Genomic DNA, 61,893 nt, shown 5'->3' on the forward strand with positions numbered 1-61,893 from the left:
GGGTCTTGGACACAGTTTTGCTCCTGAAAATACAAGTACCCCTGTTCCAGGAAAGCAACAGCAAAACTGGTTAAGCCCAGAAAAGATAAAAGTTCAAGAATGGGTGTAATAACAGCCTTCCCAGACAAACAGCTGGCTTGGAGTAGGGTGTGCTCTCCTTTGTAATGAGCAGCTGCAGAGATGAGACAGGTACTCGGTCCAAAGCTGCAGCTCTGAAAATGATTGCCTGGAGAGTACCATCTCTTACCACGTGCTGTAAATTGGGGGACTGGTTCAACTGGGGCCTCCAGTAGGTGCAATTTCAAAAATACCAGAGTCTAAATAGTAGAGTTTTTACTGCATATCATGTAATTTAACCTCCATTTTCAAAGCTCACAGCCACAGTCTTTATCAGAAAGTTCATTGCCCTGAGGTCTGCCTGCCTATAGCTGTACTAGAGTAATATATATATTCCCTGCCTGGCCCTTTAATTCCCACATCATGCAAGAGCTTTCAGCATCTCTAACCCTTCATTTGTAATGAAATGTGATTAAAGGTGGTGCCTTCTGCGGGTAAGCCTGACTGACTGCTCTGTCCTTCATCCCATCCACATCAACAGCTGCTCTAGGAACAGTGAGGATTACCTCTGTTTCTCTGAAAAGGGAGTTTTACAACAAAATCCAGTGGCAGGAGCTTGAACAGCAGAACTGTTGAACACATGAGCAGACACAGTCTGTGTATGTGTGTGTATCAAGTGTCAAAGAGCAGAAAACCCACCAGGCCTCTGAAGAGCACGGCCTGCTTCCCCCTTCTCCCCAGCTTCAGTCTCTTTGTAGAGGAGAGCTGAGCAGAACAGATAAGTGAGTAGGTGGGAGCTCAGCATATGCAAGATACACTGGGTAGTGGCCTAGTTTTGCAATGCTTGGTAGCTGAATTACCATCTAAGCACTATGCCCAAAAGGCTCTGTGCCCACCTTTAGAATGTATGTCTATTGAAATGACTGCCTGTCCTGGAGGACACCAGACCAGGAGTCTAAATCTGCATCCATGATCTTAGCTAGTGGTACTATTTGTCTGTACATTCTCCGTGCAGCAGTATGATCTCTGTGTTACTGCAAGTGTTGTTCACTAGCATCTTCAGAACAGTAATCTTTTTCTCTTTTTACAATGCTCATCCTGGGAGCCCTGCCCAGGGTTATCAAAAGAAGGAGCACTGGAATTTGTCCTGTCAGAGATTCTCAGCTGCATGGAACAGGAGTTCCTTCTTTAAGCCCTGGCAGAGCAGTTTCAGAGGTCTGTCATCACTGCGAAAATGTTCAGACTGACACGGATGGGTCTGGTGCTACTTAATTTCATTGTTAATGACCCAGGTGAAAAGAAAGTATCAGACAAGACAATCTGTGTGATCTCTGAACCAATCATACAGTGGCCAGAAGTTTGATGTGAAGGGTTAACTGATGTACAGGGGCCTTAGGGTTAAGCTGCTTACTTAACAATGTTACTGCTTACTGGTGCTTACTCAAGACATGTGTGCTCAACACCTATTGTGCGTGCCTGAACAGGGTGGGAGGACCAAGGCTATTGATAAGAGGAAGGAAGAGTAACTCCTGTTCTCTGGACCCCTAAACAGGCTGAAATCAGCTTTGCAGTTTGAACAGTGACTAAATCACCAGGGAACATGCGCAATGACTGGAGATGAAAAGTTCGGGAAGACTCATTTACTTCATCTTGAGACCCCCACCCATGACCACCAGGAGACCTTACAAAAGCAAGGACCTTTTACCTCATTATAATATGAAGCGGGGATAGGTCATGAATATATACAGATGTGTTGTGTAACCTCATGAATATCTAATAGTTTAGAGAATAATTATGAAGGAGAACAACTGAGGTGCGCATGCCTTTGGAGGAGCTATCCCCCATATGCCTCAGCATTGAATAACAACATACCTACTTTACAACTTTAACGAGTTGTGGAGTCTACCCATGTATCAGTGTATATGGGTAATTGTTCTGATACTGATAAAACAGTGAAAATAAAACAAACAATAACTATAGTAAAAATATCCACAAATTTGCTTTTGGGAGCAGCTGAAGGATGTGAGACAAAGATTGTTTCCAGCAGAGGATAGGTAAGTACCCAAAAGGTACAGCCAGTCACCAGAGAAGCAGGAACAGGGTTTTTTTACATGAATTCATATTCCATTGCATTACATCAGGAGGTATTTGTGCACAGTGTTCTGTGCACTTACAGAGCTTTTCAGCAAGCCCATTAGAGGTTAGCATTTGAGTCCTGATTTATAGTGATACAATACGTGCATTTATCAGACTGTGAGTGGTGATTATGTAGTGTTTGCATATCTTTGGAAACTCATAGATGCTAAAGATTACAGCTTTTGTGCTGAAAGAAACAGAAATGGCCTGATATGCTTCATTTAGGATTTGGCATGGCACCGAGCATATCAGAGAATTAGTCTGTGGAGGTAAGACATGCAATCACTTCTAAAACACACAAGAGATTACACCTTTCAGTGTAACTGAGAGGTACATCCAACACCTCTAAGATCCTGAACTGCTGTAATGTGCAAATCTTGGCAAAACTGCAGTGAAACACAATTCTTGCTAGACACAATGCTTTGTCCCCAGAAGTATCTAAGCAATTGTCACCTGGAGGTAACCAGCAATGCTTCTAATAGCTGCTATGAAAATATCTAAGAGCATGCCATTGGTTCATCTAAAGATATGGTGCTGATAGGCAACTTTAGAGGTCAAGTTTAGTATAAGAGGTCTGAAGGCAGAGAAGCCCGTATATAATAAAAATATTGCAATAGCTGCCTCAGTGTAACCTTGATAGCTGGGACTTACATTTCCCTAATGAGCAGCATACTGGTCTCATCTTCCATTTTTTTATGGCACAGACCTAATTTTCTTGCTTTATATACAAATGAGAACCAAGAACATCTTTGCAGCAGCCACTGGGGCCAATCCATAAAACAAAATCAGGCTCAGAACTTCCCATTTCTAATTACTCAGTTAAGTTTTCCTGTGAGAAGTTATCTGAGCAAAAGACCAAGCTCAACCCTGAACATGGCTACTCTATTTCAAAACAGACAGTAAATAACAGATACTGAATATAACCCTTTGCCAGTCAGTGCCCGCACACGTCACCAAAGATATGAGAACTAATGCTCTGCAGTGCAAAATTAAACACAGTTCCAATGTGTTTGGGTACTAGAGACCCATAGATGACTGAGTCAGGCAGTGACTACATTTTGCCAGGGTGAAGCCAAGCTAGAGTTGCTCTAAGATCTTTCATCTATTTTTTATTAAAATCATGAAATTAAACTCCAGTTAACAGAAGCGTGGTAGGAACAGGCCCTATGTTACGTTTGTAATTAGTCTCATTGACTTCAAAGAAGCTGGTTCTGTGTAGTATTTGCAGGGTTGGGATTTGTTTTTGCATTTAATTGATATATCATTTAGCACTTGATATCAGCTCTTCAAAGGAAACATTATTGCTTTACATTTCAAAATCTCTTTGTAGTGCATTCTGTATTACCACATTATGCAAACTGGAAAGAGCAACCTGCAAATTCTTACCAGTTCTACTCACATCTGTGGCTTTATTTTGTGAATTACATGGCTGCAATGAACACAAGCCTACATTCCCCAAGCTCTAGCTGATGTCAGTGCTGAAAAAGCAAAGCCAGGCAGGATTAATCCCTGATACAAATAACCCCTAAAATAATAATTTTTACTCTCTACATTTTGCAGTGGAGTGGGTACATAAATAAGTTGGATGGCTTGTTTTTAGAACTTGTGACATGTTCTTTTCTTTATTAACTAATTTTTTGCAAAAATCAAAACCTGAACTGACAACAGGGCTTTGCTGGTTTCCTGTGAGCAGTCCATTGTATAATTAAAGTCATAGTCTGCCAAAAAAAAGGGGAAATCAGATCCAGAGCCCTCTGCTGGATTATGAGGAAAACGTTACCTTCTTTAAACTGCTGAGATGAATCACTGTCGGGAAGTTCATCAACATGCAACTTTCAGCCGTCAACAATATCTTTATGAAAATAGAACTGCAGATTATGACTCATCTCTGACAAAAAAAAAAAAAGTGGGGTTTGCTACTCACAAGCAACATTACAGGGAAAGTTTCCCAGAGTAAGGCATAAAGAATCTGTCATTGTGCCTATGAAGAAAAAAACCTAAAATGTCTCATTCATTGTAATATCCTTATCTGAATTCTCAACAACTCGTTACAGCTGAACATGGTAGAGAAATAGATATGAAAACAGAAATAGGTAAGAGCAAGTGAAATATGCTGTAAGAGGAAATGAGCTTTTGACCTTCACACAGCATGGGAAGTTGGGGAGAAAAAATTCAAGCAAGTGTAAGAGTTGCATATTTTCTGTGCATTACAGTTGGAAGTCTTATCAACCCTTCCTAAGGATCACCCTGCCTTCACGTGGTGGAAAGACCATTTGTTTGCTTTGTTCTGTCATCTACCCCAGGCAGCAGCATCTTTGTGAGCCCATAGACCTTGATCAAGAAAGCAAACTGGAGACAGGCACTAGATAAAAAAACCAAAATCAAACCACAATAGTGAGATAGCTGGGCTCCCAGCACACCATGAGAAAGGCTAACTCCAAATGGAAAGAGGAATGTGATTCTAATAGACAGCATTTCAGGTCAGCAGTGTCACTGTTCAGCTGTTAGTAGAAAATGTTTCACAAGACCACTCTGGACAATATTAACCTGGAAGACCTGATTGATTCCTTCCTCCATGTCCACACACGTAGTTCTAGTGACATTCCTAAAGAGGCTTCTGGAAAAGGGGAGAATCTTGACAAGTCTGAGTCTCCAGCTAGGGGTGAGAAATCAAAATGAGATGAACACATTATAAATGACCACATGATTCAATGGAGAGTTGAAAGCTTAAAAGCTGTGAAGAGCCTGCCTGAGGTTTGCCTTGTGGAAATAGGGAGGAATCATTTGTGATTCTGCTTGTTTTATTTAACCTCTCAGAACTTTCTTAGCATCTCCTACTCGCAGCTCTATTATAACACAGATTCATTGCCTTTGTGCTCATTAATGGTGAACACATGGTGATTTTCCCACATCTTTAAATGTTCACTATTTTATATAAAATAGGTTTTATACAGTTTTGACTAATATGATTACCTCTGTGAAAGTTAAACATTTTAAATAACACTATCTCAGAACAGTGGTTTGGATTCTGCATCTGCATTTCCATCTGCCAGCTGAGCAGTTCAGCAGAATTGGTAGGAGATAATTCATGATTTGGAACCCATACTTTTAGTGGTGAAAGTATCCCCAACAGGGATTTGTCCAGCTTTGGTATTCTCAGTATTGAAAGTTACATCAGTGAGTTCATGAAAAAGAAATGTGAAAACTTTAAGTCTTTTTTATTTTAATTATTCATTCATCAGTCTTGGACAGAGCCCAGAATTTCCATGCTTTTAGCAATTTGGTTGTATATTAAGAATAAAGGGTAGCTGCTTGACATCTGTTGTGTAAGTGGACATGGTCAGATACTAAATGCTCCCAGTATGTATTTATTTAATCAAGGATGCAAATGTTAAGGGGATAGATTGAAAGATCACTCTGAGGTCAATGAAATAACCTTCTACTGATATGCATGGGAACAAGTCTTAAAATTAAAAGAATCAAAATTTTAGTTTGAATTAAAACCAGAAAACTAATTCAGAGAGCTCAATTTCCCAAATATGTCTGCTTTTACTACAGCTTATTTTCCATTAAAGCAATAAATGAAGTCATAATTTTTACCTCCATTCTCTGTGAAAGATCTCTTCTAGTTCACTAAAACAAAGCAGTGTGAAGCCATTACCTGTTGGTGTGATAAAGACATTCTCTTAAACATGCATTGTGCCTAGTGTCAGAGTGATATGCTACTGAAGATTCAGTCTATTATTTCAAAGATGTGCTAAAGCTAAGCACCAGTGACTGTTCTTGTAAGAGAAAAACTTTTTGACCTGCTCTTCCATCCTACTGTGTCTTCCACATATTCCAGTCTCCATACCATCACTTTCACCACTGATATGGAAAATAATGTTCCAGCAGCTCTAAATGGAAAACCATTGCTATGTTAGCCATCCAGATGACAAGAAGATCCTCCTGTGTGCCTGAGAGAGGGGATCTCAGCATTTCCAACATCATGTTTTCCTAAAGTGAAACACAAAATTAGATGGCAACTTAATATCCAAAAAAAGTCATTTTCAGAGAGAACAAGTAAGCTGTTTAAAGATAAAACAAAAACTAGAAGCCAACCTTGCAGCCTGCACTGGTCAATCCTTATACCTGAGGTATGACCTTTTAGGTATTGACTTCCATGGTTGGTGGCTTAATATGTGAACTTTCACGAAGCCGTCTGGTCTCAGAATCTGAGATTTTTTCATGACATTTTGAAACATGTAGCCAGAAATGCTGATCATGAAGCTCCTCTTGAAATATACTCCTCCCTGCAGGCTTCTCCCTGGGATGCAGACCCTGCTAATACCAACAATGCAGAGACCTGACACCACATGCCTGCAAGCTGAGGTGAGCAGGTAGGAGTCCCCAGCCCAACAGCTATGACTTTTGGTCACTATTTCCTCCTTTTCAGCAACAATCAGAGAATCCATCTCCCTGTGTGTCATATATTTGTCAGTGGGCTCCAGGGTTTGAATCTTCAAGATCCTGTGACAGAACTCACGATGAAGACAGACCAATTAAGATTCCCTTGTTCATTACACTGGCCACTGCAGGGTATATCTTGAAAGTACTCGGATTATTGCTTTAGTTAGTATTATTTTAGACAACCCAAATGATGAGTCATCCAAGAGCTCCTTTGAGTAAATACTGCATAACCACCTCATCCTCAGGAAGTTTCTCAAGGAAGTACTTCTCCCTCTGCCATTCAATTTTTTACATTCTCAAATCTACCTTCATTTTATAATATAGAATTGCTTAAAATACAAAAATATAAGGCTTGCCAGACATAGTCCTTTCCTGTTTCAGGCAACAATAACATATAAACTGTTCCCTGCCATTTTGAAATACAGTAGAGCATTCTGTCTCCCTATTTCTACTGGAAAACCATTCCAAAAATTCACTCCTCTAAGGGCTAGACAAATTCTTCTAATTTTCAGCCTGAATTTTTTCATGGCCAGTTTACAGATATTAGTTATTGTGCCAACAGCATACTCTAGCTTAAATAACTTTTCCCCTTCACTGGTGTTTTCTTTGCTGATACATTCATAGCTTCCCAAAAGTCATTCCCTATTCTCATTTTACTGCATGTTTTAAAGTTTGTGCAGTTTTGTTCTGTTTATTTTAACAGTCTTCTGAAACCAGTTGCAGTGTCATAAACATGCTATTACTATGGTTAAATCAAAAGAGACTTCATGACATAATGTTTCTGTATATGCAGATCAAATTGACCATCCCCATTTCCATTTTAGTATACCACTGTCATTTAATTTTCCTGTTGCTATTGTTACCCTCTGCTTTTCATGTACCCACTAACATTTCTATCTCCCACTGAGAACAGCAATATGGGGAGGAGGAAAGGCAGAGCATTTCCCAGATGTATCAGTTTACAAGAGAAAGGTAATTTTTAAAAACTAATTTCCAGATTCCATTTCCTAGTTGCTCTTTTTTTTTCCCCATCTGGTGTTTGCATCCTGTTGAGAGCTGGATCATTTACACATTTTTTAATTGTGCCTTTAAGTGCTCTTTTACATTATAGAAATTTATTCATGAAGAGTAACTCTAATCCAGATTCTTCATCTTAGGTCAAATCACTATTTTCACTGTGCACTATCACAGTCATTCCAGAAGCACATCACCAGTAACTTGAACCATAACTCTGGTCTGTTGGTCTGTTGTGTGTCTCAAAGAACTACCCACACTTGCTTAGCAGTGTCTTTAAAATCTCTCCCAGGATGTATCAAGAAAAACAAACTATAGATCATGTACCCGAGAGCTAATTAAAAATCTTTCCCATTTTGCCAGGTGCTGAGCACTAAGACAAGACATGGGCAAACTGACAACACTCCCAGGAGTCAAAAATGGTTGTAAAGTCCAGTCAGCCAAGACTTGAGCTAATCCAATGGTTTGGCTATGAAAACTGAAGACAGATAAAGGGAAAGTAGAAAAGAAAGAACTGTAAAGAACTGTAATGGGACAAGCCAAAGCATTGCTTAAGCTCTTGTCTCTGAGAAGGTCCAGTTGCAGCAGATAAAGAGCACATGGAAAAGGAAGCCAGGAGCAAAAATCGCTTCCTTTCACAGGGAGTGAAAATATATCTTTGCAGGTTTCCCACAATCTCTGCTGAAAGATTTCCCAAGTCAGATATTGAAACCACATCCTTCTGTTTAACAGCCTTTGATGGAGATAAATACATAAATTTGTCTAATCACATTTTAATTCAATTATGCTTTTAGCTTCCATGGCATCCTGTAGCAATGAGTTCCACAACTTGATTATAGGCTGCTTGAAGAAACACTTTCTTTTGCTTGTTCGGAACTTGCTTGACAATTTCACGATGTGCTTGCATAGTGAGAAATAACAGCTATTGTCCCCTCAGGCTATTTGTACAGCATATTTTATGCATTTTTATATATAAATACATATTTATATATATATATATTTATATACCCCTGTGATTTAGTCATCTGCTTTCCAAGAGGAGCACTTGTTATTTAGGCTCTCCTCATATGGAAATTATTCCATACTGCTAGTCATGATAATTACTCTTCCCTGAGCATTTTGTAGCTGTATTTTTAAAAAAAAATTTGTGAAGGAGAAACTGGTAAAGGCCAAACTGCTTGTATAATGTAAGGTGTATGATCACCGGGGTTTTGGCACTGCAGTGTGATGGTTGTCTCCCCTTTCAGTGGTCTCTAACTTTTTGCCTGCTTTTTTCATTGCTCCCAAACATGGAATTGATATTTTCATTGGATTATCCACAATGACTCTCAGATCTTATTTCCTGAGATATAATAGCTCATTTAGAGCTCATCGGTGCATATCTGTAGCCACTGCTGTTTCTCCCCATGCTCAGCAATTTGCAGTTATTGCCATGGAGTTTCATCTAATGTTTCATGATCCAGTTGCTCATATTTTATGAGGTCCCTTTTGCAATTATTTGCAGGCAGCTTTTGTTTTTACTAACCTGACTAATTCCACATTGTTTGTAATCCTTGTCACGTCACTGTTCTCAATTTCTCACAATGATTTATTAGTATAATGAGCAGCACATATCCAGCACATTACTCTCCTAAGCATTACTGGGAAGATCCATCCACTGAACACTATGCCCCTCGTGTCTCCTCTTTTCAGTCATCATTTCTTACTCTCCCTCAGCTCACTAAGCCTCCTCTCCATTTCTACCCCTCATGCCCAGCTTGCTAATTCTCACAACATTAAATCTATGCTTCAGCACTTTGCTGTGACAGACATAATTTTAGCCATTTGTATCCTCTGGTTTTGGAGACTGCCCTTTAGGGAGCATGGTGACATCAGTCCGCTTCAGACTCTAACTTTCCAGCAATGAAAATATCCCTCTGGATATGTTGCAGCCACTGTTCCTGCACAGTAAGGAATGACATGTCATGGCTGGACTGCATACTATGTAGAGAGACCACCTTTTCTGGTAAAACAGTAGGCAGATGGGCAATGACATCTAACCCACATAATCATGTTCTGAGTCCAGCTGCAACTCTGGAAGGCAGAGACTAAGAACAGAGTGCAAACTAATGCTAAAGGAAGCTATTGCTTCTGCCTGGCTTTCACCCAGCTTGCACCTCTGACATCTCCACTGGTGACTGAAAGTTTAGAGGCATTAGAGAGGGACAGAAAGTATAAATATGTTTTACCAAAAGTATTGCCAGTGCCAAACCTCACTGCAGTCAGTGAACAGTGAATGTTTTAACTACTGAACCAGAATTTAGGAATGTGTTGCACATTATTTGCTACTTCCCCATCAACATACCACCAATTTCTGATTTGCCTCTCACACCATAATCTCATAAATAATCATCAGAGACACATGTCATGCAGGCAGAAAAATTTTGCTATAACTTTAAGTGGAACAGGTCAAGGCAGTGCAGACAGTGTTTGATGTCTTCTCTCACATTATGCATCTGGGTAGGAAAATCAGCATGGCCTTTCCTTTCCCTGCAGCAGAAGCAGCATTCACATACATACTCCTGTGCTCTCTGTAACTATCTTGATTGATGCAGTACTATATTATACTTTCAGCAATATCTATTGAAACTGAAACTAAGATTTCCTTGTTTTATTGGAAAGCTGAAGACTTCACTTGGTTAATGGTGATTTTCATTACAAGACCTCATATTGGTATTACTGCTCGCTCTGTCAGTGACAGTATCCACACCTAAATACCCTTGAGTTAAGTTTTGAGAGGTATCTGTTTCAAATACATATTCCATCAAATACAAGGCAGATTTCAGATTCCCTCTTTCCATTACATTTCATAATTCTATTAAAAAAGCAATCAAATCTGCCTGGCAAGAGAGAATCAGTCCAACCCGATGGTAATTCAATATGCAGAGTTTCATTATCACAGCCAAATTTAACATCTTTCTCATTTTTTTTGCCATCTATTTTGTTAAGTATTTCCCTAGAAATGTGAGCTAGTTTTGGAAAAGAAAAGCTTTTGCCTGAGCCTGTCTTTATTACCTCTGTGGCAGCACAGTCCCGCATCTGTCATACTGAGAGAAGCCACTGAGGTGTTGGGTAGCCTTTTTAATGCATCCTTTGTGGTTGACCAGTACCAAAGCCAAGTAACAGTAACAAATCAATTAGCCTCTATCCTCTACTTTTGTGGACTTGAGGCTCAGAGCTTGACTTCCAAACATGCTAACACAGTCCTTAAGTCTTTATTCACTACATGCTACCACCATTATAGTACAGTACCAGACCCTACCTCTGTGGCTTTATTCATTGATGTTGTGAGTCAGCAAACATTTTAGCATCCCATTATCTTTAAATAGCTGAATATTTCTGAAGTCAGACTTGGTGCAATTCAGTATGAGTTTGGCCCTGAACTAGCATTTCAGGTTTTCCTCTTTGTTTTCAAACATCTTCATTAATCACAAATTGCAACATAAAAATGATGAAGAAATTACTTGCCAGCATGGCTTTGAATTTTTAAAAGCAGATGTGTCCTGGTAGTAAATCCTGTGCTCTGGGCTGCAAACAGCAGAGTGTTAGGTCTCAATTTCTTCTAGCTCAACTATCATACATCTTTCCAAAATCTACAGAGATGTGATATAATCTACTCACATATATTTCCCAGGAAATTCTTACCTTCATTGTCAGCTTAATCTAATCAGCTGAATTCTTTTTTATGTTTTTCTCTAGATTTCTCTTTTCCTTCCATCCTTGTGTTCCATTAAATATTTTCTGTTTCTTCCTTCAACATATAAACTGTAGGCAAAGCAATTAGATCTTGGCTATTTCTCTTGGCTCTTCTCCTCTTAACTGTGGTTCCTCCCCAGACCTATTTTGTTTTGCTCTCCCTCTGTTTACTGTCTCACAACCATGACTGTTCTCTACCAACCTGATATAATGGTCCTAACCATGACTTTCATGCCTTTGTGTTTCATTTACCTTCTCTTGGCTTTGAAGATTGTGCTGGGTAATTCCCCAGAGCTGTAATAAAAGAGGGCTTTCATCACCTACAGTCTATATATGGACTTTATAAGTAAATATTCATCAATCTGAAGCAGTTCTCTTCAAGCATTGGAAATACATGAACATAACCCTTGTACTGGAGAAACAGAAACTTGGCCACCTTTGCCTCTGAAAGCACTGACAGCATAAGCCTTATCTAGAAAGCTTATTAGATCATAAAGTACAGAAGTCGTTCATTAAAATAAGCTGCTAATTAGCATGTCTTTCCATCTTTTACTCATCTGCTGGAATTAATTTGGTCTGTGGGAAGCACAACCAACAACCAAGAAACGAAACTCATCAGCTATCTTCATTATGCCTGCTTTCCATCTTAACCCAGTAGGAACATTTTCTGCTCATGTGTATGTTGCTGCAGATAGCAAACCAGCCTGTGATACTCTTGCTCTAGTGGGTTTCTTAGGAATTTAGTTTAGTGAAAGAAAGCTGGCCAAGATGTGGCCAAGAATATGTTGTAGTGCTATGGTCAACATGGGAGCCACATTTCCTCTTTTCTGCAAGAAGCAAAGCAACTGAACCTATCAGTGCTTGTGTTTCTTCTCCTAACAGAGAAACTCTCTTCTCAGCTGCACTGGCTTGGAAATTCTCTACTGAGACAAACACTCATTATTTAACCCACTCTGGGAATGAATGTTAACTGGCACTAGATCACATGGACCTTATGTGTGGTTTTGGCTTTTTCTGTGGGTTTGGGGTTTTGGTTTTGTTTTTTTTTTTGGGAGGGGGGGGTTGTTTGGTTTCTTAGTGTCCTGGATGCAGCAGTTGCAGTCATTTTTCTCCTTCTTAGTAGCTGCTGCAGTGCTGTGTTTTTTGATTTTCAGCCTGGGAACAGCGCTGATAACATGGATGTTTTTAGCTGCTGCTCAGTAATGTTTACTCTGACCAAGGACTTTCTGAGTCTCATGCTCTGCCAGGAAGGAGGGGAAGCCAGGAGGAAGCAGAAACAGGACACCTGAACCAAGCTAGCCAAAGGGATATTCCATACCACAGCACGTCATGCCCAGTATAGAAACTGGGGGCAGTTACCTGGAAGGGTTACATCACTGCTGGGGTCAGGCTGGGTATTGGTCAGCAGGTGGTGACCGGCTGTATTCTCATCCCTTGTTATTTCCCTTATCATTATCATTATCATTATTGGTGGTAGCAGTAGTGGTTTGTGTTATACCTTAGTTACTGGACTGCTCTTATCTCAACCCGTGGGAGTTACATTCTTTCAATTCTCCTCCCCATCCCTCCAGGAGCAGGGGCGAAGAAGTAGGGAGAGTGAGCAAGCGGCCACATGGTTCTGAGTTACTGGCTGGGCTTAAACCACAACAGTTAGTTTGGGGTTTTGGGGGGAATTTTCTTTGTTGCTTTGGTTGGTTGGGTTGGGTTGGTTTTGAATTTTTTTTGGGGGGGGGTGATGGAGCTGTGCTTCCTGTTCTTTTTCCAGTTGCATTTAGAAGAGCAGACGAGCCAGGTCCAGGTGCTACTCTTACAAATGATTACAGAGATGAAGGTCTGGAAATGGTGCATACATGATATTCTCAACATCAGATGACCCAAAAGCAACAGAAGCAGCAGAGAAAGACACAGTCTTCACTACAGAAATGAAATGACAAAGTTTCTCGAGCCCTAGTATCTACTTTCCACATTATGCTCAGAAAAGCTGGTGTATTATATTGCTAAAATAATTTTCCAGAAATGTGAGTGCAACCTTTCAGCTGTGCTTTTTTAAATCATAATCCCTCTCCCAGAGCAACTGAAGGCTGCTGTCAAGGCTCTTGATACTCAGGCGCTGCACAGGCCTGGCATGTCTATTGATGGAAAAATTCTACATTTTAGATGAACTTAGTCGCTTGGGCTTCTCAAAATTCTCCTTTGCCTTGGCAATATCAGTATCTCAACCTGTCATAGCAGTCACTTCTATAACAGAAACACATACGTAATCCTTTTGCTCTAGAACATTTTTACCTATGGCAATACAAGAATTAAAGACATGTTTTTGATGCATCTTTTCAAAAGAACTACATCAGTTGTGCTTCTCAGAACCAGGTGGGAATTCTTAAATTATTTTAACTATAACATAAAACAGAGAGACTTAAGTCCTTCTTTAAAAAGTAGGACTGTTTATAGTAAGTTTTACACAAGTTGATCATTTCTCCTCCTTTGCCCAAAGTATAACATTTAGCAGAATTTAGGATGTTTCATTAACTTATTCATTCAGAGTATTAACTTAAAATATGAATTTTATATTTTTTGTACTTTTGAGTTCTTTAGATTGTGTTATAGCTTTTTTTTTTTTTCACAGTGGGATCCTGCTGACAGCTAAATATGATTGCCTGTTAGATGATTTCAAAAATGGCTTTGTGTTTCAGAGGGTTTTGATACGTATTTTTGGGAGGTTTTCAATACATCAACCCGTTTAAAACTACAAACTGGGGGATTTCTCCTCTGGCACAATAATGAGTCAAAAGCATGCTCATTCCATTTCCTACTATCAAACTTAGTTCAGGAATCCAGACAAGAAATGTATTCCTTATGAAATATAAAGGCATATAAACTTGTACACATTCACAGATGTGATGGAAGCTGTTGACATAGTCATCTGAGCCTTTGAAACTTCCAGGTTTTTGCTCTCCTGCAGCAAAATCTTTAATGTAATGTAATATCAAAGTGCCATTGAGCACACAACTGTTTTCTTTTACATTCACTAATTTTCTCTGCTCATTGGGGTCAACATTTCCCATTAGTCTTTGGTTTTGAATTTTCCATTTCCAGAGTTTTTTTAAAAACAGCTTACAGAAACAATATGAAGGGAAGGTTTGGATAAAGTCTATTCTGCCTCGAAGCAAAGGGGTGACTTCTCAAGGTACTTGCTAGTCTTGTTTTTGTGATTCAGGGGGAAAAAATATGAAAAAAAGAAAAACAAGATTTTATATTTTTTAAGACTTCCTTAAGCTATGTGGGAATCCATTACATTGTGGATTATATAGGAATCCATTACATTATTGATTATGTAGGATATCCATTACATGCTCAAAACAATGTTTTGATACATAAGTCTTACAGTATCTTACAGTACCCTTTCTCTGTGGATTATGTTACCAGGTCTCTTCATCAAAAGATACAAATAACTCAAGAAAGATCTGCTGATAGAGATTTAGGGTACTTTTCTCATCATCTCTCTCAGACTGGGATGATGGGAGTTGGCCTTTTTTCATGCAGACAGACCAATTAAGGTATTATTTCATTCTGGAAAGCTGACTGCACTTGTTCTGGTCTGGCAGGTTTTCAGTTTCTGCTGTGCCTCAGACAAAGAGATATGAAAGTCACCATGAAAAAATGCAAGAAAATAAAAGAAAAAAGGTGAAAATTCCTTACTGCATTTCATTGTTGCCTTCAGTGCAGTTATTTTCCTCTAGATGTTAGACAGCATGTTCCAGTGCTACTTTTGTGGTGCTTTTTGAGGTTCACATTTCCTAGAGACCTCTGATAACTAACATTACAGTGTGACTGCAGCATATATTCAAGACCTTTCCTGAATAGTTTTATTTGCTTCTCCCTGCCATTTTGTAACTAGTGGACTTGATCTCAGTGTAACCACGCTCTGTGAAAAGGTGATTCATAAGGATGCTTCATCAGATTGAAATGATTCTTCCGTTTTACTGTGGTGGTTTGGTTTAATGCCCTGTGTGTAGCATAAACCCAATAGCAGACAAAAACATGATCACAAAATGGTTCTGGCATTCAGTGAGCAAAGAACTAGCATCATTCCATGAGATTCAGTGAGATCCATGAGAGCCAGGGACCGCAGATTGTAGCCCAGATTACTTCTCTTATGACTCTATCCTGTAATGACAGCATGTCCCATGGAAGATTTATTGTTGTTTTAGTGGATCATGTTTAGGCCCTGGATGCTTAGAGAGAAAAGAAAGACAAGAAAGATGGAGACAGAAAAAGTTATGCTTTTCAAAGTACTGGTGCAAGCACAGTTTGTTCTCTTACAAAAATCAGAATTATTTACCACTAAGACAAGAAGCACACCCACATTCCTGTATCTGCAGGTTCTCTTTAGAAGGCATGAAGAATTTGAGCCCCCTCTTGGAGAAATTATTTACTTAAACATTCAAAGGATTGGAAAATACAGACTGCAAACTTAAAAGAGCTATTGGATTTCATTGATAGATTACATGGAATGAGAGAAGGATACAGCTGAAATTAATAGAAGCAAAAATTGCAACTTCTTTTTCAAGATTAACCATGAAAATACCAGGGTGAACTTTCATAGGTGCTGATTTCTATCCTAATTCAGATCCCACTGAGATTAATGGTAGAGCAGAATTCAGCACTGACACAACACTATCCGTACTAACGTTGACAATATATTACACGCATGTCACAACACGTTCAACTTAAAATGTCAGTGGCTGGATACTGTTGCACCTGTCCCTGTCAGACTCAGAAGCCCTCTGCTATCAGGTGTAGTTTTCCATAGCTAACTACATACTACTATTCAGTTCAGTTTCAACCTTCCTTTATCAGTGAGTGCCTGTTAGCAGTGCATCATCAGGTTTGGTTTCCAGTCCATGGCTAAGATTGCAATCTCCTCCTCTGGAGTAAAACCATATTAAATGAACACACCACTACAGGAACTGTTTTATCAGTGCTGCATACAAAGAAAAATCCCTTCTCTATGCATTTATCTGCTCAATAAATCCATAGAACATGTTGGTTGGTTAATTTAAATAGAGTACTACAGTGGGTCTCAGGATGAAGCACTTTGCTAAGGATAATCTTATATCCCTCTCCTGAGTCACAGCATTTCAAGACCAGGTTTCTCATCATAGCCCCAGTGTATCAGCTTACATTCAGCTTTATTGAAGCACATATTGCTGGACTGTTGGTATTTCATTAGGTGATTCAGATAATTTTGTAGGTATAACTTTATTACTAATACTCTAAAAGCCTGTGCCATCTGCAGATTTAACTGGCAGACCTATGTTACCATTTGGATGGCCAAATTAGATTAATTAAATTGATTAATAATAATTAACATTATTTTTCCCATTTTGAGATCTGCTTTTAAGCCAATTTCAATTCCAGTTATTATAAGAAAATTCTATTTTATGCTGCATTGCTTATTTTCCCATATTCCAGGCCATATTTTTGGGGGGGATGGTTTCCTTGCAGTGTGCTTGTAACAACATTCCTTTGTAGGTACCTAGTTGATGGTTTCTGAATTATTCCCTGCTTTCATTGACATTTTGCATTTTCAAGCTACTCTCCCTGCCAAAATTAATGTAAAAAGTTGCAGTAAGCTCTGAGACAGTGACCCTGACAAAAAAAAATTGGCAGATATCCACTACTGCATAGTGCTATTTTTTGTTTGCATAAAGCAAGTATGCCAAGATCATGAATCACTAGGCAACTGCTAATTTATAGATAAATGCTGAGCTCATTTCTGTCTGTTAGCATGACATCTGGTCCAGAGCTGGCTGAAGAAGTTACTGCAACAATAAAACATTCTATAAGTAATGTCTTACCTGTTGTTTTTAGAAGCAGTAACGAAGTTTTATTGGATAGGTTTTGGGTTTCTTTATCTCCTTACAGGAGACTTTCAACAGCTATCCCCAAGACACAGTCATCTGAGATAACACTGTCTTCCTTCCTAATGTGTTATTGACAGATACATAAGCAGCAGTTTGCCCTGTTCCACAGGGAATTTCATATAGATTCCCACTGCCCATCTGTGTTCACTCCTCAATTTTTATGGCCTGTCATCCAAAGCAATGAGAAAATACAGTAATTCAGATGATCTAAAGCCATGCAAAACGCTAAGCAAAAATACAGGCTGGGTGGAGAATGGATTGAGAGAACCCTAAGAGGAAAAACTCAGGGGTGCTGGTGGACAAGAAGCTCAGCGTGACCCATCAGTATGAACTTGCAGCCCAGAAAGACAACCATAATCTGGGCTGCATCACAAGAAGTGTGACCAGCAGGTCGAGGGGGTGATTCTCCCCCTCCTCTGCTCTCATGAGACCCCACCTGCAGCACTGCAACCAGCTCTGGGGCTCCCAACACAAGAAGGATGTGGAGGTGTTGAAGCAGGACCAGAGGAGGACCACAAAGCTGATCTGAGGGCTAGAGCACCTCTCCTAGGAAGACAGGCTAAGAGAGTTGTGGTTGTTCAACCTGGAGAAGAGAAGGCTCCAGGGAGACCTTAGAGCAGCCTGCCAGTACCTAATAGAGCTTGCAAGAATGCTGGAGAGGGACTTTTTACAAGAGCATGTAGGGATAGGACAAGGGGGAATGACTTTAAACTGAAAGAGAGTACATTTATATTATACATTAGGAAGAAATCCTTTACTATGAGTGTGGTGAGGCACCAGCACAGGTTACCCAGAGAAGCTGTGGCTGCCCCATTCCTGGCAATGTTCAAGGCCAGGCTGGAATGGGGATTTGAGCAACCTGGTGTAAGATGTCACTGCCCATTGCAATGAAGCATGAAATTAGATGATCTTTAATGTCCCTTCCAACACAAACCATTCTATGAATCTATTATATTCCTCTATGTACTTCTATGTAGTCCAGTTACTTTTGAAAAATGGGGAACAGCTGTCTGCAAAGTCAGGTGAGCTGCAGAGAGAGAAAAAGCCCCACAACACTGACAGATTCATTCTCCATCATACACTGTAACATGAAGATGCAGCCAGAGCTACTGGGAAATAGCTTTTCTCACATAGAGCTCAGACAGTCAGGAGTTATTTTAGATAAACATTAATGCATATGCCTTTAAGGTGATGATTCTGGATTGCCTGTGACAACTGTCTGTGGCTAGTGACATACTTGAGGAAATGCACCCATTCGATCCTACAGGTCACATTGAAACTAGCTTGAGATACATGCCAGTATGCTCCTCCAATAATACCTGGTTTTGGCAGTGTGAAAAGCAAATGCTCTTCTCCCCTTGCCACATTTGTGCCCATGGCTCATGGACTCTTGTGAACACCCTTAATGCACCACCACTGCTTGGCCAAACCCTGGAAACCTTCCTCAGCCTTTTTTCAGCAACATTTTTCTTGATCTCAGTGGAGGTAAGGACTCGGCATTATTAAGTGGAGACATCAATATAACTGGATCATGTTTCCAATTCCTCTCTTTGCTTATCCTGCTAGCCTAACTGCTTCCAATTATAGTTGAAGGCATGACATTTTAAAGGTGCTTAATAGGAAATATATTATTTAAAATACTTTAAAAGACAGATGTGTATCACAATAAAATATTTATATTGCTAAAAAAATCAGAAAAAAAACAAGCCCACAACTATCTCATATATCTTACCCAATGCTAAAAGCTAGGTGAAGTGTTTGCAGTTTTATTGTTAAGACCTCATTTCTAAAATGTAATCACTTTTAAACATTTACACAAGGTCTATCACAAATACTTCTTGCCACTTAATCTGTCATTTCATCTAAATGTGCCATGGTTTGCAGAGATGACACCAGAAGCACTGTGGAAGTCAGAAATATTCCAGTGATACAAAGCAGAAGCAGACAAAAAGCTGCGTGTAAATTACAAACAGTACTTTTCTAAGGATGAAGCCCCATCTACAAACAACTACAGTAATGACTGTTTAGCAATGCCAGTGAAACCAAATGGTCTACTAGCCTATAAAAATATCTGCATCAGTAGAAGGCAGAGGCAGAAACACATGCCTATGGTGCACAGTGATCCATTAGAATCTGATGAATGTCAGCTTCAAAAGTTTCTACAGTAGTCAGCAGAACTACAAGGACAATTCCAAAAGTAAATATACAGCAGCAAAGCAGCATCAGCACTTAAACAGCTGCTTTGATTATACTGTGAAATATTCCAAATTATAGTAAAAGGCTTTAGCAGAATTAGAGCAGGATATGCCACAGCAGAAGGTGAAAGATAACACACTTGAACTGATTAATTCAGTCTGAGATAGGTTTGGAAAAACTTTACATTAAAAGAGAAACCTAACAGCTGCTGCCAGATATTTTTTAATTACTGTACATGCAAATACACATTTTAAAGGCCTTGTAAACCAACACAAGATTATCTTGCAGTAAAATTAGCTAGCTCTTAATGATCTGAATAAATGATTAATATTGTAATGCTGCCCTGCATGTTTGCTGCAGTTGAAGAGATTAGGAATATCGCACACCCAGATTTTAGGCTGCCGGAACAGGTCACTCTGAGACGATTCAGTCACCCAGAAAAGCCAAAAAATGTTGCACATTAATGTAAACTTTTACAGTTTTTCCTTTCTGGTAAGAGAGGAGTGCTTTCCAGTCAAACAGAAATCCCTATACCCAAATTAGATCATCTGGCTTTCTTCACTGCCAATAATGAGTCATTCTGTTAGAAGCGCAGAAACAAAAGCAGTTGCATTTTGCTACTGATAGTACCAATGAATATCTGAATTTGGATGCAATGTCCAGTTTTAATGCTTATTCATCCAATTAATGTTTAAAAAATATTAAACAGAACACAGAATGGTATCAGTTGGCCTAAGTGCTTAAACTAATTCACTGAGAAGGTTACTCCTAAGTTTCTTTGTCAGTGAGAAAGGAGAGAAAATGAGTCATTCACTAAACAAGACCCTCTTTCTTGCAGGATGTGGTGTAAATAGAACAGAACACACTCCCCCTAAGCAACAATACATAAAAATTCCTCTGGCAAAGGCTCAGAGTAGATGATTGTTTTTCTGTTGCATTAGAAAGTACACACAGTTTTCAAAACATTAACAGTCCCTTTTTAATTTCAGGCTGTTCCATTATGTGCTTGTTATGATATATATTAATACACGAGAACATATTTGGACTCATGGACAACTTGTGTTAAACTTCTGCTAAAAGAAGCGGTATATGTATCTTTTGGTCTGTGGGTAAGTGAAATGTAGCATCTATGGACAGGGAAATACAAGACCAAGCTGGAATATCTTTCAATATGGAAATAAATGGAAGTTTATGGCTTTATGTGGACTTGGGGTGACATCTGGTGACATAAGAAAGCAGTGCAAATAACAAGCTACAGGCAAACAGATCGCCTTGGTAGAACCACAGAAGCTGTTTGAGCAATTTTCTCCATCCCAATTAAAAATTTTAAGATACATTAATACAAAGCTTTAAGAAAAATCTCTACAATTTTCAATAGGTTTAACCTCTACTCACAAATCAGACATGTTCCACAACATTTGTTTTAGTGAGGATCCAGGTTTCTGGTGAGGAATCCAACCACTGGAAAGGGCTCACATGGTCTCATTGCATAAGAAAAAAAAAAAGCTAACATAGTAATTTAATTATAATTGTTCTTAAATTGATAAAACTAATCCAGTTCAAAAGGCTCAGTGAACATGGTCCTCCTGGTTTAAAAATGGCCTGTTTTATCTCATACTCATATTTCTAATTGATTTAAGCTTAGGTGCAGTAAGCATCTATGCTGCAGTTTGGCACAGTCAGTTTACATTGCCCACTGAAGACAAACTGCTGCACAGACGTAACACCCTCCCTGACCAGGAGAGATAACACAAGTGAGAATAAAACTCTCTACCCCTTTTGTCAGGTTTTTTGACATTTCCAAAACCAGTTTATCAGCTCTGCTCCACTGCCCCACACACAAAGGAAAGGAAAAGTGATTGCAGCTTAAATTACTCACCAGCACGGGGCCAGGTGGTTGGCAAGAATCACAGAGTCACAGAAAACCAAGTTGGATTAGACCTCAAGGATCATCTGGTCCAACCTTTAACCTTTAAAGGGATGGCGAAGTTCTCCAGTGTGTTGCTGTCAGATCGTTGGTCTAGCACAACTGCGGAACACAAGAACCAGTTTCTGCTGGCCCATTTCACCTGGGTTGTGGTGTTGAACCCTCTAGGTTGTGCCAATAACCCCTGCCCCTGCAGACTCCTCTCACTGATGTGACTGCCGTGGCCACGGTCTCTGCCACACCAGACCTGAGTGCAGCAGCCTGGGCTGGGGTCAGTGACTGCCCTGAGGGCTGCAGTGGGCAAGTGGCTGTCATTACTCTGTGGTACTGTAATTATATGGAAGTTCTCTGTGAAAGTAGTGCTCCAGAAGGAATGCTGGCAAAGCCATGCACCTTCTAGGAGACATAGAACAATTCCCGGAGCTTCCCTATGGAGCCCAAAGGAGCAGGCATCCACCCAAACCTAATTCACATCTAATGTAATTTCCTCAGCTGTGTAAATGGAAAAAATACATTCTTCATTTCCTGTTCTAAATTACTGTCTAGAGGGGCTGTGTGTCATTAAATACTGTGGCAGAAAGTCAAAAGCAGTGGGGAAGTGGTACATTAAGGGTGTAGTTTGCACATACTGTGGTTAATATACCATGTAAATGCTTTCAAAAGGCAAGAAAAAAAAAGCTGCTGCAACAATCATGCTCTTATTACTAGTAAGTGGTTTATAATTCCAAATATTAATTGTAGCAGCTGTGTAATTACTTAAAAAACTGTAGCAGAGGATTTTATACTCTCATTTATATTCTGTTATGTTTTTTCATACATGCAGAGGAGCTTCTATTGAGGTTTTTGGTGAATTGTGAGCACAGACTGGTTTGTTTTTACTTCATCTTTATGCTTTGTGTAAATACAGTTTACTGTATTTGCACAAATACTTGTATTGGATACATATATCCTTGTATCCAATACAAGGAGAAGTGGGTGCAGTTCCTCACCCTTCCTTAAGAAGGGGGCAGAATAGCTTACATTGTACTACTTTCTTTTTTAAAAAGTTAATTAAAAAAGTAATAAGTTATTCCGAGCAATTTTGGTTTCCTTCTGTGGCAATTCTGTTGTGATTCTATTAGAAACATATACTCTGGAACTCAGTCTGTTAGGAATTTTGATCTTCTTTCCAAACTTCTTGGAAAGTCAGACATTTATGGACAATGTGGGTAGCTACACAGCTGATGATATTGATGTACTTTTTCTAAGAAGATACTAGGAAATCACTGCAGAGAATTCAAGAGATGATGTCAGTGGTAACCAAAACCAGAACCTTGAGAAAATAATTACAGAGATGGTAAGTTATTAAGTTAATTTTGGTTTTAACATTTTGGGTTCTTTTACTTTTCCCTCCCTCAGTACTTCTATAAATATCAATGTCTTTGCTCGACAATTATTTTTTGCTTCTCTAAAGGTACTCTCTGTAGGGTGGTCTCCATTCTTGATTGCTCCAAAGGTGGCAAAGTGCATGTGTTAATAAGAGTTTGTGGTGATCTGAACATTTCAGACCTGTGGGAAACAGGTCAGTAGTTAAGAAATATAAAAATACAGAAACAGAAATTAGCTTGTTACTTAAATGTAATCAAAATATATCTTGTAGTTTTGACTCACTCCTGCAATTTTTAGACAGTTGGAAGAAGAATCAAGTATTTAACTAAAATGGTGAGAATTTTGTCTACTAACTGGCTAGAATTTTAAAATGGGATCCCACTCCCATTTCCTTCACTTAAGTCTCTACAGGTAGCTGTCTACATACGCATTTCATTTCTTGGCTTTCATTACAGTCAGTGGAAATCAAGGACAGCATAGATAGAGCTGTCTAGTGGCATTCTATTTGCCTCAGGGTATTTAAGACACCACACAGATCTAGGAGGACAGACAGAAAACTGCACCCTACTGGAACAGTTCCTGTAGGTACTTTGAGGTTTCTGAAATTTCAATGGATATTCTGAATACCGTCTTTACTCAATACAGTCAAGGGAACATACAGGATAAGTCAATTTCATGTAACATAACACCTCCTGTCTATTCAAGAGAACAATAGTTGCATTTCATTTCTGGTACACATATAATGGGTTGTCTTATGAGAACATTGTTCAAGATGGACTAAAACCAACAGCTCTGGAAATGTTTTCACTTGTGTTATCCCAGAATTGTAGGCATGAAATATTTCCAATTACAACTACTCTCATTCTCTTCATGCAAAGTATTCAAAAGATTTCAGACCTAAGGTACTGCCTGTTCCTCAAAGAGCTGTGAGATGCTGAATGCTGTGTAGTAGAAGTTGTCAATGAGGATTTTTTCTAGCCAACTTTATACAGTTTCCAGTCCCTTACAATGACAATCATTCTTTCACAAACACTCCTTTTGTCTATTCAAGGAAGGAGGCACTTTACTTAAGTATACAAAAAAAACCCCTTAGGTATGGATCAAATTGCATCTGTTATTTATTATAGGTTTTTATAACTTAGAATCTATTGCTGGAATTTTTTTCTCTCTCATTTGAAACAGTATTTTCAAAAGCTGGAATAATTACATTGAAACCTTTTCCAGGAGGCTTGCTAGAAAGAAGAGATTTTAATGAAAATACTATTTTATTTAACAATACATAATCACTAATCACAAACTGTTGTAGCTGCCACTGCTTTTACTTTGTTGTCCTTACTGAAGAGCTTTCTAAATCAGCAGAATTCTACACAGAGGATGTGGTCCCAGATTATTTGTAACTCTAACTATTTTCAGTGCAAGTTAAAAAAAAAGTGACATTTTGTTGTTCAATGCTGCAAAGCAATACCTCTTCTGAGAAAATTAATGGTCCACAAAAATGTGTAAATTTGCAAAAGCTTTCTTTTTATCGCAATGAAATTTCCAGGGTAGAAAATCTGGAAGCTCTGACAAAGGTGAATCTACTTTTGTTGAATAATAACCTCATCAAGAATACAGAGGTGAGTCTGCTTTCCTTCTTATGAAGTTTTTTTAATTCATATAATGCATGGTATTTTAATAGTATAATGTACAAATGTGTCTAGTGAGTAGGGCTGACTTTTAGAATTACTGAACAACAGAAAGGAAAATTTTAAACTTTAATTTGGAAGAATTAAGGCAGAAACATTATTTGGAACTGATTGGCTGTCAAAGGTTTCTGCATATGCAGAGTGAACCAAATCACTCCTTTTCTAAGACCTCTGAGATTCTTGATGAGGACTTTTTTTTTCCAGTTTTCTTGTAACTGCAGATTTTTGTCTGCACTTCAGCATTATGTAAAAGGCTCACCATGCACTTCTTATTTCAGTGTCTGGATTTTTGCTTTTTTATAACTTGGAGAAATGAACTCCTGTTCAGGACAAGCTTTATTCTGGATTTTTCTCATGCTGTCATATATCAAATTACCTCCTATGAAAACTTAGTTTCTCCCTATGCTAACCTCTGCTAGTCCAAAACCAGCAAGAGCTCTGGAATTTGCAGTTTGACATGTAATGGGAGAAGAAATGCATAAATGCCCATTTCTATTAAAAGACCACTAGCTTTCGGAATTACCTGACTTTTTCCACCCCAAAAAGGAGACAAAATTGGCTGCAGCTTCGACCACTGGGAGAGTACATGAAAAAAAAAAAGGAAGGGGGAGATACTGATGCCAAGATGAAAATAGAATGGAAGGAGATGCTGATAGGGATGAATGAGACCAAATCAGTGAACCTTCAAACCCACAAAAAAGAGGAAAGAGAAACTGATGCTCAGCATGATGATAGGAAGGAAAGACTGAGAAATTACAACTGACAAAGTACAAGTGTAAAGGCAGTAGGGTGTTTCCAGATATTATTATTTATTAGCAAGGACACTACAAATCCTGGTAACATCTCACTGCAAAGAACTGCAGTGTCATGGAGAGAAATGATTGACATCAATGATATAGTTTTCATTATATCCCAAGGCCAAGAAATGGGCCAAAAGCTCATGGGTACTAATGACATGAGGCATGATCTGTTAAGTTTCTCATGCACAGCTGTGAAACTAAGGCTGGGAGACTAAGTTTATTTTCATTGCAGTATCATTTACAGAGGCTTTCCAAGCTAATTCCCTTTTGGCAAAATGCATTCTCTCTTTCCATGTCAAAAGCAAGCTATAGTTTACAACAGAGGCCAACATTATTTAGACTCCAGTCAAATTTGTTTTTACATTTGAATGATCTGCCTCCTGGCCTACAGGCTTGTCAGCATTTGCAGTGCTATATTAGATTAAAATTATATTGTTTAAAATATTCACAGGGCTTACATACTTGGCGGAATTTGCAAGATGTCAGCTTCTCTGGGAACTTAGTAGAAAATACAGGAAGGTGATATCAGTCTGGCAATTCTAGCATGAGCATTCTGCTTTACTATCAAGGTTTTACGTATATGGTTTAATCTTTCTCTCATTTCAGTATGGATTTCCTACCAACTTGCATGGCTCACAGTTACATACAATACACACAGCTCTAATCATCCTGAAGTCTGTGTAAACACTCCCTAGGGCTCATCTTTGATTACTCCAAACTCCTTTCTATTGATGTAGCCCTGTCAAATAAGACAGAAAATAGGTATCGGTGGGATCTGTGCATATATTCATTTCTCTGTTTCACTGCCTTTAATATAAAGAGCTTTTAGTTTACACCTAAATCAAGCCTGTTTGGTTATAAATGGAAATGAAAATAATGACTACACATCTAAGCAGACACTAGAGAATCTGATCATTTTTCTTAGTTTATCTGTTAAAATAAAAATAAATCTTCAAAATGCTAACCTTGCATTTTGAGTGGAAACAGAAAATAATATACTATATGTATGATATCATTGCTTGTGCTGATTAATCTTCACAATAATCAACAGCCAAGTTTCTAGGACACTTAATGTGTTGCAGGTGATCCATTTCCAATTTCAGTTCTGCCAGGTTCATATTTATTTGAATCTTTTCCAAGCATTGCTTTGACCAACATGCTCTTAAATGAGATGGCACCAAAAAGAAGGCCATAGAGATCCAGTTCAGAACAGTGGAATAGGTAAGATACTCACTTAATGTGGTAAACTAAGTTTTGACTTACTGCTTTTAGTCATCTGGTACAGATGTTTGCAGAAGACTTTCCTGCTGACTTCCCAGATTCTTATGGTCCTTGCCTACTGTAGTTGATACTGTAAACACTTCCAAAAGGTCTGCATTTTGGAGATGAGAAACACTGTTCTCACCCAGCTCTCAAGTTACTGTGGGTTTTGTGGGTTTATTTGTTGGGTTTTTAGGGCTTTTTTTTTCCCATGATTTCCAAATGATTAGCTTGCTCCCCTTGCTTTAAGAGCAGTACAAGTAACATGTGATCTTTAATGTAAATATTTTTCTTCTGGTCCTTCTGTCATTAATGAACTGCTCTCTTTAGATAACTGCAAGTATTTTTGTAACTTGTTTAAAGATCAACATTTTTTCCCAAGTAACAAGCAGTAGGACAAGAGATAACGGCCTCAAGCTGTGGCAGGGGAGGTTTAAATTGGATATTAGGAAACATATTTTCACCAAAATGGTTCCCCGGCATTGGAACAGGCTGCCAAGGGAAGTGGTGGAATCACCGTCCCTGGAAGTGTTCAAAAACTCTGTAAATGAGGCCCTTAGTGACATGGATTAGTGTTGGACTTCACAGTCCTGGGGTAATGGTTGGACCTCGTGATCTTAAAAGTCTTTTCCAACCTACTTGTTTCTATGATTCTATAATGAATCAGACTCAGACTGTCTTTGCATCAGTGAGCTGCAGTTATTCTAAAATGAAAAGACTCGTATCACATATTTTATGTATTTTGCAAACGTACCTAGTAGGTCATTAACGTACTTTGAGTGAGTTCTTTGTACATATGTCTATACAAATGTAAACTAAAAAAATATTGCTGATTATGTAAATAGGACCCCTTAAAAGTACTTTGATAACACCCAACAGAATCTTTTGATCAAGTCTACACAGACCAAAGACTCTACCAGTGCAGGCTCATGCCTTTATGGTCTTATCTTCCTCCTTTGCTTGCCATATGTAGGTCAGGTAGAATCTAGGAAGCAGACATGTGCTTCTATCACCTCATCTCTCTGTCAAAATTGCCTATATGCATATATGAATATTCTACATAATATTCACATTGGGGTGCGTAGGCAGAGTGACTTATGCTGCTTTCTTTAAGAATTTTATGAAAGCTTTATACTTGGAAGCCAAATCCTTGCTTGTTATTCAAAAGGCATGAGTAGTTTATTCTCTTCCATTGCCTTAACTCTATAGCAGCTTGATTGATCCTGAAGATTAACTTCCTAAAAAAGAATGAAAAAAAGAGTTTTGCTTCCCTAAAGCAGAGAGTAATTACTATCCCACAGTGATCAAACCTGGGGAGAAAAATGATCCCTGGCCTGAAGTGTCTGAAGAAAAGCTGCACTTCCATTTAAATTGTACCCTCTAGCTCACTTTTCATTGTTGAGACTTGCATCATAATGAAGTCACATTGAGAGATTGTTCCTGCCTGGGTGAAACAATGGTCTAATTAACATGAATAGGATTGGGATATGAGCCAGCACACAACAGAGTATGTACAGTTTCTCAGAGCAGAGCTGTTCCTTTGGACAAGTAATTTGGCTTTTTCTATTGATAATCAAGAGTTTGAATTTATTAAATTAATTTTCTGCTTTGATGTTTTCAGATATGTTTTTTACTAATTTAGAGAGCTTATCTTTTGAGGAAACAAATAAAATAGTTTTCCTACTATACTCTAACATAACCTCTTGTTTCTGAATCCTAATGGGGTCTTTTTATCAGCTGGAATGTGAATTGGCCAAGCTGTAAATGTTGAGTAAAACGTCAAGTAATAAATCTATAAGGAGTAAGAATCCGGAAGCTGAAAATTCAGTTCATGATAATGAAGGTACAGAAAAGACATGACTTGAAAAGGCATTCTCACAAAAAATATATGCACTGGAAAAAAAAAAAAAAAGAATAACATTCCAGGACAGAAAACTGAGTATGTTCAGTGAATTGTACAAAAACAGTATTCTGGTATTTTCAGACATTAATTATTGAGTATGATGGTGCCATGTGGTTAGGAGATGTGGGTGCCCTGGAGACAGAGGATATAAAGAAGGCAGAGGTGCTGAATGCTTTCTTTGCCTCTCTTTACTCCTGCAGACTCTCCCCAGGGGCCCCAGATTCCTGTAGCCCCAGAAGGAGTCAGGACAAAGGAGGAGTTTGCTTTGGTAGATGAGGATTGGGTTAGGGATCAGCTCTGCAATCTGGACATCTATAAATCAATGGGTCCGGATGGAATGCACCCACGGGTGCTGAGGGAGCTGGCAGAGGTCATTGTTAGGCCACTCTTCATCTTCTTTGGTAAACTGTGGGAAACAGGAGAGGTGCCTGAGGATTGGAAGATGGCAAATGTCACACCAGTCTATAAGAAAGGCAAGGAGGAGGACCCAGCTAATTATAGACCAGTCAGCCTTACCTCCATCCCTGGAAAGGTGATGGAACAACTTATTCTTGACTCCATCTCTAGGCATATCAAGGATGAGGGGGTCATTAAGAACAGCCAACATGGTTTTACCGGGGGAAGTCGTGTTTGACCAACCTTATAGCCTTCTATGAGGAAGTGACTAGGTGGACGGATGATGGTAGAGCGGTAGATGTGGTTTTTCTTGATTTCAGTAAGGCATTTGATACTGTCTCCCACAACATTCTCATGGATAAGCTAAGAAAGTGTGGGCTTGACGATCAGGTAGTGAGGTGGATCAAGAACTGGTTGAAAGGAAGAAGGCAGAGAGTTGTGGTCAATGGGGCAGAATCTAGCTGGAGATCTGTGACTAGTGGAGTCCCTCAGGGGTCGGTGCTGGGACCAGTGCTGTTTAGTATTTTCATCAACGACCTGCATGAGGGAACTGAGTGTACCCTCAGCAAGTTCGCTGATGACACTAAACTGGGAGGAGTGGCTGACACACCAGAAGGCTGTGTTGCCATTCAGCGAGACCTGGACAGGCTGGAGAGTTGGGCAGGGAGAAACTTGATGAAATTCAACAAGGGCAAGTGTAGAGTCTTGCATCTGGGGAAGAACAGCCCCATGTACCAGTACAGGTTGGGGGTTGACCTGCTGGAAAGTAGTGAAGGGGAAAGGGACCTGGGGGTCCTGGTGGATGGGAGGATGACCATGAGCCAGCAATGTGCCCTTGTGGCCAAGAAGGCAAATGGCATCCTAGGATGCATTAGAAAGGGTGTGGTTAGTAGGTCAAGAGAGGTTCTCCTCCCCCTCTACTCTGCCTTGGTGAGGCCACATCTGGAATATTGTGTCCAGTTCTGGGCCCCTCAGTTCAAGAAGGACAAGGAATTGCTTGAAAGAGTCCAGCGCAGAGCCACAAAGATGATGAAGGGAGTGGAACACCTCCCTTATGAGGAGAGGCTGAGGGAGCTGGGGCTCTTTAGCTTGGAGGAGACTGAGGGGTGACCTCATCAGTGTTTACAAATATGTCAAGGGTGGGTGTCAGGATGATGGAGCCAGGCTTCTTTTTTTTCAGTGATATCCAGTGGTAGGACAAGGGGCAATGGGTGTAAACTGGAGCATAGGAGGTTCCACGTTAACATCAGGAAGAACTTCTTTACTGTGAGAGTCACAGAGCACTGGAACAGGTTGCCCAGGGGGGTTGTGGAGTCTCCTATGTTGGAGATATTCAAGGCCCACCTGGACAAGTTCCTGTGTGATGTACTCTAGGTTACCCTGCTCTTGCAGGGGGGTTGGACTAGATGATCTTTCAAGGTCCCTTCCAACCCTCGGGATTCTGTGATTCTGTGAGATTAGTGACAGGACTTGAAGCCTGTCTCAGATTTGTTTTTATAAGGTCCAACTAGGAGTATTGAAAATATCAATAAAGTTACAGCTCTCATGTGGTTTGAATTATTGGATCCAGGCCAGCTTCCAATAGACAGATGCTGTCATTCCCATTACTGGTGCTCTCAGTACATAGGAAGAGGATTGAACAAAGACAGCTGAGATGTGTGGTTATATAGGACCAATGCTTGGAAAAGGTTTCTGGGCCTTTCTGAATCTTTAACTGTAGAGATCCAGCAATGTGTTGTGTTTTGGGTTTTTTTGTTTGCTTGTTTCTGGGTTCTTTATTTTCCCCTGTATGTAATTCCAGTGGCTTCTTGTCGTTCTTGATTCTGTTTTAGGACTTTGTGAATCAAATTCACTGTAAATTCAATGACCAGCACAAAGTCTCCACACTGATAATCCTTCGTAATAGGGCACATTGAGGATATCAGTAATGCCATAGACCTAGTTCTGAATGCCAGCATGGGTCTGAAGCTCATTCAACATAATTTTTATAATGAAGTAATTGGATTACTTTCTTCTGATGAGTAGAAAGCTGTCTGTTCTCTCTTTGGCATTCTACAGGACAGCAAAGCATATCATTCATCTGACAAGTTCCTGGTTTGTCTCTGCATCAAACACCAATGAACACTGTTCCAAAGAGTCTGTAGTGCATCAGTCCCAAGAATAGAATCATTTGGGTGGAAATAGTACACCAAAGTAGTACTGTTTTAAAGCCTGTTAATAAGGAGAGGGAAAGACCATGGATCATCTCAAGGATGGAACAACTGATAGAGGCATGGAAGAATTAAAACATACTGTAAAATTTTTTCTGTTATTTGCCACTGATTTCATGCCATTGCTTCACACTGCACCGAAGTCCAGCACACATTAGTGCTGCAACTGGGACTAACATAATTACGAATGCTAAATAGCAAACTATAACCCTTTTTTTACTTGAGGATAATTAACTTCAGGTGATGCCCTGAAGTTAATGATTGCAGAACAACATGGAAGGTGAAGTGGATGAAGCTTGGTATTAGGGATTAGTACAGGATCTGTATATCCACATATTAGGATCAGTGTATCCACAATTGTAGTCCAGCATCATCTATCACTTCCAGATTAAAAAAAAAATCTTTTTGTTATTATTCAGTTGCCTAAATTTGTTGTTAAAAAAATAAAAATAAAAAATAAGAATTATGTTCATTTGTCCTGTTACGTTTTTTCAGGCAGAATTTTAAAAGATTTCCAAGTAGAAATGAAGAAAAGTTTGAATTTTGCAGTACAATTCTTGTTGATGCCATTGGAAATAGGTTTATTACAAGGATCTGGATTATCTTGAAGCATCTGTGCTCCACAGACTACATTTAAATACTGCTGATAGGAAAAGAAACACCCTTGCCTCTTATTCTCTTGGTGGTGTACTAGGCTTTGGGACCACACAGACTTTTTGTTGCCTTTATTTTGTTATTACTTATTTAATGAAGGTCTCAATTTTTAAGAAGAAAGATAAGAGAATAAGAAAACTATCCAATTGCTTTTTTACATAGTGATAATGGCTATTCTAAGTTCCTACACAGCTTTACTTGTAAAGAAGCATTAAAGGTTGCTTACATAATCTTTGTATGAATAACCTTGATGCTCGTTTGCAGGGAGACTAAAATTTAGACTGGCAGTATTTCAAGGACTGTTTTCTGCTTGAATACTCCAAGCTTATCCACCTCAGGTGTACCTTCTTCTTGTGTTCAGGGATGTTTGTTAGAGCTGCAGGTAGTCTTGTACTTACAGTTTCTATTTGAGGTTGTTTATAAATAGCATTCTGCTTACTTTTAATGCCACTTTCTCAAGCAAAGGATCTTTTCGTTTCGGAAAGGAGACATTAATAAATGACTTTTCTAGGGATGAAATCCAAACCAAATGTTTTTGGATGAGTAATCTTAGTACAGAATCTTTTTGAAAATGAGAAATATCTATTAGTTGTAGCAACTATTTTGACTGTTGTATTTTCATCTTTTTTTCAGAAAACTTCCCATTGATTCAAACACTGGGAAACCTACAGCATTTCTAGGATTGTTCTTTCTGAGGTGTCTGATTACACCATAATTTTTAAAGAATCTTACAGTAGCAGATGTCAGTATGGGAGTTTACCATCTTCCTAATCGGACACAGAGAAAATGGCCACTTGTTTTTGAGTTATTTGTGTACAGGGGAATAGGTGAACTTCTGCCCCCAGGTTTCTGGCTGTAGAAACTGTTGCAGTTTCTTGCAAGCTATGCTAACTTTATGCATGATTGTGCTTACTAGCATGGATCTGCTCATTTGCATAGCAAAGAGGGATCTAAACAGGTTTTAAATATGTCAGTGTAAATAGAGAAAAGGAATACAATGAATCAGAGGTTATAATATATTGATATTATATGTTTAACTTTGAATGGAGCATTTGAATAAATAAGGTAAACGTATTTGTCTTCACTTGAAAGAGCAAAGCTATAATAAAATGAAACAGACTAAAGGTATTGCTTGTGATTCTTCTGAATAGGAAGCCTATGAAAATCATGTAGATAGCACTGGAAAAAACAGTGCAAAACAAGATGAAAATATTATTAGCTTAGTGCTCTCTGCATTTTTGCACACACTTGTTACATAATTCAGTCACAACTCTGACCCTGGGAACTTCAGAGCATGCAGTTTCAGGGGAATGAAAATAAATTTCTTCTTTAGAGCACACAATCAAGAGGCTGAACTTTAAAAAGTTTCAAATATTTCTGTAAAAAGAAGTTTTCAGTGTAGCAGACTAAGTGCCAAAATTTTACAAATACTTATTGGTAGCACTGGCCTGTAAGCAAAGTTAACTTTGTGATTACAAGAGCAGGTACATTTTGTAAAGTATTCATTAATTTAGGATTATGAAAAAGTTTTACCCAGACAGAGGCAGCTTGATGCTCCCCAAAGTCCCTGTGCGTGGTATTCCTGTGACCGGTTCTTGTACTTCAGAGGTCCATAGCTTTGTAGAAGATACCAGTCACAAGAGCTGGTTGAGATGTTTGCTGTTAGAATCTGGTTCTTACCTCATCTGTTCCTAATATGTGAAAGTTTTCTTTAGACATATAAATGCATGTATGATTTCTGTGTGTAGAAGTCAGTGCTGAGAGCCTGAAGGGAGCTGCAGACCTTTTTAATGTTGAAAGTGAAGCCTTATCTCCCTAAGTGACAGCAGGTATCTTCTGATCTCAGGACATTTTAGCTGCTGAGATCAAAACAAATTCCCTGGGATTCAGAGCATGCAATGGCATAGCATGACTCAGCATGTATTTTAGGGTTGGGTTTTTTCGTTTGTTTGCTTGAGGATTTGGGGGGTGGATAAGGATTGACCCAGAAACAGCACAGCCACAAGAAACATTCAGAGGTGGGCAGAGAAAATCTTGTGGATCTATGTGAATTGTGGAATCATAGGATAGTTTGTGTTGGAAGAGATCATATTTCTTTGTGTTACCTCTACTCCATTCTCCACATCTTTATGCCATCTATGGCAAAGGCATGACTAGTGCTTTCTAGTTCTTTTCATCATGTTCTTGTCCTTTCTTTGCCCTTTTTCTTTCTGTTGCAAATTGTCTCTTCTCATTCACCAATACTCACCAGCGCCCCCCACTACAGTTTGTGAGGGCTGTTGCAAGACTAATTTGGAAGTCCCCATAGTAACAGATGCAGCATCTGTATTTACTGCCTTTGGCACAGATTGACTCAGTGGTTTCTTCAGCCATTTGTTTTATAATTTTAATTGTTATTGTTTGAACACAGTATCATTCTTCCTAACAGTGCTAGCACAAAGCTTAACATGGGTTTCAGTTCTTTCAGCCTGATTTCTAGCAATGTAGCATCCCAGGTCCTATCTTTCAAGCCTTGTCCTAACTCTAGATCACTGCCTCCTTTGTCATTAATCTTATATTTCATCCTAGTCTGTTTATCTCCAGATACCTATCCCTAAATGTCAGGTCCTTCTAGCAGGGATCCTAGTTGTCAGACCAGTCATAACCCTGGAAACTTTCAGTCTTTTCCCAATGACCCCCTTCATCTCCAGACTGTAAAAGAGCCAGGCAGATGGTACATGCTCTTTCATGCCCAGTAAGAACTTATGAATAGAACTAGAAAGTATTTTCACAGACTCACAGAGTTGTCGAACTTGGAAGGTGCCTCTGGAGGTCACCCTGCCCAACCAGCCTGATCAAGCAGCGTCACTTAGAGCAGGCTCCACAGGACCCTATCCAGACAGCTTTTCGGTATCTCCAAGAATGGAGATATTTCAGGTAGGAAGTTTTCATTCTGACTTATGAAGGCAAAGAATAGAAAGTAGGAAAATTATTTCAGGGCAACTCTTCTCTAGTTCCCATTGTTCTCCTTTTCTTCTTTCCAGCATTTTGCACACCTGCCTTTCTCTTTTTGCTCTGAGAAGACATCAGATTTTTGGCACAAGATTGTATCTTCAAATGCAGTATCTATTGTTCTGTTTTGCTTTATTATTGTTTATAGCATGCTGCTTTGCAGAGGCCCCAGTGAGGTTCCTTTTTGTAGTGTTAAACACTATAGAAGCATACAGAATATGGGCCCTGTCCCACAGAGCTAACAATCTGATTTTCTTGTCCACATCTCATTCTCTTGGAATAATGGCACCATAATTATTTTATTATTCATTATTCTTCACATTCCCTGCCTGCCATCCCTTACCATAATTCACAGCTATATTTTCACGCTGCTTAATTTTGTTTACATTTTTAAGGGGTGGTCTCAGCAAAATAAAGATACGTGGCCCTTGGCTTTCATTTTTGCAGCAGTTTGACAGGAAAAAAAAAAAAAAAAAAAAAAAAAAAAGCTTTTTTCCTCTATAACAGTCTAAGCATCTGTGAATGTCTGAGAACAGCGTTTCTGAAACAATAAGCTGAAGCAGAAGGAAAAACCAGCAGTGACCCTGAGAAGTCACTCAAGCATGGTAATTCAAATTTTGGGAAGATCTTGTAAAACACGTGCTGCATGGCTTGTACAATTGCTGTTACAGAAAGGACATGTTGTAAATACTGCAGATGGCCAGGAGGTGGCAGTGCAGCCTTGGAAGGAGCTCCGAAACAGCTGAAATCCGTCCCGGTTGCATTTCTGTGTATTAGGAAGCTCCGCAGAGAGCCTCAGCTGCTGGGGGTAATTCTCACAGCCATTCGAAGCATGTTTGAGAGATGTCCTCACGTGAGAATTCATTAAATACATCTGATCTTTTCTAGATGTGTGAGGGAAGACACAAACACATTGGGTCAATGCTTGCCCAGGACAAGGCACAGAAGGGAAAAGCACCGGTCATGTGTGACTCTGTCATTGCAGTGGTTTAGGAATGATCAAATTTCGATCAAATTTCAACCAAATTTGAAAAAGTATTGAAGCCTTAGAGATAATTAAGTATTTATTTTTTTGGTAGAAATGTGGTTTAATCTAAATTAGGACACCTTTCCTTCCTCTCCTTCTCCCCACAAAGAAGAGATTTTTCTCAGCTATTCTATGGTCTATTTAGCATCAGCCAACAGGGCAGCCAGCATGGACTTCTGGCTAGTTTGTCATCAAACTTCCGCTTGGCCTTGGTGTCCTAAGAAGCCTGGGGAAGCTGGGTTTACTGCAGGATGGAAGAAAGAGTTTGGAAGGCGCAAGTCCAAAGAACACTTGGCTTCACATGTTCCACTGTTCATGAAATTACTTGTATTTCAGATTTCACTAGTTTTAAATATTGACAGGAGCAAATGACCTTTAGTTGTTTGACTAGAACTGTGAGATGTGCAGTTTTGAAAGAAGATAGTTTATTCTTATAGAGATTTTATTCTTATAAAATATATTTTATTCTTAGCTGGTATTCTGAACAAGCTTTTCCTTGATTTTCTATTTATTTTTACAAACATATAATGCTGCTGTTTCCCTCATCTAACTTCATAACTTGCTGCAGAGGTAGAAGCACTCATTTCAGACTCTGAGTTACTGTTATTCACAAGAGAGTATGGGAAAGTGAGATGTTCAGCTCTGGGTAAAGTTGAATCCACTGATGAGTCACGTTTGCCTGGTCCCATGGTCCAGTGTTAGGCTGCTCTACTGAGATTCTTGGACCTTGGGAATTTCACTGCAGAGGTGTACTTCTGTTGACTCTAGTTAGAGTTCTGGATGTTACACAACAACCCATACAAGCAAAAACATTTTGCAATGCTTTGAATACGAGGCAATTAAACCAACTTTCTAACAGATCTGTGTTACAAAAAGAGTATTTCCTGACTTGATTGCTATTAATTTCCTAATCAAACTTGTCTCATCTGTAATTAAAAATTAGAAACTTTACAAACTTCAAATGCCTTTTTGTCTGTTTTCTATGTGCAATATAATTGTGGAAGAGGAAAAGAGAAGCCCAGAAAGATTTATTCTGTCTCATGATTTGCAGCGTGATGATGAAGTTTTGAACATGGAAATGACAGTAAAGGTCAGTCCTCAGGTTGCTTTCTTGAATGAAAAAGAGAACAACAGTATTTTCAGAGCCTGAGGCCAGTATTTAGTCAGGTACACGTAAGGTATTACTGCCAAATTTCCAGTAAAACAGATGTGTTATGTAATTGTTACTTTGTTATTTAGGTTGACCCATGACCTAAATCAAACACAAAAGTTAAAAATTAACATTTCCATTTAGGTTGACTCTGATGTTGCTTACATTTACTTAACATCACTAGAACTTGTGTTCCTCTGTCTAACAATTACTCTACAATGCGAATTACAGTTATTGAACTGAATCCTAATCACATTCCTGTTGTGTAAAATAGGTAATTTAAACAAGAAACAGTTTAAGAAGAATGTACCAGAGAATAGGGCTGTACATAAACTATTAGCTTTTCCTTTGAATTTTATGAAGCCCATGACTTCATGCCTTTATGTCAATTGTTCCTGAAAAGATTTTCTTTCTTTGTCAGATTTGACATCTCAAGAATGAAGCCTAGGGGGAAAAAAAACTGTAGCAGGCGACAGACTTTCATTTCAGAAATATATATTGTTATAGCAGCTGCACAGAAAAGCACTTCTTCAGGTGGGCGTTTATATGCATAATTCTAGCATTGCATTCATATGTATAACTATCATGTGGCACCTTCAGTAGTCCCATTTTCTGATGGAGTACCCCTCCTAAATATCTGATATGTGAAACTGAAATAGTTTTTGAACTGTCCCATTTTTAACTTTAGTTTGTGAGAAGCTGTTATTTCTTATACTTGATGGTAACTGTAATATATAATATTAGTTTAAAATATGTAATAATAATAATATAATATGTAATAATCAAATATGTAATATATATTACAGTTTAAAATATGTAATAATAATACAATATGTAATAATAAATATTTAATATATAATATTACAGTTTAAAATAAACTTTTTCCTTTCTAAAGTTTATTTACAGTCAATGTTAGGAAAGTGGAGAATAACAATTCTTTACTTATTTTACCAAAGGGCCATCTTTCCACTGCTGTGTGTTTGCAGTAAGATATTATCATTCTCCTCTCACCTTGCCTTTTCCTGAGGATCTGTTGCCTGTCTCTGCTCAGTTTTACTCTTCCTATACTGGTTTTTCATAATGGAAGAGTTGCCAGTTCCTTAGCGTCAGCAGCATCTGTTCCCTTCTCCTGTGAGCCAATTGTCTATCTGACTTCCCATCTCAGCCAGGTCACTTTAATTTCAGGGACCAATCAGAGAATAGAGGGTTTTGAAGTAAGTGAAAAGTCTTTTCAGTATTTTATGTTAGTTTGTACTTACATTTTATAGTCTTTTTATATTTTACCAGTGGGATAGTATTTGCATTTGCACTCCACCAGTTGAAGCTTTTTGATTTTAAAGGCTGCATGTCTGGTAAAACTGTCATTTCTGTTCAACTTTTGGCCTAGGTTTTGAATTTGAATGGGAACAGCCTGAGCACACTGTAGGACATCTCTAGACTTAAGAACACTTCAAAAAATTATCACCAGTTTTAATTAATTTATTTCCTTTAATAATATTCATGACCTGGTGAGAAATTAAGCTCTAATTCTTTTTTTCTTTTTATGGAACATTTACTAGCATAAATGTTCTTGCATTGTGATGTGTGCTTACAAGATAGGATTGGGCTAGGATGCACACAGAGAAACAGAATGGAGGGCTAAACTAGGTTCATGAATACTGTGCTGCTATTATCAGCCCACAGTTTTGGTGCCTGTTGATAATCATCTCCAATTTAAATCACAGTATTAGGGTGGTATTGCTGTATCACCAATCTGACCTTTATAACAGTCATTTCGTTTTAGCAAATAGAGTAACTTATCTGGAGCATACTAAGCCTCTCCCAACAGACCCAATAATGAGCAAGGGGAGTTCCAGGCACTGGATCCCATTAAGTATATTTAAAGAATAAATGCAACTGATTGCTTTAACTGAGGTTTCTTCTGCAATACCTTCAGCCGTACGACTCCTTTCAAAACGACAGTCTTGTAGCCCAGCCAAAAATAATTTGATGTGAGACATAACCACATGATGACTTTTGAGGGCATCAGAGACTTGAGCAAACTGCAGTTCTTCAGCCTGAGCTGGAACAAGCTGAAAAGGTCGAAGGGTGATATAACATTCCTAAATAATAATAATGTGTGATAAATACATTCCTAACATGCTCAGTTATGACATAACACAGAATCCATGGCATAGGGTACGTATTAGCAATTGAAATTCCTGGGAAAACATTCTAACCATGACCACAGTTCAAAAGGCTTAAAATCTGGTCCTGCACCTTATTAATTCTAAAGACACTTGCAGTGTAAGAAGCCTTAAGATGATGTTATGGCATCTTTGTTCTCACAGTGCCTTCACTTCTCTTTATAGTCACAGCCTAACCAAGTAAATGAGCTCTTGTGGCTTTTTTTTGCCAAGACGTCTCCGAAGCATAATTCCTTTCTTTTTTACTTCTCTTAACCATTAGATTTATTGGTGGCCTGTGCCAAATATCAAAATCTGAGCCCTGGCTTTAATTTTGCTGTCTCAGCTTCACTGAATAATCAGGGGTGGATAAGGGGTGGGAGCAGAGACAGTTTCTAGCCTTGGTGATGCACATAGACACTGTTAGCCTCTATTACTGCATGTTTCTGCAGCTGCACAGCTGTGCTGGCTAGAGCTCTGGCAATACTCAGGCCCTTTTACTGACTCTCATTCATTCCTATTGCCCAACCAGGTTCTGGAACAAATGTTCCCTCTCTCCTTTATTCCCTTTGAATCAGTACTTTTTAACATTATTTAAAAGGCTCAGTCAGAATCCGCAGAGTTAACCCTGGCAAATTTGAGTCATTGAAAGACTTAACAAAGTTTTTTTAAATTATTATTTAACACTAAATTTAATATTTTGTACAAAATGAAGTTGGGCAAACAGAGTACTTATCTGAAGAGAACATCTCTTTTATTATAACACCAAGTTGACAAAGGAACAGGACTCCACTGGGGTACCCAGGAACATCCTGTGTTGATGCTGGGTTATCTGTGTGGGCTGTCAATTAAGCTTCAATTGATCTTTTCAATAGACACTGAGATATAAAAAGAAATGGAAAAAAAAAAAAGAGCTACCAGTTCCAGTCTCTGGTTCTCTGTTTTTTTACTTAGGTTTTTATCAGATTAAACTTTTAATTTTGCTGTGTTCTGCACCATCAGCTCTGTGTGTCCACTTGGTAACTCTTGAGTATTACACATTACTAAACCTGTGCCCCCCGCAGAGCTTCTTAGGTATCAAGCCCCAATGTCTAGTTAGTTCAGTTCAGAGCAAAGCAGCCTTTCAGACAATATTCAACCACTGAACTTGCAAGTGATTGGATTTGCTTATCTTTTTGTCAAAATGTATCTATATTCTGCTCACAAACACATTATTATTCAGTTGATCCTATGATTTTATAAGAAATATGTATTTTATCTATTATGTTTTAAACCAGTGGGCAGTCTAGCATGTTCTTCATTTACAGGATAGGTTTGTGGTGATGTCTTGAAGTTTTAGTGACACCTCTAAATCCTTTAAACATTTCTCACATGTCCTATGAAGCTTTCTTTGTTGAATTTTGTAATACTGGCAACAAGGCAAGCTCATATCCCTCTGGTTTTCTATCACTAGTTCTAGTGCTTTTCATTGTTCCTCAGATACTGTCCTCCATTGTGTGGTGTGAATTTGTCTGTTCCTAGCTACATATTTTGCAATTTGTTCTATGTGCTTTTTAAATAGGGCCACCAAGTTTAAACTACTGTTTATAGATGAGCTTACTAACATCTTTATGTCATCTCCTACTTTACAAGGAAGGTATTAAATTGGTAGATAAATTACCTCTTTCTACTAGGTCATTGAGAAAAAGACTTTAAAGCAGAACATCAGCAAGAATACTCTGATGATTTTCTTTCTATCATTACATTTTGCGATACATCCTTTAAGCATTTTTTGTCTATTTACCAATAGACAAAACCTTCACTTTTGGATATCATTATTTTTTATTACATTCTCAGTCAGGAGCTATTAAAGTTATCAATGCATTTAAATTTCTATCAAAAGCAATTTAATATTAATTTTTGTTTCCCGTGCACCATAGTAGAATTATTAATAAGGCCATTAACTTGTAATTATTTACTGTGTCGCATATCACCTGTTCTGTGATATCTAAGGATGATATCAAACTAACTGACCTATTTTAGTCATCGTATTTATCCTAAATGCTCTTACAACTTCAGTTCATTTATAGCCTTCTAGAACTTCCCAAGCATACTATCATTTGTATGAAATTAATAGATAAGTGGCTCAGAAAGTTCTTCAACCGGTTCATTAATGTTCTTAGTTGAAAAATGCCTGCTTTAAAAAGTAGATCCAGTTTTACATTCTTTTTAGTCATTAACAAAATACAAAATATTTTTTATCAATGTAAATTCTGACCATGCCTTCATGGTTCTTCCCAATGGCAAATTAAAATAAGCACTGCAACTATCTTTTTCTTCTTTATTCTGATTGACTATTTTAAAATCTTTAGGTAGGATCAAGCCTATAGTATTGCTTGAATTTCATTAGGTCCTAATTATGATCTCTAATTATACAAGCCATCAAATTTTCATTGACATTTTTAGCTTTAATGTTCAAGAATCTGAGCTTCTAACAACTGATTTGCTATCACTGCTATAATTTTTCCTGGTTTTCATTCACTTCTGCTGTAGTGAAATTAAAGGACTGTAGCCTGATCCAGTAGAGTTCATGAATATTTGCTGTAGTCTGTAAGCTTAAAAGGTGGAAGATTTTTTTAATTGTAAATGAAAAAGTGTTTAATGATGAAGCATTTAGTGCTTAACCTTCTGTGTCTTTAAAACTCTCTCAACCGTCCTTCACATTTTTTAGCTGCAGATTTTGTGCCGCTCATTTTGCTCATGCTCTAATGAAAATTGTCCTTTTAAAACACCAAGGAAATGTAAAGGACATGCTTATGAGATACACTTGCATGTGGTTTTAGACATAATTGACTCTTAAAGAGCTACAAAGTCCTTAATCTACTTCCTTCATTTAAAGATTCTAGGAATTCAAAATGCTCTGGAAGTATTTCAACGGACAGTATCAGTGAAGCTTCAAGAATACTGAACAATGTTTTAAAGAGCAAAAACACTGGTGGCAAAGGTAACGATAGAACTAGACTGATTCAGGACGTTGCAGCCAGCTCCTTTGCATTCTCTCTCAGATCAGTAGAAATTGGCCCTGAGAATTTTTCATTAGAATATCGCAGAATCATAATAGCTTAGCTTATTTATTCTGCCAGTTTTGAACCCAACTTTTTCTTGATGTCACAAAAGCGTAATATTGAAATATATTAAAATATTAGTTCTCCTAGTAAATTCAATAAATTCTCTAATGCATATAGCAACACTTTTTTTGAATACAGTCCCTTCAAATATACCCTGCCCTAAAAATTTAGAGGCTTAGGCATATTTAATGTCTAAAGCCAAATGGACTTTGTCACGTGCATATTGAATTCTCTAATCCATTTCTCATGATTAGTCAGGACTAAAATTACACAGCACTACTAAATCCCAATATGAAAAACAGATTGCAAGAAGGGAGCTAGTAGGTCTAATTTCAAACCACCAAACATCAAGAATAACTCTTTCAACGTTATCTTTCACCTTGAAGGACTACCTGAAATTATGAACTAATTAAGCAGTCACTTGATGACTGAAGGAAAAAATGGTTTGCCTTATGGAAGAGCTTTGTCTTTGGGTTATTCAGTGCTTAATCAGCTGTGAGTTCTCAGAATTCCGAATAAGTCTCTCCTGGATACTCTAATGTCAGGCATTGTAGCTGAGCCACTATTGCAGCCTTTCCTTCACTAGGAGTTTAGAACTCTAATTCAGCTGCTCATTTCATGGAATTTGGAGAAGCCAAATAGTGCTTGTCTAAGAAATTGGGCTGAAACTCACAAATATATTTAAAGATTGCTGGTAAGGTTAGCAGATGGATATACAGACAGCAGTCACATTAGCCTTGTTCCTGTAGGAAACTGAGCTAGCAAAACACACAAGATACACTAGAGGCAGATCCAAGGTCATCCTAACCTGTTCTGATCCATCAGCTGAAATCATGTTAATCTACTCAGCATGAAAGGTTAAAAGCTCCCCTGTCAGTTTAATTTGGTATTAGAATATAGAATAGCTAGAGGAAAGCACGTTTCTGCTGATAAGCGTAGCGTTTCATTCTGAATACATTAGGGAATTCATGTTTAGAAAAAATGCCAGCAAAATTAAGGCTTTAGCATGATACATGTTTTGTGGTACCAGAGGGATGGGATTCAGAAGTGGTATAATAAGTACTCTGGAAAATGAAATAATATAGGCAAAAAATGTTCTTTAGTCACCACCAAAGCCAATCTAATGGTACTGAATATTTAAATATTATTTGTCTTAGATACAATCTAGATACAATACTGGATAATTTGGCCCCTTATAATGCAATTTGAATTATCTGATTGGGACTCTGTGATCTTTTCTTTTCTCTATTGTACAATGATTGGCTAATGTTATAGTATTATCAGAAAGGGGGAGTTGTAATCATATAAACAGGTTGTAGATAGAATCACTGACACCCTTGTCTTTACAGGAAGTATGCTGCCAGGTATCTAAAGTCAGATCCTGTGTAAGAAAGTTGTTTGTTTCCCAACCTGGGCAGTGAAACATATGGTTGATATTGACATTTATTTGTTTCTGTTCAAGAATATTTCAAACAAGAAAATTACTGAATTTGTTAATCTATGATATGGAGAAAGAGTAGTTTGTATATGAAAAGCATGAAAAACCATAAAATTAGGGCAAATTATGCTCTGACTTTGCACTGAGTCTCTTCTAGACCAAAAACATCCAGCCTTGGTGTTAGGCTGAAATCCTGTTTCTATGAAAGTCCTGTTGCAGAATGAGGGTGTGTAAAGCAGACTAGCCAACAAAATAATTCTGTATTGCAGATGGATTTAAATGGAATAAAGGTATCTAAGATCTGAAGCAATAAAAAAAGAAAAAAAAAAGGTCTATGTTGAGATACCTTCAGCTGCAAAGGTACACTTGGGAGTTGGCTTACTTATGGTTTACAACTCTTAGGTTTGGAGGAGAAGCTGAAATTTTTTGAAGTGTAGCTCTGTTGTATAATACAGAAATATCACATCCTGCATCCAATAAGTTGCCATAGATATTAGTAGGAAATGTACACATAGAAACTGAGCGCCAAATACACAGATGGAATTAGCTTACAGCCTAATTGACTGGTTGGTTTCTTTCAATTCTAAAACTGAGTTTTATTACAGATCGCTAACTTAAATTTGGATGACCAACACTCTTCGGAAGTTCCAACTTTGAAAAAATGGAGCATTTAAGATGCGCCTCATTTAGCAAGAGCAATCTCTCACAAACAGAAGGAATAGTCTAGTCTTGACCTCACTTTAGATGAAAACTACATCTCAACACTAGATGGTACTATGTTTACTGCGCTAGTGATAATGCAGGCTGTTACACTGGGACACAGTAGAATTGTTTCTTTATAGCAAAATATTTTAGAGAGTTAGTTTTTACTGACTGCCAACAAAGTCAGGTTTTCAAATATTAAAAATTTTAATTGCATCTTTAGCAGAACTGAAGAGTGGGAGTGAGGCAGAACAGCTACATTCCAGTAAAATGAATGTTTCTTTTAAAAATGTGCATATTTATTTATGTTTAATGATCTAACTGATCTAATGATCATTGATCAAGTTACAGATGGACAGAATAACACAAACTCTGACACTCGTAACTTGTTTTACCTCCTGTATCAGCCACCTTTTTCTATTACAACTAACAGTATTGAGTGGTCTTGGTTATTTTTCAAGGAACTTCAAAGCTCAACCAAGATTACACCACATAGTGCAAATAGTAACTATCTTGTCAGCCTTAAAAGATGTGTTTGAAAATCTGCCTTACTCTTATCACACATCCACTGAGAACAATAGAATCATATTCTTAGTTGGTTTAAGTAAAACTGACTGCCTAGTAGAGCTATACACAAATAGTAACTTTATGTTAATAAAGAGATTCATCATTTAAAGGTAAGTCTTTATTATTTCAAAGCTAATTTGTTTTTATTCACTAGAAATACAGTGTTTCCCCACTTGGTCAAGTATAGAGGAAGCTATGCTTAAACATAGTTGGAATTTCTGTCTGTGAGTGCTGCATTCATTCATGCTTACAGCGGAACCCAAACTGATATGAATCACAGTCTAACATTTTTTGAGATGGAGGCACTGAACCCTCCAGGTGTACTGGACTCTAAATGTTCTGTAGAGATTAACATCAGTTGTAACAGGTAGGCTAAATCAAGGTTTACAATCCATTAAATAATTCTCTTAAATAACAAGCAATTACATCTGCACCAGTTCCAGATTTTTTCATCTTACCTGGAATGCTAATGTATGTATTTTAAACTTTGTTGACTGGATTCAGACACTAATGGAACTCTGAGGCCCTGATTCTTATTTATGTTCAGACTCTGTAAAACTGCATGAGAGCACAAAGGTTTTTAAGGCAATATTGGTACAGTTTTCAATTACTTTAAGGTCTTTCTTTGTGGCTTGAGTACTGAGAAGTGCTGCTAGCCTAAATTAAAATAATCTGTGTTTTGTTAAGCAATTTCTCAGGTTTAAGTCATGCAGATGACAGCTGAAGAAAGAGCTGAAAACAAAGTAGTCTGAATGTGCCTATATATGGATGTTTTAAACTCATACTAATAAATCTGCGCTTTTTTCTACTTAGGGCTTAACTAATCTTATGATTTGGGGCATAAGCAGAAATTGAATAGCCTGAAAACAAGATCCCTACCATTTGTATTATTCCATCCTCCCTCTCTCAAAGCCTTAGATGGCACTGCAGTAGTAAATTATTGTGTGTGCAAATTATTTCTATAAGATTTTTAAAATGGTTCCTTGAGATATTGAGACCCATCTGATCAGATTTTTTAATATGTGTGCAATCTTTTCATATACTCCCTAATACTCTATTGTCAATTTCTGTCTCTCTTTAGCCATTTCGGATTAGAAATTGCACTTTTTGTGATAGAACCCTAGCACATTGCTAGGGCTCACAAGGCTTCAACTGTAATATTTGAAGCTTAAACATTTCTAACACCTGCGAAATTAGTATATGTTACCTACAAATCTATATTGTAAACTGACTGAGAGAACACAGACTCTCTGTTAATCTGTTCCATAAGAAAACAGACATTCAGGTCTGCTCATATAAATATCAAAGAGCCTGAGAGCTATGGAACTAGAATTTCAGTAATGCAACATAGAAGCAAACAGAGCTGACTGTTGAAAGCCCTTGCCTTTGGTGTCAGAATCAAATCAATTGTTTACTGCTGGATAAAGAACTGTGAATTTGTTGTGAGATTTTCATCAGGGTGCTTCTTTTGTACTCCATTTCTTACCCCAAAGCCAGCATGTTATGGAGCTGCTCATGCTCTATATCTAATTTCTACAAGTTTTCCATGTTATTTATATTCTCAATCCCTCTGATGCTAACTGACCAGTTTAGAAATGTGTGCAGTGTGAATTTACAGAATAATAAACTCATGTCTTTCAGTGGTTAAATCTTCATTCCTAATGCCAAGGTGAGTTCATGACATAGTCTTTTCAATATTTGGTAATAATATTAAACTAATTTAATTTGATTGAAAATGGCCTTTGATCTCCTTCAACACTGCGTGTGTCAATCAACCAGCACAAAGCTGATTGCAACCACTCTTTCCATTTTGCAGTATTGTTAAAGTAATCTGATCAATTAATTGCACCAAACTTTTTTAAGTGCTCTAAACTGACCAATCATCTTTCTAAAGATCAAATATCTGAATCAGATAGATGTAATTGGTAGTTTTGTTAATGTGTTAGCAGAGGAACATTCCGTTTGATTAATTATTTCCTTTTTACATGTATTGTGTCTGAACTACACTCACATTGAACCAATACTGCCTGGACAAAAATCTCCCAAATCAGGTAACAAAGAGGCAGCAGCTGTACTGAAAGGTAGCCTCTCGTGGATATGGATAGCAAGCACTTGCCAAAGGGATCAAGAACCATTAGCTCTTAAAACATAACTTTTATCACTCCTTTACTCCACTGAGGTGGAAGAAGGTGTCTTCAGTGTCAGTAGCTTGAGATCACCCTTTTTTAACCCTCCTAGCTTGAAGAAATCCAGTATGTTGTGGGGGTTTTGTTTGTTTTACACACACATAGTGTGTTAAGCATCATCTAGTTGGCTTATCTTTCGTATGTTTGTGAACAACTTGTTAGTACACTCCTTCATCAAACTAACTATACCACGCTGCTGTCCTCTGTTCTTTGGATTTTATTGCATAGATGGTTAGGCATACATTGAATAGTTTTTACCTTCTTACAAATTATCTAATTTTGAGTAAGGGAACCACCTACTTCTTTCTGGCTGCTGGTTTGATCTGTGAGAGTGTGTACCTGTATCTCTGATCAGACTGATCATCGATATTCTGTTTTCATTCTTTATTTGAATATGTGCAACATTACACTACAAAATGTTAGGAATATATTCAAATAGTGAGGAATATATTGAGATACTATTCCAGTTCTTTGAGCCTGACCTGTGAAAACTCAGCTGTCTTACACTGTATAATATTCTGATGGCAGTCACAATCTCTTGTTAGTATCCATATTCAGGCAGTTCAATCCACAGTACCTTTTATGAGCATAAAGAAGGTTTTTGTACATTCATCCACTGTTCTTCTGCAGTGTTGTGTGCAGTCTTAGCAGTTATTAATCTTGCCACTAAACCTCAGTTCTTTTGCTCATTTCATAACTGATACCCTTTTCATCATCCTCTGAGGGAGACAGCCATGCTTCTTTCTTCTTCCTTTTGCCATCAATGTTAGATCAGCCTGTGTCTTAAGGAGCATTTTCAAATTACCTTTCAGTTTGCATTTCTCATCTATGCATTCTTTCTGGATTAAAACTTGCAGGACCTGTCAGGATGCATTTACTTATTTCTGCACATACAAGGCAACATCCATAATCAAATTCAGTTTCGTCACATCAGTCAAGTCTTGTAAAGTGACCATGAAGAATTCCTTCTATACATTGGTCAAGTTTTACAAAAGTCACAGTGACAAAGCATCAGAGAACCCTGCCAAATGTAATTGTTGTGTGCATACTTCTCAAGATTTCACCCAGCTCTTCTTGTTTTCATTCTTTGCATATGCTCAGTATCTGAAGTGTGAGAAAAAAAAAAGAATTTGTTTTCAGATTTTCTGGAGAAAAGACATTGGCAGAAGCACTCATGGATATGGGCTGTCTGGGCTTCCATCATAGTGTGACAAATTCCTGTGCTCATTTTGCTTATCTGCTTCCTCATGAGAGGTGAACATTCTTTACACAGAATGGGGGCTCAAAAAGGATTTGAAATAATAGTTCAGTAACTGTGCAAATGCCTCTCCTGTTGATGGGAGGATTTTTTTTTTTTTACACTAATGCTTTCCAGCTTTCTCTGCCCTCCCTTTTTAAATAACGAAAAGATTCAGCTTTCTTGCAGGCCACTGAAACTTGGCCAGTGTTCCCAAACTTAGAGCAAATCAACATAAGTACTCCATGTTTCTCAGCTGGCTTTTTCAAATGTGACATACTCAGAGACACTGATTTAAACATGTCAGATTCTATCTCAGTAGCTGCTACCTAACAGTCTTCAAATCAATAGTGGCATGCAGATCACATCATTATTACTGTATGATATGAATACCATTTCCCTTTTTTTTCCACATATGCAGCACAGAAGTATTTATGAAACAGCTGTGCTTTGTTTCGTGTTTATTGATTCTTCTACCATCTTCAGTTAGTAATGATCCAGTACCATTGTTGATTCCTTTTGGTTTTGATATACTTTTAAACTGTTTCTCACTTTCTCCTTATGTGCATTTGTTCTTTTCATCATTGGTTTTGGTTTGTTTTTTTTTTAAGTTTAAACTTCTTACTGTCAATTTCTTTTTCTTCCCATTTATTATAGCTGCTTTTAATTTCCCACTAAGTAGATACTATCTTCTTATTGACTGTTGCATTCTTTCTCAACTGTGAAATATTCTAGGAACAAAAAGGTTGTTAAACATTTCCCAGATCCTCTTGACACTTTCTCTGGAAGCTGAACTAGCACTTAGGTTTTGTAGCCCTGTGAGAGAAGCCTGTGTAAAAGGTAAAATATGCACAGTACATATTTCCATATCTAACACAAATTAATATTACATATTAACACACAGTTTAGGTATTGTTTTGTTTGTGATGTTTGAATGTAATCAAGTCAGATCTACTACCTGCTCAGCAATCGCCAACATTTAGTGGTTTTAGAGAAATTGAGGTTGCTAAGCACATTGTTTCGTACCAGTACAGGTTGGGGGTTGACCTGCTGGAAAGGAGTGAAGGGGAAAGGGGAGCTGGGGGTCCTGGTGGATGGGAGGATGACCATGAGCCAGCAATGTGCCCTTGTGGCCAAGAAAGCAAATGGCATCCTAGGGTGCATTAGAAAGGGTGTGGTTAGTAGGTCAAGAGAGGTTCTCCTCCCCCTCTACTCTGCCTTGGTGAGGCCACATCTGGAATACTGTGTCCAGTTCTGGGCCCCTCAGTTCAAGAAGGACAGGGAATTGCTTGAAAGAGTCCAGTGCAGAGCCACAAAGATGATGAAGGGAGTGGAACACCTCCCTTATGAGGAGAGGCTGAGGGAGCTGGGTCTCTTTAGCTTGGAGGAGAGGAGACTGAGGGGTGACCACATCAGTGTTTACAAATATGTCAAGGGTGGGTGTCAGGATGATGGAGCTAGGCTTCTTTTTTTTCAGTGATATCCAGTGATAGGACAAGGGGCAATGGGTGTAAACTGGAGCATAGGAGGTTCCACGTTAACATCAGGAAGAACTTCTTTACTATGAGAGTCACAGAGCACTGGAACAGGTTGCCCAGGGGGGTTGTGGAGTCTCCTACGTTGGAGATATTCAAGGCCCACCTGGACAAGTTCCTGTGTGATGTACTCTAGGTTACCCTGCTCTTGCAGGGGGGTTGGACTAGATGATCTTTCGAGGTCCCTTCCAACCCTCGGGATTCTGTGATTCTGTGATTAGCTGGGTAGTAAGGCAGAAGCAAAGCTCAAATTCGAACTCTTTTTTTCCCCTTCTCTTTCTTTATCATTAGCTCATGCTACCTAATTACAGGGCAGATGTAACAGAAATGAAGCTTTGATAGGCAAGTTACTGGAACAGTGCATGTTGTTTTATTTTGCCCTATTGTCATTCAACTGTTGTGAGAATAAACACAAGGGTTGCCGTAAGTATTTTACTAAATTAAACAGCAGTTTACAGCTGTTTTCTTTTCATGTCCTCAGACTTCTGTGACCAGAGGAGGAGGGTTATTTATTTGTTTGATTTTGATGGTCTGGATGCGGAAAACTTGATCTATCTTCCACAGAGCAGAACTGGATATACTTCCACCTCCAAATAGTGCATTTGTTTCATTTTTCATCAGATTATTTTATTATATACAGGTGTAATTCCTATGAAGCCTCTTCTAGTGATTAGTGAAATTGCAGGCATCCACATATGCTCTTCATAATTTAGTTTTATATTTCAGGGGAATGGGAAGTGCTGAAGTTCTTTCACCCAAGGAAAATCATGGCAACATTCTCCTGTTTGCTTTATTGGCTTAGGGATACAGAATTTGTAGAAAACTGCCCCTGATCCTGGGCTACAATGGAGTTACTAATGTGGCCCACCTGCAGTATAGCAGGCTAAAAAACTTGAAATGTCTGGTTTGGCAGGGTAGGTATTAGCAGTTACAGTACTATCCTTACATCCAGTCGTCACTCTGTGCCTTGAATTTGTAGCGGACAGTCTTTTCTGGATTTGACTTCCATAAGAATGATACCCTAGGTTTAATTCTTGCCCTGGCTCCAAGGTCCTTCAGATACTGAGCACTGAAATTCTTCCATACTGCACCACCATGCCTCAATTGTCTCTTACAAGGGCAGAGAAAGGTGACCAGCATGTGGAAGAGGTATTTGTCAGCTGATGGCCTGAAGCAAGTTGTATACTGAGGAAATTTCCTCCTTGATATAAGCAATACTAGCAATAAAAATTGTTCTAAATCTTGTTTCTCAAGATGTCCAGATTTTATTTAGGAACATTGCTATAAACAGAGCTAGTGAATAGATAGATTAATAGATACACAGATGATAGATAGATAGATAGATAGATAGATAGATAGATAGATAGATGAAATCAAGCAGAGTTTCCACTGTCATTGAAGTGGTCCAAAACAATGGTCCAAAACAATGTACAAGTAATTCAGAATATTTATGAGCTGCTTTTTCTTAATATATTTTTTTTTCTGAAAAGGAATCCAAATCCATTAAAGAAGATGCAATGTATTTACTCTTGCTATATTATGAAACTACATGAGCAAACTGAAGGACTTCAAAGTCTCCAGTTTCTGCAGTTGGTATTGGACCATAACTGCATTACAATGATTTCATAAGGTTTACTAGCTAGACAGAACATTCCGCTGACTCACCATCTGGAGTAAAACCAAATATGAGAACCAAACAGTTTACAAGCTTTGGCAAAATTACAGAAATTTTTCTGGACTTCCAACAGAACTCAAGAACAGGTTTGGTTTTTTTTTAATGCTCTATATTCAGTGGATTAAATATGGTGGACTGGTTTTGGACAAAATTCCCATTTTCTTCTATGGATTTGCCTGTGTAATTTTCCAAAATTACCTTAGTAATTTTCCAAAACCAAATTGCCTTAGTAATTTTCCAAAAAGAATACATATCAGTTGCAAGATTTTTGAGATCTCCTAACATACGGTGTATTTTTTAACTTTTGGACAGGAATCATCTGAACTAGAAAAACTTCAAGTTATTCCCAGTCTTAAGGCAATCTCAAAGCTTTGAAATCCAGCTACTATATTCACTGGCATTGTTAAACTAGATGTGTTTTTAATTTTATACAGTAAATATTTACTTTTTATAATCAATAAAACTATAAAAGATTTGCATTATAACTGGGTCATTCCAAGGAATGAGCTATTTTTGTTTGAAGGCTGAAAGCTTCACAGTATACATGATGATCACATTGACTCACTGTGTCTGTCTCAGTTCAGTACTGTGATCAGAAGGCACTCGTTCTACAGGATGCTGTTCTTCATAGTGATGCAAGATAAATTTAAAATGTATGTATTTGTGTGAGTATGTTGCAGTGATGGGCTGTCCTTTCAATATTCCAAAGCAGGTCAGATCTGTTAAGAAAGATCAAAAAATGTTAAAGGATTTCTGAAATACTTGATTTTATTTTTAAAATGGCTCAATAGCAATCATATTCTTTGTTGTTTTGCACATCACTCCTTGAAAAAGTCCCAAAGGGAAATTTCAGGTTTCTTTTTTTCCAAACATACTTCTGTTTTTCAGTGTAGTGCTGTTGGTTTGCCTTTTTTATCCCTGGGAACAAACTGTTACAACAGGGCAAAGGAAACTCTAGCCTTTCTGATTTTATGAATACATAGTTATGGGACAGAAAACAGCTAACATTTTCACGGAGTAGAAAAGGCTTTCCTAGTAACCATAAAAGTGCAAGTAGAGCTCAGTGGGGCCAAGTGTTTGCATAAAGTTTGTAGCATCTCAGCTTCATATATTCAAGTATTTTAACACTACTGAGATTTACTGTAGCATCAAACATAAATGGAAACAAAATTAATTTTTCATTGTTAGTTTTGAGAAAAAATGTGTCTTTCTAAATTTCAGTTGAAAATATAGTTCATACAGCATGCTTACATAAATAGACCCTTAAAGATTAGGTGGAAAGTCCAAGTTCTAAATGCCCCTTAACTTTCTTTTATCATAAACCAGCAGTTTCTCATCTAAAGAACAGCTAGAAACACAGCAAAAAGAGAAGACCAGGGCACGTTGGAGCAGTAGTACCTATGGTGCAGTCATGAGCTCTGTTTTTAGTGATTGACTCAAAAGCATATTTTTGCACTTATGACATTTTTAAGTCAACTTTCAAAGGGTTATACTGAATGGGGAATGAACTGACTTCTGAAATGGATGATGAAATGACACAAGAATGTCAAGCAAACTAAGTATTACCCGGTAATGGCAAGAACAGTCATGCTCTTCACAAAGGAAAAAAATAAACAGATTCCTCTTGGGAAATTGCTGTTACAAGGTTCCCTTCTTTAGAACTGCAGGCTTATACTTTCTCATGAAGGGTATCAAGGTTTTGGGCTCAGCAGCCAGTTTACAATGCAGTATTAAGAAGTACACCTCACAGTGTAAGCATTGGTTAGTAGAATCATAGAATCATAGAATAGTTAGGGTTGGAAACAACCTTAAGATCAGGTTCCAAGCCCCCTGCCACGGGCAGGGACACCTCACACTAAGCCATCACAACATCCTTGGGCAACCTGTTCCAGTGCCTCACCACCCTCACAGTAAAGAGCTTCTTCCTTACATCTAACCTGAACTTCCCCTGTTTAAGTTTAAACCCATTCCCCCTTGTCCTGTTGCTACAGTCCCTGATGAAGAACCCTTCTCCAGCATCCCTGTAGGCCCTCTTCAGATACTGGAAGGCTGCTATGAGGTCTCCACGCAGCCTTCTTTTCTCCAGGCTGAACAGCCCCAACTTTCTCAGCCTGACCCTACTCAGGACTTGCTCCAACAGCTCCATGTCCTTCTTATGTTGAGGACTCCAGAGCTGACACAGTACTCCAAGCAGGGTCTCACAGGAGCACATGAGATACCTTATCGCTTATCATTTTCAGTAACATTGTACATTAAAAGAGGAAAATAACGCTAGCCTTTTCTGTCTGCAGCACAGACTGCATCTCAACACTTGGCCATCTGCAAGGCTGTTTCCTAGTCCCATCACTGTAAGGCACACAATGCACTCAAATACTCATATGGGCTGAGGGCCATAAGAAGCTGCCATGGTCTAGGCTAACTTGATGAGGAATGTATAAAATTGCCCACAGCATGCCACTTTGTCAATAAAAAGTGTCAGTTATTCATGGGCACTTAAAGTCAAAAAATGTTGCTCAAAGGTATATAGCTATTTCTGCAACTTGGATTCTGTTTCTAAGAGAGCAACATTAGAGTAAGATTTGGTTCAGCTACTCATGTAGCTGAGAGAGATACTATCAGATGGATTTCTTGGACAAGGACCCCATCACCGGATTAATTTATATTTTCTTTGCACAGGGTTCTCTCAAGAACTGCTGTTCATTGCTTGTGTTTTGTCTGCCAGTAAATGCAGAAGAGAGGATAAGATCAGACTGTGAGCCCCTGGAACAAGTAAAGCAAATGTTATTCAAATTCCAAGGACAATATTCATGTCACCTACAAGGAGTGCCACATACGGTTACTGTAGTATTAACACAGATTTTTTTTTCTTTCTAGATAACCTCAGGTTTTGTAAAGTCAGGAAAAATAAAAGACATGCTATCTGCTTCCTTTCTTCACCACAGGACTTGGTAAGTGTAAGAATATATAATATGTTTTTTCTATCATTCTGCCAGGAAGATGCCTACTATTTGGGATTCTTGACACACCTGATTCCAATTTCTCTTCTTGCTGATAGTTACGTTCATAATTATTTTCAACTATAATTTGATAATGCAATATCACATTGTTGAGTTTTGGAAGAAACCATCTTGTCTCATTATATCCATCGGAAACACATTAACACAGATAATGCTCTTCATTTATGCCTTTGCCTGTAAGCCTGCTGCTTTGTGTTAGTTCCCCCTGCCCCTCCACATCAAAGCACTTGTCTCCATTGTTCATTCTTGTTGAGAGTGAAGTCCTGTCCTAATGCCCTGAAATGCAATTGCATACCTTAAGCTGACCACTGTTGCTGATTATCAACACCCTTTTTCACTGCCATATTTCTATGTTGCTGCACACTTTGTTGAGAAGGGGATCCCTGAACAAGGTACTTTGTTGCTTTCCTCCAGACCTTGCCCTGAAGTTTGACTATGAAACCAAAAGAAAGCTTCACAACAGTTGGGCATCTGCTGTGACCATTATCTGTCACAGTCACTGACCAATTTTATTGCTCATTATTTTCTTGTACTCATCCATCTGTCAGTCTGTCTGCATTCACTGGGTAGGCATCATCTCATTTTACAGTATAAATTCACTTGAACAGAGAGTTTTAGTAGGATTCACTGTTAGGTTTCCTAAATGCAAGAAAATAACAGCAAGGAGTCAGAGAGGAGGCTAGCCTTAGTACGTCTCTCCTACAAACAGAAGGTTCATTGTCTCTGTAGTTCTGTCTATCACTAAGACCCCACTAACTGAAAGAGTTTGTTGTCCGACAGCAGACCTGCGTTTTCTATATCACAGCATGAAACTTGTCTGGATATTTGTTTGATGAACAGAATTATTTCCTTCCAGCTCAAAGAATGCAGTATGCATTTTAACCATCAGTTTCCCCATAAGGATCAATAGCATAATGAGATGTAGACTCTGCTCCCACTCTGTGCTCCCAGTAGCTGTGCAAGTTAGTTCTCTCTTCATATCTCAGTTTCACATTTATGGAGCATAAAACCATGTTATTTTACATATTTGAAACATAAATACTAATGATTATAAGAAGCACCACAATGATCAGTTTTATTCTCTCCTCATCAACCTGTCTGAACTCTTGCTAAGCTGCAAATACTATCTAATGCACTGAATCTAACCCCTTTGCTGTTATCTTAATGCCTCCCACACCTATGGGTTACATCCTTACTGAACCCTTGTATAAATCTCTTGGCATAAATATTTTATTGTATAAATAAAACCTTTTATCAGGACAACAGCTTCTAGGTACTACCAGAACAAATACTATTGATACTGATACTAGTGGCACCTTCACTCTTTTGCCAAATCTGTCTTCACATTGATAGTAGGTCACTGCTGAAATAGATAGGTTTAAGTTCACATACACTTGAGCTTTGTCTCAGAACTTTATCTGCCAAAAATGTGTTATCGCAGATCTCTGTCTGGCTACATTAATATCTCTGTTTGCAGATTTAGGGCCTTAGTAAGCTGGTGAAACACATTTTCCCACTTGAAACCACAATGCTTGTATACAGAGTTCAAAGCACTTTTGGATTGAGTAATTTCATGTGTAAATGTTCTGTTTCAAAACTGACCTGTGCTTTTATTCATTGGACATCACTTAAATAAAAACATGGCAGAATGAGTAAAGCAATAGAAGCATGTTAAGACTAGATCTTTAGAGAAGTATCTGTTTTATATTCAGGTTCAGTGAAGATGTTATACCTCATTAGCTACGACAGAACTGAGCCATTTTCTCATTAGATCATTCAAGTGGAACAACACAAAAGATTTTTCAAGTTTGTCAGTTGCATTTTAGTTGTGCTTTTTAAAGTGCTTGTTGGAAAGCAAGAATTGAAACCGTATGGTGTTGTTTAAGCTTAAAAAGTGCTTTTGATCTTAAGCTTCAAAAGAGATTTTCCCATCAGAAAGTAGGTTAGCACTTCATTTAGTACTGTTTTAGGTAGGCACCAGAGCACTCTGTATTAATATTATTAATAATAGTATTTTCTTTTTTCATGGTATTGGTTAAACCTCTTTTAACACTGTCACTGCTGAACTAGAGATGATTTACAGGAGGCAATCAATCACTGTTGTCAGTGTACTGTACCCTGTTTTTACATAACTAACAGATCAGCACAGACTGGCATCAACTCTCTTAAATGAGTTGGTACAAGAAGTGGTGGTCACTAAGTGAGACTTATGAACTACTAAGTATTTTTAAATACTATAAAGATTCTTTCAAAGCTGAATTTTATCAGCCCCCTGACAGCCATCCCCTGTAATGAGTTTACATTTGAAAAAGTATTGGTTTTTCAGTAAAACCAGTTTCACTGCATTATAGTAGCTTTGTTCTTGAAGAGATTACATTTTATTTCAAGCATTTGAGTTTTGTAGCTACTGGTGCTTTTTAATGTACACAACTTGCACTGCTTCTGTGTTTGACAGCTTATCTGGAAAATGCAATTCTCACATCTTAAGCTCACAACTGTAATTTGAAGAACTGATCTTATGGCTCTCCATTGACTAAACTTGATCATTACTGTTTATATTACTGTAAAATCAGAAAGATGTTTCTATCAGAAAGACCAAAAAATGTAAACTGTATTTTATATTTTCCTTTTCTTATGAAGGGTTTTTCAGTTGCAAACTCTCCAGAGGACTCTGGGTTTCCTGCACTGCCAGCAAATTTTACAAGACATAACCATTTCTGAAGAACAAATGGGAATCTGAATGAAAACATTAAGCATTTATTTGGCTCTGATCTTGTATTTGGTCATGAACTTGAGCTGCCTCTAGTGAATAAGTCAAATGAAAGTGAGCAAAACTAAACAGGATTACGTATTCCTAAATACTTAGCATAGTTATACCCCTTCATGCTGCATGTTATATGGCCATATAAAGCATTTCTAACAAGGACATTTTTATCTTTCCTGGGTATCTTGCAAATCTGTAAGTTTCTCACAACCTTCCCAGAGCTGAGGAATGTGTTTTCTGGAGGATTACTTATCTTGGTCAGTTCTGCTTTCTAGGATGGTTCTTCAGATTTAGTCTGAATCACTGACAGAAGAGTTAGCTTTTCTGTACTTTCAAAAGCTTTGGGATTGGTTTTTGGTTGGATTTTTTAAATTATTATAATAATTTATTAACACATTTCAATCTGCAAATTAAATTATGCTAGGAACTGAAAGAAAAATGAAAAATGTTGTTCTGGTGAGAAAAATAATAAAGAATAAAAGAATGATTGCAGTACTTGATGACTGGCAGCTGGGATGAGGCTGTCTAGGGGAATATCTATGTTCATTTTATGTTACAGATAAGTGTAAAAATCCAGGAATTACAACAAATAATCTTTGAAGCATCCATGCAGAAAGAGCTCTGAGGCAAGCCAAAGGAGCAGCAACTAATCTTCTAAATCATTTGGTACATCTTAGTGCTAGTTCTTGAACCAGCCAACTGCATCAGAGCAGCACAGAAAATGCAGGGCAGTGAGGCTGTTACCAGCCCTTAACACTGCTTATGCTTCTTACCTTTTTTTTTTAGTGGAGGTGCAGCCAAAGCACTTCAAACATTACTTTTCTTTCTCTGAATGCTGCCACATTGTCTTTACCTCAGTTTTCAGATCTACCAAAAAATGTGTTTATTCTCTTTCTTCTGATAAAACTTGGAATGCATTTAAGAAAGCATCTAGGCAAGAATTCAAAATTCTGCAATTAGAATAATGACTATTCTATAAAATGGAGCTAGATGTTCTAATAGAAATTAGCCGGTACATCCCAAATCCATGGTAAATCTTATTTTACCACTTTCAGGTTGGTTGCTTTGTTTTTCGTTGCATGAAGTCTAGTTTTGTTTAATAATTAAAAATATTAGGTAGGGAAGCAGAAATGCAAGTGTAAAGCTGTTACTGTGATGAAATTTATCTAACAATTGAGATGCAAACAGAAGTATCTTACTATTTTACTGACTGTCTGCAGCTGGAACAAGCCACTGTGTGACTGAATGTTAAACCAGCATTTTTTATTGTATCAAACGTTTCTCCATGACAGCGAAGTGAACAAACAGGTCTGGCATTAGGACTTCTGTATTTCCATCTTGATTACTAATATTTACCACCTAAAGAGATTCCCCAAAGATCATTTGTGTAAGTCAGTGAGGTGATTCTTTCTGGAATCGATATGTACAGTTGCTTTTCACATAATATTAGTCCCATAGTGTCAGGGAGTTTCCAATTTAAGCTTACTTTTTACTAAATCCAACATGCTAAAATTAAAACACTGCAAAGGCACCCAGATAGTAAAAAAGAAATGTTTGTCTCTAACCAAACAACACTAGTCACATCATCCCAGATTAGATGAAGTGATGTTTTAGGCTAAATGAGGCCTTTTTTCAACCTTTCATCTCCTGACACCTCTTTAGGCAGAGTTAAAGCTATTCAGGTGTGCTAACAACCTAATTCTTACCTTACCATGGTTAAATTTCTTTGAAGTATTACCTTCCCTAAATTTCTTAGCTTAGATGATATTTGTAGCATTTTACAGTTGTTACTGATATTTCTTACTAATTTCTATTTTTATTTTCTTAATAATCAGAAATTCTTCACACAACTCTAAAATAAAAATGAAACAAGAATGCTGTTACATGATACTTTCCACTATTTCTGTCTACAGGATCTGCCTTTAAACAGTATACTTGTTTTTTTTGAATTTCAAGGAAGATTCACTGATACATCAAAGCAAGATGACTACAGTAGTCATTTAAGCTAAACTTATACTTGCATTCCATCACCAGAAACCATATGAACGCAAACATTTCTTCCTGAATCTTTGGTAGATAAACAGTTTGGATAGTAATTTAAGTTCAACTTTGGCTGTGTATCTATGTAGGAAGGAAGATCCTAGTTTCTTGAGTCCAGAAAGTTTTAAGGCTTTAAGGTTGCTTCAGGTCTTTTGACAAAGCTCTTTCAGTGCCTAGAATCAGCCCAGTGTCCTTTGCTCCACTGATACTCAAGATCTCATACAATCATGATATTTCTTAAGACAGCTAACATTCAATTAACAAGTTTATGGTAGTAAGCCATTGCATGTGGAATTCTTGTATGAAAATAAGCAGTGGAGGCCACAGGATGGATGAGTGGTGGATGCATATAAGACAGTTATCTTTAGGATTTAACTGATTTTTTGGTCCTAGGCTTGTATGTGACCTAGTGAATCATAACACCTGTGAATGATTTTTACAAGTAACTTAAATTTACTGCCAAGTAATTTATTCAAGTGTGGTCTATGTCTAAGGTATGAATTTCCCTTGAAATACATATATTTTAAAGTTTAAAGCGTGTGTATTTTCTGTTAGGATCAGAAGAAACAACCCACACAGGAAGGCAAAGCTCTAAAAAGACAGAATTTCACCTCATTTTATTTCAAAAAGTAACAAATAGATTTACTTGAATTTTCCCATTCTATTTGAGAGCAGCTAATGTACTGTTCAATGCGCAAAAGAAGTCTGAATCCTTCCATAACGTGAAAAACAGTTTCTCTTCACTTTACCACTGGAGTCTCCACTACAGTCCCTGCTTCAAATAGAATATGATGTGTTTGCTTGTCTGAATATTAAGATCTTCCACACTTCATTTTGTTAATTTTAAAACATTTATAGTTATAAATTATATTTCAATGGAAGGCAAAATCTACTAAAAAATACGATTAAAAAAGATAATTTGGATTCAAATGGAAACACCTATATTGTAAGTGTGTTAGCTTTTTATTCTTTGATGGCATACAGCTGTAGTCAATCACTTCATCCATCAGCTGCTTGTAGATGAGACTGATAATAAGATAACATGCTGTTATCTTACAGTTTCTTTCCAGTCACATTCTGAGGCATGTGCTCCCTAGTATTAGCTCGGTACTGTTTTCATCTTATCACAACTGGAACAGGGTTAAAAGCTTTTTCCTTATCCAGAGAAATCAACAAGTTAGATTGGAGTTAAGAGATGCAAGGGGATGCTTATGAACAATTAATGTCATATTCCTCTGCTTGTCATTTGTGAATTGTCTGTTCATATGGGGAATGTGATAGCTGATTAGCAGTAGGATTAAAATTAGTATTATATTTATGCAATGAAATTACTTAATTCAGTAAAGAAATCAGTTACACGCATGCAGAATATCTGGATCCTGTGAGACTCAAAGAGATACCTTTGGTTTGTTCTGGTTTGACTCACTCTGGTATAAATCTGCAATAAAATCTCAGAATTCAGTTGACAATAGGCCAGAATGCAGTATGATTTCTTCAGATTTGTTCTGGAAAAATGGAGGGCAGAGTCTGATCTCTGCATCTTTACTATATAGTAGGTTGATATTTTTTCCAAGAGCTCCACAACCTGACTTAATTATTCTTCATTTGTACTGAACTGGGAAAATATCATGGATTATAGTACAATGAATCTTCATGGAAAGCTGAGGAAGGAAAACCAACACCACTATGTATCAAATCAAGATTTTATGCTATTAAATCTACTGTGCATGATTTTGGTTTGCTGTTCAGTAATATAGTTTAGATTATCATAAAGATTGCCACTTCATCATAGTAGATGTGTTTACTGCACCTACAGAGCCTTTCTCATATCTGTGTGTGTTTGAGCGAGTGCAAGGAATAGCAATGAAAACATGCCTGAATGTAATTATGGACTATATTATTTCATGTATTAAAAAACCCAAACACTTTTCATATTGTATTTTTTAAACATAGGGTTTGGTCTATAGTATGTAGGATTATATAAGATTTTTAAAAATATGCTTGTATAAAAAATCATAAACATGTTATATCTGCTGATTTCTAATCAAATTATGTTCAAAGTAATTTTGTATAACTTACCATGTTACTACAAAATTAAAGTTCTTGGAAGACTTCAGAGTACTACTTCTAATATAAGAACTTACTTTCAGAACTGATAAATTTTTCATAGCATTCGCTTCATATATCAGGTCAAATTAAATTACTACTAGAGTTGCTGAGGTTTTTAAATATAATAATTTGAGTTTCTGCACTTAATATGGAAGCTGTCATCAATTTTTTATGAATTATATGAATTCTTTTTTACAATTAAGATATTATTGCACTCACTATTTTTTATTTCTCCTGGGTGATTTGAAAGGATTACTTCTAAGTAGATGGCAGGCAGTAAGTGTGAAGACCGTTACCTGGCCACAGACAATCCACACAGATCCCCATTCTGGCTGGTATCTTTGTCTGGATGCGGTTTGCAGGACAGCCACGAGGTGTCTTTGCTGTACTGCTGATTTTCTGCATCAGGGCTACTAAAATATGCTGAGATTACACGGAGCAACAGAGGCTCTCCCCTTGCTTCCTGGGG

At 37.9% G+C, this 61,893-nt stretch overlaps 1 protein-coding gene across 1 annotated transcript; it reads left to right on the top strand.

Moving 5' to 3' along the window:
• Window positions 1–14,052: 14,052 nt before the first annotated feature.
• On the top strand, window positions 14,053–58,010 carry LRRC9 (leucine rich repeat containing 9). Its single transcript, XM_034061301.1, is given in 31 exon segments — window positions 14,053–14,075; window positions 23,547–23,760; window positions 24,282–24,422; window positions 25,743–25,793; window positions 28,289–28,490; window positions 31,556–31,639; window positions 33,008–33,059; window positions 33,061–33,115; window positions 35,187–35,335; window positions 35,483–35,558; window positions 36,676–36,865; window positions 38,109–38,149; window positions 38,270–38,326; window positions 38,328–38,390; window positions 38,853–38,962; window positions 44,238–44,312; window positions 44,314–44,383; window positions 44,756–44,820; window positions 44,822–44,943; window positions 44,946–44,971; window positions 45,675–45,738; window positions 45,741–45,793; window positions 46,402–46,530; window positions 46,849–46,899; window positions 46,901–46,975; window positions 50,622–50,737; window positions 50,969–50,978; window positions 51,374–51,580; window positions 54,171–54,263; window positions 57,152–57,335; window positions 57,835–58,010. Coding segments are annotated over 31 exon segments (3,024 nt in total).
• Window positions 58,011–61,893: the final 3,883 nt, after the last annotated feature.

Source organism: Melopsittacus undulatus, chromosome 4 (assembly GCF_012275295.1).
Source record: "Melopsittacus undulatus isolate bMelUnd1 chromosome 4, bMelUnd1.mat.Z, whole genome shotgun sequence".
NCBI lineage: Eukaryota > Metazoa > Chordata > Aves > Psittaciformes > Psittaculidae > Melopsittacus > Melopsittacus undulatus.